Source organism: Bombina bombina, chromosome 7 (genome assembly GCF_027579735.1).
Source record: "Bombina bombina isolate aBomBom1 chromosome 7, aBomBom1.pri, whole genome shotgun sequence".
NCBI lineage: Eukaryota > Metazoa > Chordata > Amphibia > Anura > Bombinatoridae > Bombina > Bombina bombina.
Genome location: NC_069505.1, coordinates 239,071,130 through 239,143,218, shown reverse-complemented (window position 1 = coordinate 239,143,218; position 72,089 = coordinate 239,071,130).

Genomic DNA, 72,089 nt, shown 5'->3' with positions numbered 1-72,089 from the left:
TCCAGGTCGGAAGAACAAAGAAGCCCCCTGAACTAAACGATGGTGATCTGTCCACCATGTCAGAGAGTGTCGTAAAATCGATTTAAAGATATTAATTGAGATATCTTTGAGTAATCCCTGCACCATTGGTTCAGCATAAAGAGCTGAAGAGGTCGCATGTGAAAACGAGCAAAGGAGATCGCATCTGATGCGGCAGTCCTAAGACCCAACATTTCCATGCATAAGGCTACCAAAGGGAATGATTGTGACTGAAGGTTTTGACAAGCTGATATCAATGTTAAACTTCTCTTGTCTGACAAGGACAGAGTCATAGACACTGAATTTATCTAGAAACCTAAAAAGGTTACCTTTGTCTGAGGAATCAATGAACTGATTGGTAAATTGATCCTCCAACCATGAACTTGAAGAAACAACACAAGTCGATTCGTATGAGATTCTTCGAAAATGAGAAGACTGAGCAAGTACCAAGATATCGTCCAAATAAGGAAATACCAAAACCCTATTCTCTGATTACAGAAAGAAGGGCACCGAGAACCTTTGAAAAAAATTCTTGGAACTGAGGCTAGGCCAAACAGTAGAGCCACAAAACTGGTAATGCTTGTCTAAAAAGAGAATCTCAGACACTAAAAGTGATCTAGATGAATCGGAATATGCAGATACACATCCTGTAAATCTATTGTAGACATATAATGCCCTTGCTAAACAAAAGGCAGGATAGTCCTACAGTAACCATCTTGAATGTTGGTATCCTAACATAACGATTCAATAATGATAGATCCAGAACTGGTCTGAAGGAATTGACCTTCTTTGGTACAATGAAGAGATAAAATAAAACCCCAGCCCCTGTTCCAGAACTGGAACTGGCATAAATACTCCAGCCAACTCTAGATCTGAAACATATTTCAGAAATGCTGAGCCTTGCTGTGTCAACTGGGACACGGGGAAGAAAAAGAATCTCTTAGCAGGAGGCCTTAACTTGAAGCCAATTCTGTACCTTTCTGAAACCAGAGATTAAGAACGGAATTGATCCAAATTTCTTTGAAGAAAACGTAATCTGCCCCATACCAGCTGAGCTGGAATAAGGGCCGCACCTTCATAGGTACTTAGGAGCTGGCTATAGGTTTCTATAAGGCTTGGATATATTCCAAACTGGAAATAGTTTCCAAACTGATACCGCTCCTGAGGATGAAGGATCAGGCTTTTGTTCCTTGTTGTGAGGAAAGGAACGAAATGATTATTTACCCTGGAAAGAAAGGGAAAGCAAAGTTGACTTAGAAGACATGTCAGCATTCCAAGTTTAATCCATAAAGCTTTTCTAGCTAAAATAGCTAGAGACATATACCTGACATCAACTCTAATGATATCAAAAGATGGTATCACCAATAAAATTATTAGCATGTTATAGAATAATAATAATGCTATAAAATTATGATCTGTTACTTGTTGCGCTAAAGCTTCTAACCAAAAAGTTGAAGCTGCAGCAACATCCGCTAAAAATATAGCAGGTCTAAGAAGATTACCTGAACATAAGTAAGCTTTTCTTAGAAAGGATTCAATTTTCCTATCTAAAGGATCCTTAAATGAAGTACTATCTGCCATAGGAACAGTAGTACATTAGCAGGAGTAGAGACAGCCCCATAACCTTAGGGATTTTTGTCCCAAAAAACTCTAATCTGTCAGATGGCACAGGATATAATTTGCTTAAACGTCTAGAAGGAGTAAATAAATTACCCAAATTATTCCATTCCCTGGAAATTACTTCAGAAATAGCATCAGGGAGATAAAACACTTCTGGAATAACTACAGGAGATTTAAAAACCTTATTAAAACGTTTACATTTAGTATCAAGAGGACCAGAATCCTCTATTTCTAATGCAAATAACACTTCTTTAAGTAAAGAATGAATAAATTCCATCTTGAACAAATACAAAGATTTATCAGCATCAACCTCTGAGACAGAAACCTCTGAACCAGAAGAACCATTATCAGTATCAGAATGATGATGTTCATTTAAAAATTCATCTGAAAAAAAGAGAAGTTTTAAAAGACTTTTATGTATACTAGAAGGAGAAATAACAGACATAGCCTTCTTAATGGATTTAAAAAATAAAATCTCTTATGTTATCAGGAACACTCTGAAAATTAGATGTTGACGGAACAGCAACAGGTAATGTAACAGTACTAAAGGAAATTTTATCTGCATTAATAAGTTTGACATGACATGCAATACAAATAACAGCTGGAGAAACAGATACCAAAAGTTTATAGCAGACTTAGCTTGGTAGCTCCAGCACTGTGCAGTGATTTTCCTGTAGTATCTTCTGACTCAGTTGCAACGTGGAACATCTTGCAATATGTAAAAGAAAAAAACAACATATAAAGCAAAATTGATCAAATTCCTTAAATGACAGTTTCAGGAATGGGAAAAAAATGCCAGTGAACAAGCTTCTAGCAACCAGAAGCAATAAATAATGAGACTTAAATAATGTGGAGACAAAAATGACGCCCATATTTTTTAGCGCCAAAAAAGACGCCCACATTATTTGGCGCCTAAATGCTTTTGGCGCCAAAAATGACGCCACATCCGGAACGCCGACATCTTTGACGCAAAATAACGTCAAAAAATGACGCAACTTCCGGCGACACGTATGACGCCGGAAACGGAAAAGAATTTTTGCGCCAAAAAAGTCCGCGCCAAGAATGACGCAATAAAATGAAGCATTTTCAGCCCCCGCGAGCCTAACAGCCCACAGGGAAAAAAGTCAAATTTTTGAGGTAAGAAAAAATATGATAATTCAATGCATAATCCCAAATATGAAACTGACTGTCTGGAAATAAGGAAAGTTGAACATTCTGAGTCAAGGCAAATAAATGTTTGAATACATATATTTAGAACTTTATAAATAAAGTGCCCAACCATAGCTTAGAGTGTCACAGAAAATAAGACTTACTTACCCCAGGACACTCATCTACATGTTTGTAGAAAGCCAAACCAGTACTGAAACGAGAATCAGTAGAGGAAATGGTAAATATAAGAGTATATCGTCGATCTGAAAAGGGAGGTAAGAGATGAATCTCTACGACCGATAACAGAGAACCTTATGAAATAGACCCCGTAGAAGGAGATCACTGCATTCAATAGGCAATACTCTCTTCACATCCCTCTGACATTCACTGCACGCTGAGAGGAAAACCGGGCTCCAACTTGCTGCGGAGCGCATATCAACGTAGAATCTAGCACAAACTTACTTCACCACCTCCCTTGGAGGCAAAGTTTGTAAAACTGATTTGTGGGTGTGGTGAGGGGTGTATTTATAGGCATTTTAAGGTTTGGGAAACTTTGCCCCTCCTGGTAGGAATGTATATCCCATACGTCACTAGCTCATGGACTCTTGTTAATTACATGAAAGAAATACATACACACTTATAGAGACACAAACCAAAGCACAGACACCCACAGAAACACTCACAGGAGGAAACATTTATGCACCTTGCATCCCCTAAATCAACAGTGTGTGACATGCATGATAAAAAAATGCAGAAATTAAGAGATCACTTTTTAAAGAATCATATTTGTAAATGTGCAAACAAAAATAATTATGTGAATTCAAAATTGTACATTAATGATCTGGGTAGATTGCTAGATGAAGAAAAGTACTTTTAAAAGGTTGACATATGTTTGTTTGATATTTTCCCCATTTTCCGCAACCAAGAGCACCACTTCAAATATAGTGTACAAATGTTCCCATCTGTCAGCTGTACTTGTGGATTTTGAAAATGCTGTACTGTATATGGTCTTGGTGGAACCATAAGCTGTGGTACTCATACCATTAGATCTGGTTAAATGCAGGATTTAAGCTTGTTGGTATGCATTTCAAAATTATGTCAGCTGTAGAGTAAACTGAACAGTTTTAAGTTAACCTGTCTCATTTACAACACTGAGCAATCTTAGTCTGAGAGTATAACATGTTATGCAGATGTAAAAATCTTAGATAAAATGCCTCCTTGTATCTGAAAAGTCCTTGCATAAAGGGGCAGTAAACTGGAATGTAATATACATCATTTGTGTATTGAGGAGGAAACATTTCTGCATGGTTTTAAATATAGAATTTCTACAGCATTGTCAAATAATCATAAATACACTGCTGCTAAAAAAATGTGTTTTTATGGACCCCTGGCCCCACCATACAACTACTACCACACTGAAGTTACAATCTTAATTTGTACAAAGAAATAAAAAACATTTGCTAAGTAATTCCTACCTCCTCTGCAAATGAAAGTGATCAGCCGTCTGACTCAGGCACACACTCTACAAACAAAGTACCAAGTCTGTCTCACACTGTGCATAGTGGTTTAGTGCACACTCAGAAATCCTCTCAAATGCTAATACTTTACTCCTTGTTATAACATTTCCCATGCTCAATTAGCACTCTGCTGTAGTACCCACTGGTGGCTGCCAAAATAAAAAAAAAAAATTTTTTTTTTTTTTTTTTTTACTTCTTGCCTCATGGGGCCCCCCTAGCCCATTGGGCCCCTGACAGGAGTCACCCCTGTCACCCCCTGATGGCAGCCCTGCATATGACACACAGCCTTGTTGTTACATCATTATGAAGCGTGTATTCCTCATGATCCCACTGATTTATGATTATGGCTCATGACCACCTATGTTTAGGTCATTTTTGAGTGTAAGTTTATTTTTGGTTATTTTGGGAATTTTATGTACTTTTACACATTTACACCTTTATATCTTAGTTATATTATGATATAATACACCTTTATTTCTTATTTATATTATGATATTATTATCTTTATCATCAATTGTATTTTTTAGTTATTAATTATCTTTATAATTTTTTGGGGTATATTATACCACACAATATTGAATCTAGTGACATTGCACTTTGATTATATATTTGATGATGGAGCACTCTGGGGCCTGATTTATTGTTTTATTATTTTATTTGTAATTTATGTATTGATCTGATATATTTTTTATTTGTATTTGCCTATTGGATCTGATTGGCATAAAATTATAAAACTACCAAATAATAATAAAATGATGAATTCTATTCTATCTTATTTAAGGCTTTATCTATGTACTTATCGGGTACATATTGTGATATAATGACTATGTACGATCTGAGTGGTGTTTGGGCTTTATACTTATGCCCAGTCCCACTGCTATTATGCGGGTGTCCGTATTTTTTTTTTTTAAATTGGTACTTCGAGACCAGACTATATAATCTTTTCATTATTATACATTTGGTGATATCGTGATGATATTGCGCCTAGTTCCAGAGGATTGGGTGATGGTTGTTCAGCTGGTAGTGACGTGTAGTCACACCCCCTCTCCCTGTCACTCATGACTGTAAACTATTGGTGGTTCTATTTTATCACTAATGACGCTAGTAATCACACCCCATTCAGACGATTGGCTGATGACCCACACGGTTTGCCGCAGGCTGAGAGCTCACTTTGTGAGTTGTGATGATCACCGCGATATTATGTAGGTACAATTTGGTGCGGCTACTATTTGGCCGTGAATGAGTTTAACAGCCCCCGGTACAAACTGAAATAACCTCTTTGGGACGATCGTTCATATCTGACAAATATGTCAGTTACCACTCCCCCAACGGATGATTGGTTGGTAACCTCTGTACACAGATATGATGATCATAATGATTTAGTGCAACTCTGGTGCCGATAAGTTTATATTTACATAGACCCGATGACTACTCTCATTTGGGATATATTATTTTTGATTCAGACTATAAGTGATAATCGTTAACTACTACATTTGATCACGCACATACCCTTTGAACACTCCTAATAAAATTCTGATCACATTACAGTGCTATGTAGAGGATAGCCAGATTACGATATTGCCTTTAGACAGTGTTGAGGAATGTAATGTAATTTATTATAGTTTGTCTAGTAATCTTGTTAGATTAAGGAAGGAATAGATCCTTATAGACCTCTCATGGTTGCTAAGCATTCTTTGGCAACAATCAGTCACACAGGACTCAGCCACACCTCCAAACACCACACACTTTCAATCATTCTCACTGAATTCAGCTGTGTCAGTTTGTGGGTGGTCAGTTCAAACTTGGTTATGATTGGTCATGTTATTGTATATAGTGTAGCAGTATGTGTATTGTTTTATACAGCCTGATGAAACCGTGCTGTGACACAGAGAAACGCGTTGCTTTTTAACTTGTTTTAAAATAAAACATTTTATTAATTCTACTGCTGCTACATTGTAACTTCTTGGAGATCTGGTTATTTTTCAAGCTACACCTTTTATTCCTGGATTCCCCCTGGTGGGACAAAGTGTGTTCTGACTACCTAAGGTCCTTATTCTCCTTTCATCTCCATCCACTCCTGGATTCCCCCTGGTGGCATAAGGTGCTTTGTGACTACTTAAGGACTATAATCACCTGGATTCCCCCTGGTGGGATAAGGTGCTTTGTGACTACTTAAGGACTATAATCACCTGGATTCCCCCTGGTGGGATAAGGTGCTTTGTGACTACCTAAGGACCACAATCTCCTTCTTTGGGATTTCCCTGTACACTGCCTGAGTGTCTGCCAGATTATAATGATAATATGTAATAATATAAACTATTGTTTAAGATAGCATCAATAAGCCATTTATACTTAGTGATTGTATATAACAGACAGTAATTACTTACATATGCAGCCTGGTACAATATGACTATCACATAGTGATTGCCCACACAAAACAGCTCTATGCAATATAACATTTAATGAGGTTTATATACTCGAGTGTCTTCACTTATTTATTTATCCCCGCAGAATATTTTGTTTAATACAACAATTAGCATATTAATACCTAGATACCAAGTTATCCAAATAACTATTATACCCTCCACTAGGACCTTGATATATAGGCACATAATAAATATAGGCACATGTAGCAACGAAGTATTGATTTTCTGTATTGGGGTAAATTGCAGCTACTATTACACTATTTTTTATAATATACACAAAATGATTTGCAATAACGTTGGCGTTCTAAATGAGACTCACACTGAATGTGTAGTCCCACAATCACTGCATAGTTCGTTTGTTTCACTATCTATATGTACATAGCTGTCTGACTAACGGAGCTTGCTGAAAGTGGTTATATGCGTAACGCCACTAGCCCTGCGTCATACATGCACTGAACGTATGCAAATTTGCCATGCGGTTTTGAATAGAGCCACTTACTCGTTGGCTCCGTAATTGCTCCCAAACAATTTTACAGAAAGCTGATGTTGCTCTGCAACAACGGAAAGGCTCCTTTCCCCCTAAATGTATTATCAAGGATTACATAGTAGGTGAATTGCAAGCACAAATAGTCTCTCTATATACATTTGATCCTCTGCACGTATTGCTGAATGGTTATACAACATAATACTAGTGTGATGACTGTCCATATAGGCATACTTTATTCCTTGCAAACCGGTGTGCATATGACACACACAATGCTAGCCTGACAATGTATGATGCTAATATATTTACAAGCACAACCTATGAGTGATATGGGACACAGTTGAATATTAAACCTGGTATATAATATAACATCCCACATACACTAGTGTATATACATGGGGCTCCGGCATTGTCTATATAATATATGATGTTGTATCCTGTAATATTTAATACAAAATCAAGTGTAGGATCATTGGTTTGATATAATTCTGAGCAATTAGATGGTGCCTGATACACTAGAATGGCACCTTATATGATTGAATGATATTTGGGGATATTACTCTACACAATTTCTTTACTTTTTATTTATTTTCTGTATAGATATCACATCTCTGATGGGGATACATTTTATTTATGTTGTGTTTTGGTTTCTGTAATTTTTTAAATGTATTGTTTATACCGGTATCCAGGCAACTATGTGATTGCCATGGTAACACTTTTTGGCGCAATTATTTGTACTGTTTGATGGGAGGTGCTTAATGTGTTTAAAGTCATCATTTTTAATTTGCACTGTGTTTGGTCTGAGGAAGGGGTTTGTGAACTTCAAAACGTTACCATATAATAAATAACTAATATGTTATCTAAATCCAGTGAGTGCAGTCCTTGATTGAAGAAACATATATATATATATATATATATATATATATATATATATATATATATATATATATATATATATATATATATATATATATATATATATATATATATATACACAGGTGGCACTCGGTTTACAATGGTTCAATTTGCAACGTTTCAGAATAAAAACCTTTTTTTTCCAGTCATGTGACTGCTATTGAAAAGCATTGAGAAGCAGTGCATTGATTAAAATAGCCAGTAGGTGGAGCTGTCCGCTTGTGTTGCAGGCAAGCTGAAATTAATTAGTTTAACCAGACCTGAGCTATCAAGAAGCTTGCAAAGGAACAAGATCTTCCTGTCTATAAATCAATTCAGATTGGAATGCATAGAAAGAACTGTTTGCAGAAAAATGCAAGTAAAGTCTTTGTTGTGTGATTATTTTATTACGTTTATAATGCTGTTTAGCATTTAAAATAATATATTAGGTGCTACTTATGCCAATTTTGAGAGGGGCCTGGAACCTAACTCCCTCACTTCCCATTGACTTACATTATAAACTGGGTTTCAATTTACAACGGTTTTGATTTAAAACCATTCCTTCTGGAACCTAACCCCGGCGTAAACTGAGGGCTACCTGTATATTATGCTTGCAATACTTTTTAATTTAATTTCTATATGCTTTTCCCTGTTACTCATCTCTCCAAATAAAGGGACACTTTACTCCATAATATTCTGTCATTCATGTAAATGGCTAATAGCTTAAAAAGTTTAATTCCCCGCAAAAAAATACTTTGGAAATGCAACATAAAAAAATAAAAAGTCACGTTTACACCCTAAAAAAAGGCCTAGAACCTGGGGGGGGGGGGAGGGGGCAGCAGGATTTTGGGTGCCTAGGGCAGCACAAAACCTAAATACACCACTGCGTGCACCACTATGCAAACACCACACCTTCCCATAAAGCAGCTGTCAGTGGGTCAGTGGCGAGTATCGCTTCTGAAGTCATAATTTGTGTCATACAAGCCACTGCTGGCTCTCTGAGAAATTGTGGTATGAATATTAGTGCACGGCCCTCACAGGATATGTGCATATGCTGCAGAAAAGCAGTAATACATTTTACTAGAAGCATTTTTTGCTGATGGAAGTATATTGCAAAAATGCTTATAATTCAAATTGAAATGCACCCGTGCACATTTTAGTTTTGACCATTCTATCTCTTTAAGGCAGGATATAAAAGAATTTTAGAGGATCCCTTTAATTAAATATAGATAAAGTGTTTCGTAATGAATTTCAAGTATGATCTCATCTTCAACAATGTGGTCAATAGCAATGTCACGAGTGTCTGTTTAATTAGTGACTAACTGAGTTTCATGGATCAGATCCTCACTGGTTAATAAGGACGATGCCAAAAGCTCTGTTAATGGAAAGGGACCCACAAACTCAGGTATAAAAATGCAAAGTGTTTTTGTTTCAGGACAGAGTTTATTTAAACAACAACCGACTTCATTTTGAAATCCTCCTCCCTAATTGCAAAAGAGTAAAAATTAATGACTAAACAGTTTATTATACTGGAGAAGTGGATTAAAGAAATAGACCCTCTGCAAAACTAAGTAACCAAATATTATTTACATTTTAATAGTTTAAAAGTGCATCACTATACATGTAAAAAATGCAGACATTAAACAGATATAGATGCCCATTTCTCAAGCTCTGGATGGAGCTTGAGGGCCCGTGTTTCTGGCGAGTCTTCAGACCTTGAGGGCCCGTGCTTCTGGCGAGTCTTCAGACCTTGAGGGCCCATGTTTCTGGCGAGTCTAAAGACCTTGAGGGCCCGTGTTTCTGGCGAGTCTAAAGACCTTGAGGTCCCATGTTTCTGGCGAGTCTAAAGACCTTGAGGGCCCGTGTTTCTGGCGAGTCTAAAGACCTTGAGGGCCTGTGTTTCTGGCGAGTCTAAAGACCTTGAGGTCCCATGTTTCTGGCGAGTCTAAAGACCGCTGCTCCATAACCCTATCCGCCTGCTCTGATGAGGCGAACATGAATCGCCACAATTCAACCCAATCAAGTACAATTGGGTTGATTGACACCTCCCTGCTGACGGCCGATTGGGCTGCTGGTGCAATGCTGAATACGGAGAGCGTATTGCTCTCCGCATTCAGCAAGGTCTTGCGTACCTGATCCGCACTGTCGGATCAGGTCCGCAAGACCTTTGTTAAATTGGCGTCTATATGTAAATAAGTATTATATAAACCATGAGGAAATAAAATAAATTCCAGCTCTGTAATCAGGTGCTAACAGAAGTAATGATCAGCAGCATCACAGAATGCTACAAAAAGGCTCAATAGTAAACAAATAACTGCAAAGGGCTGTGAGAGAAACATAACACAATCATGTTAATGCCTGCCAGAAAACATCATAAAGGGAGTTTGTTCAGTAATGATCAGGTGAAGCAGACCTCTTTTAAAAATGTCAAGGTTTAAAGACAAATAGATGGACAGACAGATAGACAGAGAGACAGACAGACAGACAGACAGACAGACAGACAGACAGATAGATAGATAGATGATAGATGATAGATCGATAGATATATGATAGATATATAGATAGATGGATATAGATAGATAGATAGAAAGATAGATGATAGATAGATAGATAAATAGATAGATAGATGATAGATGGCTATAGATAGATAGATAGCACAGACTTTTTACTGCACATGAATACTATATATTTTACCAGATATCAGATGTCATTTTTTTGTTCCCGTGGCATCCTTTAATGAAATCTTTAAGTACATATTCTCAACAGCTGCAGTGCACTTTTATTATTAATATTATCAGTTATTTGTAGCGCGGCAGAAGATTCCGGAGCACTATAAACATAGGCGGTATACAAGGTAGCAATTATTGGGATCAAATGGGTAGAGGGCCCTGCCTAGAGTCTCACTGCTGTAGTCAGCTCTTGTGAAGGTGATCTACAAACAGCGGGACTCTTAGGCTTACATGCTAAGGGGGTTCAGGGGATAGCAAAGAAGGAGAGGAACTGGTATAAAGAAAGGTTAGTGTATGTTGTATGCGTCGCTGAACAGTAGAGTCCTTAGGGAGCGCTTGAAGCTTTCAAAACTAGGGGAGAGTCTTGTGGAGCGAGGCAGAGTCCCACAAGATGGGAGCCAGTCTGGAGAAGTCCTGAAAACGGGAGTGTGAGGAGGTAACAAGAGAGGAGGTCGTGAGCAGAGCGAAGGGGACAGGAGGGAAAGTATCTGGAGACAAGGTCTGATATATAGGGGGGAGCAGTGCACTTGAGGGCTTTGTATGTCAGAGTGAGGATTTTGTGTTTAATCCTGGAGGCAAGAGGAAGCCAGTGAAGGGATTGGCAGAGAGGTGCAGCAGATGAAGAGTGACGTGTAAGGAAGATGAGCCTGGCAGTGGCATTCATTATGGATTGTAAAGGAGCTAGGCGGCAGATAGGGAGACCAGAGAGGACGGAGTTGCAGTAGTCAAGGCAAGAAATGATGCACTACTGGTGATTGGTGGCTAGTATCACTAGTATAATTTGCCTCTTGTCATTGGCTCGGCAGATGTCTTTAGCTAACTATTAGTATTCCATTGCTGCTCCTATGATTATCTTTGAACAAAGGGTGCCAAGAGAACAAAGTAAATTGATAACAGATAAATAATATGCTCTATCCGAATCATTAAAGGGACATTAAACTGCTGTGCAGAACTACAAAAGAATAGTAACTGCTCACAGTCAGCTAGATTACGAGTTTTGCGGTATGAGTTGAAGAGCAGCGTTATGGCTCTTTTTCACTACCGCTGGTATTACGAGTTTTGCAGGTATATCTGTCCTGCACACTTTTTTGGCCGTAACGCAACATAACTACCGCAGCTTTCAAAAAGTCCTTTTTCAATGGGACTTCCACAGCGCCGGTATTACGAGCCTATAACTACAAGATCTGTACCGTAAACTGAAAGTCTGTAGTTATGGCTTTTATGTTACAAAGCCGTACAATAAAACTCATAGCTAAAGTGCTAAAAAGTACACTAACACTCATAAACTACCTATTAATCCCTAAACCAAGGCCCTCCCGCATCGCAAACACTAAAATAAAATTATTAACCCCTAATCTGCCACTCCCGGCATTGCCGCCACTATAATAAACATATTAACCCCTAAACCGCTGCACTCCCGCTTCGCAAACACTAGTTAAATATTATTAACCCCTAATCTGCTGTAGCATAAAACTCATAACTAAAGTGCTAAAAAGTACACTAACACCCATAAACTACCTATTAACCCCTAAACCAAGGCCCTCCCGCATCGCAAACACTAAAATAAAATTATTAACCCATAATCTGCCACTCCCGGCATTGCCGCCACTATAATAAACATATTAACCCCTAAACCGCTGCACTCCCGCATCGCAAACACTAGTTAAATATTATTAACCCCTAATCTGTTGTCCCTAACATCACCGCAATCTACATTACTGTTATTAACCCCTAATCTGATGCCCTCAAAATCTATACTAAAGTTATTAACCCCTAAACCTAACGCTAAGTCTAACCCTAACACCCACTAACTTTAATATAATTAAAATAAATCTAAATAAAAATTACTATCATTAACTAAATCCTATTTAAAACTAAATACTTACCTGTAAAATAAACCCTAACCTAGCTACAATATAACTAATAGTTACATTGTAGCTAGCTTAGGTTTTATTTTTATTTCACAGGCAAGTTTGTATTTATTTTAACTAGGTAGACTAGTTACTAAATAGGTATTAACTATTTACTAGCTACTTAGCTAAAATAAATACAAATTTACCTGTGAAATAAAACCTAACCTGAGTTAAACTAACACCTAACCTTACACTACAATTAAATAAATTACATTAATTAAATACAATTAACTAAATTACAAAAAAACAAACACTAAATTACACAAAATAAAAAAGAAATGATCAAATATTTAAACTAATTACACCTAATCTAATAGCCCTATCAAAATAAAAAAGCCCCCCCAAAATAAAAAAAAACCTAGCCTAAACTAAACTGCCAATAGCCCTTAAAAGGGCATTTTGCGGGGCATTGCGCCAAAGAAATCAGCTCTTTTACCTGTAAAAAAATATTACAAACAACCCCCAACAGTAAAACCAACCACCCACACAACCAAACCCCCAAATAAAATCCTATCTAAAAAAACCTAAGCTCCCCATTGCCCTGAGAAGGGCATTTGTTTTAAAAGTGCATTTAGCTCTTTTTCTGCCCAAACCCTAAGCTAAAAATAAAACCCACCCAATAAACCCTTAAAAAAACCTAACACTAACCCCCGAAGATCCACAGTTTTTGAAGACCAGACATCCATCCTCAACGAAGCCGGGAGAAGTCTTCATCCAAGCAACAAGAATTGGTCCTCCAGACGGGCAGAAGTCTTCATCCAGACGGCATCTTCTATCTTCATACTTCCGACGCGGAGCGGCTCCATCTTCAAGATATCTGGCGTGGAGCATCCTCTTCCATCGATGGATCTTCAAGAATTAATTCTCCTTTAAATGACATCATCCAAGATGGCGTCGCTTGAATTTCGATTGGCTGATAGAATTCTATCAGTGAATCGGAATTAATAGTGAAAAAATCCTATTGGCTGATTGGAACAGCCAATAGAATGCAAGCTCAATCCTATTGGCTGATTGGATCAGCCAATAGGATTGAAGCTCAATCCTATTAGCTGATTGCATCAGCCAATAGGATTTTTTCACCTTTAATTCCGATTGGCTGATAGAGTTCTATCAGCCAATCGTAATTCAAGGGACGCCATCTTGGATGATGTAATTTAAAGGAGAAATCATTCTGGAAGAGCCGTGGAAAGAAGAGGATGCTCTGCGCCACTTGGATGAAGACTTGTCGCTTGGATGAAGACTTCTCATGTCTTTGTTGAGGACTTCTTGCCGCTTGGATGAAGACTTCTCCTGGCTTTGTTGAGGATGGATGTCCGGTCTTCAAAAACTGTAAGTGGATCTTCGGGGGCTAGTGTTAGGTTTTTTTAAGGGTTTATTGGGTGAGGGTTTCTTTAGCTTAGGGTTTGGGCAGAAAAAGAGTTAAATGCCCTTTTAAGGGCAATGCCCATAGAAATGCCCTTTTCAGGGCAATGGGCAGCTTAGGTTTTTTTTAGATAGGATTTTATTTGGGAAGTTTGGTTCTGTGGGTGGTGGGTTTTACTGTTGTGGGTTGTTTGTATTATTGTTTTACAGGTAAAATAGCTGATTTCTTTGGGGCAATGCCCCACAAAAGGCCCTTTTAAGGGCCATTGGTAGTTTATTGTAGGCTAGGGTTTTTTTATTTAGGGGGGCTTTTTTAATTTTGATAGTGCTATTAGATTTGGTGTAATTAGTTTAAATATTTGATCATTTCTTTTTTATTTTGTGTAATTTTGTTTTTTTGGTGTTATAAATTTAGTTAATTGTATTTAATTAATGTAATAGATTTAATTGTAGTGTAAGGTTAGGTGTTAGTGTAACTCAGGTTAGGTTTTATTTTACAGGTAAATTTGTATTTATTTTAACTAGGTAGCTTGTAAATAGTTAGTAAGTATTTAGTTTTAAATAGGTATTATTTAGTTAATGATAGTAATTTTTATTTAGATTTATTTTAATTATATTAAAGTTAGTGGGTGTTAGGGTTAGACTTAGGGTTAGGTTTAGGGGTTAATAACTTTTGTATAGTGGCGGCGACGTTGAGGGCGGCAGATTAGGGGTTAATAAGTGTAGGTAGGTGGCGGCGATGTTAGGGGCGGCAGATTAGAGGTGAATAAGTGTAGGTAGGTGGTGGCGGTGGCAGCAGATTAGGGGTTAATAAGTATAATGTAGGTGGCGGTGATGTCGGGGGCGGCAGATTAGGGGTGTTTAGTCTCGGGGTTTATGTGAGGGTGTTAGGTGTAAACATAACTTTTCTTTCCCCATAGGAATTGATGGGGCTGCTTTACGGAGCTTTACGCTCCTTTATTGCAGGTTTTAGGCTTTTTTTTTAGCAGGCTCTCCCCATTGATGTCTATGGGGAAATCGTGCACGAGCACGTAAAACCAGCTAAAAGCAGCACTGGTATTTGAGTGCGCTATAGAGCTCAATTTTGCTCAACGCTGCCATATTGCCTGCTAACACCGGGTTTTTGCAAACCTGTAATAGCAGCGCTATAGGGAGGTGAGCGTTGGCAATAACTTGCAAGTTAGCACCGAGCCGATCATAACGCAAATCTCATAATCTAGCCGTATGTATTTTATCATCAGGGACATCCATGGGGAGGAACCCTAATAAATTCCCTATAAATAAAAGGAGTTATTTTGAATCTGAAGATTCCTCTTCTGAGGATGGTTTTTTTTAAAACTCAAGACCCTGCCACTGAATCCTTTAATATTATTCCTTAAAGAAAAAGAAAGAACTGAAAGTGTGTGTTGGAATCAAGCACTCTTTTAGTCAAACAAATGAATTTTTCTATATATAATATCAAAAATTTGTTACAATCAAAAAGAAAATTAGAGATATTTTTCCAACAGAAAATAAGCACAAGAAGTGAAAAAACATAATTTATGTAAGAACTTACCTGATAAATTAAATTCTTTCATATTGGCAAGAGTCCATGAGCTAGTGACGTATGGGATAGTAATACCCAAAATGTGGAACTTCACAGAAGAGTCACTAGAGAGGGATAAAATAATAACAGCCATTTTCTGCTTAAAAAATTAATCCACAACCCAAATTATAAGTTTATTTTCATAATGAAAAGAAAAAAACTTAAACATAAGCAGAGGAATCAAACTGAAACAGCTGCCTGAAAAACTTTTCTACCAAAGACTGCTTCCGAAGAAGAAAATTCATCAAAACGGTAGAATTTAGTAAATGTATGCAAAGAAGACCAAGTTGCTGCTTTGCAAATCTGATCAACTGAAGCTTCATTCTTAAAAAACCATGTAGGGGAGACTGATCTGGTAGAATGAGCTGTAATTCTCTGAGGCGGGCCTGACCCGACTCCAAATAAGCCTGATAAATCAAAAGCTTTAACCAAGATGCCAAGGAAATGGCAGAAGCCTTTCCTAGAACTAGAAAAGATAACAAATAGACTAGAAGTCTTCCTGAAATCTTTAGTAGCTTCAACATAATATTTCAAAGCTCTTACCACATCCAAAGAATGTAAGGATCTCTCTCCAAAGAATTCTTAGGATTAGGACACAAAGAAGGGACAGCAATTTCTCTATTAATGTTGTTAGAATTCACAACCTTAAATTTAAATGAAGTCCGCAAAACTGCCTTATCCTGATGGAAAATCAGAAAAGGAGATTCACAAGAAAGAGCAGATAATTCGGAAACTCTAATAGTAGAAGAGATGGCCAAAAGGAACAACACTTTCCAAGAAAGTAGTTTATTGCCCAAAGAATGCATAGGCTCAAATGGAGGAGCCTGTAAAGCCTTCAAAACCAAATTAAGACTCCAAGGAGGAGAGATTGATTTAATGACAGGCTTGATATGGACCAAAGTGTCAAGGATTTTTCCCTGCTTTGTCCTGACTCAGCTCGTCTGACTATCAGCTCTGGTTTTGACTCCTGACTTGTTATTTGACTTATGGACTTTTTATTAGTTTTTGCTATTAATAAATGTGTGATTATTTTTGCACTTCTTGTCTCAATCTGATTCCTGGCACCCTGATATTACGCAAGGGCCATGGATCCTGATGGTGCTAATACACCTTTACCTACCATCATTTCCAGGATGGATGAACAGGATCACCGCTTGGATAAATTTGCACTAGCCGTGCAAACCCTGCTGACTCGCCCTGCACATTTGGACCAAAGTGTCCTGCAGAGGATCTCAAGGCATTGGTGTCTTTTTTTATCCTAATTGACATCAGACTCAGAGAGAGGCCCACTTTCAAGGAGCGCTTGCGGAAGCCTCCTGTTCTGTTGTCTTCTACGTGTTCGTTCCCACCCATGCCTCCCTCTCCTCCCATGCCTCCTGGTCCTGAGTCACCAAATACTGCTGAGCCGATGCAGTTTGGATTCACGTGTCTCTCCGTGGCAGAGAGGGCCTTTAGGAGGAAGGAGGGGCTCAGCCTCTATTGTGGGTTACAGGGCCAACTTTTGAAGTATTGTCCTACATGGCCGGAAAAACGCTCACACCTAAGGTCCTGTCGGGGCAGACCTTGGTTGGTTTATCCTCGTCCCCGGAACTGCTAAAGGAGAAACCTTTGGTCATGGTTGTCCTTTCCTGGGTGGTATTCCATAGTCACCCAGGCACTTGTTGACTCCTGTGCTGCAGGCTATTTCATTAACAGTGCTTTTGTATCTAAGTACTCCATTCCTGTTTTGCCTCAGTCCGTTGTGCTTGCTATTGAGGCCATTGATGGCAGACCCCTTCAACACGCACTCGTTACTCACAAGACTGCTCCGTTATCCATGGCTATTGGGGCTCTCCATTTTTAAATCCTCCAGTTCCAGGTGATAAATTCTCTGCATTTTCCAGTTGTTCTGGGTTATCCCTTGCTCCAAAAGCACAATCCCAGTCTCGACTGGCGCAGGTCCGAAATTTTGTTGTGGTTTCCGCAGTGTATTTCCACTTGTCTTCGGAAACCAGTTAAAGTCTTGTGCACTTCTTCGATATCTCAATTGCCAGAGGAGTACCGAGAGTTCCTAGATGTTTTTGACAAGGTGCGTGCCGGTACGTTGCTTCCTCAGCGGTCTTTCGATTGTGCCATAGACCTGCAACCTGGAGCCATTCCTCCTCGAGGCCGGGTTTACCCTCTGCCTATTGCGTAGAATTGTGCTATGGAGGAGTATGTTGCCGATACTCTGTCGCGGGGGATCATCCGCAAATCCTGTTCTTCTGCAGGGGCTGGTGAGTTAAGACCATGCATCGATTATAGGGGTCTTAATCGTCTTACCATTAAGAATGCTTATCCTATTCCACTCATTACGGATTTCTTTGACCACCTCAAGGGAGCTACAGTCTTTTCTAAACTTGATTTGAGAGGAGAGTACATTCTTGTTAGGATCAAGGAGGGCCATGAATGGAAAACAGCATTTAACACCAGGAGAGGGCATTATGAGTATCTTGTAATGCCCTTTGGTGTATGTAATGTGTATGTAATGCTCCTGCTGTTTTCCAGGAATTTATTAATGATGTCCTACGAGATATGTTGCAACAGTGTATTTAGACGACATCCTCATACACTCACCCACACTTGAGGCTCATCGTTCTGATGTTACACGGGTTCTTCAGAGACAACGTGAGAATGGCCCATTTGTAAACTCAAGAAATGTGAGTTCCATCAGACTCAAGTAACCTTCCTAGGTTGTTATCTCCGTTGCAGGGTTCTCCATGGATCCTGACAAGTTGTCTGCAGTTCTGCAGTGGCCTTGCCCAGTTAGTCTTTGGTCTATTCAACATTTTTTAGGGTTTGCCAATTAGAAAGTTTATTAAAAACTTTTCTTCCTTGGTCAAACCTATCACAGACATGACCCATAAAGAGAATGATCCACTCCATTGGTCACCTACTGCCATTAAGGCCTTTGATAGTCTTAAGACTGCCTTTGCTGCAGCTCCAGTTCTGGCTCATCCTAACCCTGTCCTGCCTTTTGTTCTTGAGGTTGATGCATCTGAGACTGGAGTAGATGCCCTCTTGTCTCAACATCCTACGCCTGACGGTTCCTTGCATCAGTGTGGTTTCTTCTTTAAGAAATTGTCTCCAGCGGAGTGCAATTATGAAATTGGAGACAGGGAATTACTGGCCATAATTTTGGCACTCAAGGAATGGAGGCATCTTCTCGAGGGTACTAGCATACCAGTGTTCATTCTTACTGACCACAAGAATTTAACTTATCTATCTGAAGCAAAACGTTTGTCACCCCGACAAGCCAGATGGGTGCTATTTTAGTCTCGGTTTAATTATGTGGTCTCCTACCTGCCTGGTAGTAAGAATGTGAGGGCTGATGCCCTCTCTCGACAATATTCGCCTCTGTCCAAGGATGAGTCTGTACCTACTCCAGTTATACCTCCTGACCATATTTTGGCTACCATACGAACTAATTTGACTTCACCCTTGGGGGAGGAGATCCTGGCTGCACAAACCAATGCACCTCCTGAGAAACCTAGTGGTAAGTGTTTTGTTCCTGAGAATCTTCAAACTAAACTTTTGCACACTTACCACTATCCTAAAGCCACAGGTCACCCAGGCAAGAACCAAATGATTTGGTCTGTCACTCGACAATTCTGGTGGCCAGGTTTTCATTCTGATGTTGCTGCGTATGTTGCCTCCTGCTCAGTTTGTGCACAGAATAAGACTCCTCGACGTCTTACTGTGGGTCTTCTTCAACCTATTGTTAATAGTGAGCGTCCTTGGACACATCTTTCTATGGACTTCATTGTCGAGCTCCCTTTTTCCAATGGCAATACTGTTATCCTTATGGTGGTTGACCATTTTTCTAAAATGTCACATTGCATTCCCTTGAAGAAGCTGCCTAACGCTCAGGAGCTTGCTTCAATTTTTGCCCGGGAGGTCTTCCATTTACATGGGTTGCCCAAGGAGATAGTGTCGAACTGGGGTAGCCAGTTTGTCTCCATATTTTGGCATTTCTTTTGTGCTCAAATGGGGATCCAGCTTTCTTTCTCCTCTGCATATTACCCTCAATCCAATGGGGATGTGGAACATTCTAATCAAGCACTGGTACAGTTCCTCCGTTGCTATGTCTCAGATCACCACAATAATTGGTCTGAACTGTTACCTTGGGCAGAGTTTGCTCGTAATAGTGCTATTAATGCTTCCTCCAAGTTATCCCCGTTCATGGCGAATTATGAGTTTCAACCATCCTTGTTGCCCGATTCATTCATGTCTCAGGGTATTCCGGCTTTGGAAGAGCATCTCGGGCAACTCCGTTCCACGTGTAGGCAGGATAGCCTTCATCATTCTATGCAGCGCCATAGAAGTTCCAGGCTGATCCTAGGCGTCTGCCCACGCCTTCCTACCATGTTGGTGACAGGGTTTGGCTGTCCTCCTGCAACTTAAACCTTTGTGTGCCTTCCAATAAACTGGCTCCCCATTATGTTGGTCCTTTTTTATTACTCCGACGGGTCAATCCTGTGGCCTACGCTCTTGACCTTCCTCCTGCAATGCGCATCTCCAATGTTTTTCATGTCTCCCTCTTGAAACCATTGGTTTGTAATCAGTTTACCACTGTGTTGCCACGTCCCTGTCCTATCTTTGTTGATAACCATGAAGAATATGAGTTCAGCAGCATTTTTGACTCTCGTATATGTCCAGGGGCCGCATACAGTATTTGGTTCACTGGAGGGGTTATGGTCTGGAGGAGCGTTCATGGGTTCCCTCCTCTGATGTTCATGCTCGCGCCCTTCTCCATGCCAGTTTTCCCATTAAGCCTTTTATCCTCTCGCGGGGGAGGGGTCGTTAAGGGGAGGGTACTGTCAGGGTTTTTTCCCTGCTTTGTTTGCCATGTGCTGCTGGCAGCCATTTTACTCACCTCTCTTGCTGACTATGGTGCATAGTGTGTGATGCTGCTCATTTCCTGCATGCCCTTTTATGGCCAGACTGGTGTACATCATCCGTGTGAGACATGTTGAAGTCTCAGAATTGTGATGTCATCACTTATTATTTAAAGGGCCTTTGTTCAATGTGCTTTGCCCTTGCGTTGTCTCAGACCTGTTTGTGAGCTCCTGTGTTACAGTTCCTGTGTATTACCTCGCTAAATACACTGGAATTCCACAGCGTAATTGTGGCGAGCCTGATTCCCCTTATTTATCAAACCCTACAGACCGGCAAAAGTAGAATTTTGTGACGTAACATACGATCCGCCGGTCTCAGTCCGACACAGATCGATGCTTACGTCACTCCAGATATTCCAAATGCAAATTTGGCACTATCTGACTACTTTTGCAAGTTAACAAATTTCTACTAGGTACACTCGCAGCTGGTTTTCAATCCACCACCCTGGAGGCGGCGGATGCCTTAGGAATCAATGGGAGTCTGAAAGCAGCGAAAGCTCATGTTCGCTGCTGCCCGATATCCCATTGATTTCTATGGGAGAATAAAGTTATGTTTACACCTAACACCCTAACATAACCCTTGAGTCTAAACACCCCTAATCTGCCGCCCCCTACACCACCGCCACCTACATTATACTTATTAACCCCTAATCTGCTGCCCCTACACCGCTGCCACCTACATTATACGTATTAACCCCTAATCTGCTGCCCCTACACCACCACCACCTACATTATACTTATTAACCCATAATCTGCCCCCCTACACCGCCGCCACCTACATTATTTTATTAACCCCTAATCTGCCATCCCCAACGTCGCCGCCATTATATTAAATTTATTAACCCCTAAACCTAAGTCTAACCCTAACACCCCCTAACTTAAATCTAATTTAAATAATTTAAATAAATATAAATAAAATTACTATCATTAACTACATTATTCCTATTTAAAACTAAATACTTACCTATAAAATAACCCCTAAAATAGCTACAATAAAACTAATAGTTACATTGTATCTAGCTTAGGGTTCATTTTTATTTTACAGGCAAGTTTGGATTTATTTTAACTAGGTACAATAGTTATTAAATAGTTATTAACTATTTAATAACTACCTAGCTAAAATAAATACAAAAGTACCTGTAAAATAACCTAAGTTATAATAACACCTAACACTACACTATAATTAAATAAATTATATAAATTAAATACAATTAACTAAATAAAATACAATAACCTAAATTAAATTCAATTAGCTAAAGTACAACCCCCCCCACTAAATTACAGAAAATAATAAACAAATTACAGAAATTTTAACTAATTACACCTAATCTAATAGCCTTATCAAAATAAAAAAGCCCCCCAAAATAAAAAAAACCCTAGCCTAAACTAAACTACCTATAGCCCTTAAAAGGGCCTTTTGCAGGGCATTGCCCCAAAGTAATTTTACCTGTAAAAAAAAAATACAAACAACCCCCCAACAGTAAAACCCACCACCCACACAACCAACCCCACCAAAAAAAAATAACTAAAAAAAACCTAAGCTCCCCATTGCCCTGAAAAGGGCATTTGGAAGGGCATTGCCCTTAAAATGGCAGTTAGCTCTTTTGCAGCCCAAAGTCCTAACCTAAAAATAAAACCCACCCAATACACCCTTAAAAAAACCTAACACTAACCCCCTGAAGATCCACTTACCGGGAGACGTCTTCTTCCAAGCCGGGCAGAAGTGGTCCTCCAGACGGGCAGAAGTCTTCATCCAAGCCGGGCAGAAGTGGTCCTCCAGACGGCATCTTCTATCTTCATCCATCCGGCGCGGACCGTGTCCATCTTCAAGACATCCGACGCGGAGCAGCCTCTTCGGCCGACGACTACCCGACAAATGAAGGTTCCTTTAAGTGATGTCATACAAGATGGCATCCCTTAGATTCCGATTGGCTGATAGAATTCTTTCAGCCAATCGGAATTAAGGTTGAAAAAATCCTCAGCCAATAGGATTGAACTTCAATCCTATTGGTTGACTGGAACAGCCAATAGGATTGAGCTTGCATTCTAATGGATGTTCCAATCAGCCAAAAGGATTGAAGTTGCCCCAGTAAAAGAGCTGATTACTTTGGAGCAATGCCCCGCAAAAGGCACTTTTAAGGGCTATTGGTAGTTTAGTTTAGGCTAGGGTTTTTTTATATTGGGGGGGGGGGCTTTTTTATTTTGATAGGGCTATTAGATTAGGTGTAATTAGTTTAAATATCTCTAATTTGTTTATTATTTTCTGTAATTTAGTGTTTTTTTGTTTTTGTTCTTTAGCTAATTTAATTTAGGTTATTGTATTTAATTTATGTAATTTATTTAATTGTAGTGTAGTGTTAGGTGTTATTGTAACTTAGGTTAGGTTTTATTTTACAGGTACTTTTGTATTTATTTTATCTAGGTAGTTATTAAATAGTTAATAACTATTTAATAACTATTGTACCTAGTTAAAATAAATACAAACTTGCCTTTAAAATAAAAATAAACCCTAAGCTAGCTACAATGTAACAATTAGTTATATTGTAGCTAGCTTAGGGTTTATTTTATAGGTAAGTATTTAGTTTTAAATAGGAATAATGTAGTTAATGATAGTAATTTTATTTATATTTATTTAAATTAGATTTAAGTTAGGGGGTGTTAGGGCTAGACTTAGGTTTAGGGTTTAATACATTTAATATAGTGGCGGCGACATTGGGAACGGCAGATTAGGGGTTAATAACATAATGTAGGTGGTGGTGGTGTAAGGGGAGGCAGATTAGGGGTTAATAAGTATAATGTAGGTGGCGGTGGACTCCGGATGCGGCGGTTTAGGGGTTAATAACTTTATTTAGTTGCGGCGGGGTCCGGGAGTGGCGGGATAGGGGTAAAACAGTATAGTATAGTGTGGGTGTTTAGTGACAGGGTACCAGGAAAGCTGGGAAAAAGCCGAAGAGCAGCAAGATCAATGACTGTTAGTTAACAACAGTCCGCTGCTCATCACCCCGTACTTGGTGCGCGGCTTTTTGACAACTTTTTTGGTAACTTTGGAGAACATATTCAAGTCCGCGGCAGCAATGTTAGGCGATCTTAGGCGAGCGTATTGGTGCCGTCGAATGAAAGTAAGTTGACGGGTTGATAAATAGGGGCCAAAGCCTGTACAAAACAGTGAATATTAGGAAGCTTAGCAATCTTTCTGTAAAATAAAACAGAAAGAGCAGAGATTTGTCCCTTCAAGGAACTTGCAGATAAACCCTTATCCAAACCATCCTGAAGAAACTGTAAAATTCTAGGAATTCTAAAAGAAGATGAGAATTTATGAGAAGAACACCATGAAATATAATTCTTCCAAACTCGATAATAAATCTTCCTAGAAACAGATTTACGAGCCTGTAACATAGTTTCAATCACCGAGTCAGAGAAACCTCTATGACTAAGCACTAGGCGTTCAATTTCCATACCTTCAAATTTAATGATTTGAGATCCTGATGGAAAAACGGACCTTGAGACAGAAGGTCTAGCCTTAATGGAAGTGGCCAAGGTTGGCAACTGGACATCCAAGCAAGATCTGCATACCAAAACCTGTGAGGCCATGCTGGAGCTACCAGCAGCACAAACTATTGTTCCATGATTATCTTGGAAATCATTCTTGGAAGAAGAACCAGAGCCGGGAAGATATAAGTAGGTTGGTAACACCAAGGAACTGCTAACGCATCCACCACTTCCGCCTGAGGATCCCTGGACCTGGACAGATACCTGGGTAGTTTCTTGTTTAGATGAGAAGCCATCAGATCTATTTTTGGAAGACCCCACATCTGAACAATCTGAGAAAACACATCTGGATGGAGCAAACTCTCCCCCAGATGTAAATTCTGACAGCTGGGATAATACGCTTCCCAATTGTCTATACTTGGGATATGAACCACAGAAATTAGACAGGAGCTGGATTCTGCCCAAGCAAGTATCCAAGATACTTCTTTCATAGCTTGGGGACTTTGAGTCCCACCCTCATGATTGACATATGCCACAGTTGTGATATTGTCTGTTTGTAAACAAATGAATGGTTCTCTCTTCAACAGAGGCCAAACCTGAATAGCCCTGAAAATAGCACAGAGTTCTAAAATATTGATTGGTAACCTCGCCTCTTGAGTTTTCCAAACCCCTTGTGCTTTCAGAGATCCCCAGACAGCTCCCCAACCTGAAAGACTTGCATCTGTTGTGATCACAGTCCAGGTTGGATGAACAGAGCAAAGGGGATCACGTCCAATGCTGCAGTCATGAGACCTAAAACCTCCATGCACATAGCTACTGAAGGGAATGATTGAGACTGAAGGTTCTGACAAGCTGAAACCAATTTTATTTATCTCTTGTCTGTTAGAGACAGAGTCATGGACACTGAATCTATCTGGAAACCTAAAAAGGTGACCCTTGTCTGAGGAATCAAGGAATATTTTGGTAAATTGATCCTCCAACCATATCTTTGAAGAAACAACACTAGTTGATTTGTGTGAGATTCTGCAGAATGTAAAGACTGAGCAAGTACCAAGATCTTTGAAAAGATTCTTGGAGCTGTCGCTAGGCCAAATGGAAGAGCGACAAATTGGTAATGCTTGTCTAGAAAAGAGAATCTTAGAAACTGATTATGATCTGGATGAATCGGAATATGAAGATATGCATCCTGTAAGTCTATTGTGGACATATAATGCTCTTGCTAAACAAAAGGCAGAATAGTCCTTATAGTCACCATTTTGAAAGTTGTCACTCTTACATGACAATTCAAAATTTTCAGATCCAGAACTGGCCTGAATTAATTTTCTTTCTTTGGGACAATGAATAGATTTGAATAAAACCCCAGACCCTGTTCTTGAAACAGAACTGGTATGATTACCCCTGTAAACTCTGAATCCTTTTTCGGTACCCTTGAGAGACAATACTCTGAATCCATTGATTTTGTACAGAATCTGCCCAATTGTTTTGGAAGAATCTTAATCTGGGGGGCTGGCTTTGGTTTCTTAAACGGTCTGGATTTATTCCAACTTGAAGAAGGTTTCCAATTCGAACCAGATTCTTTGGGGGAAGGATTAGGTTTCTGTTCCTTATTTTGTCGAATGGAACGAAAACAGTTAGAAGCTTTAGATTTACCCTTAGTTCTTTTATCCTGAGGTAAAAAAAACTCCCTTCCCCCCCGTGACATTTCAAATAATCGAATCCAACTAAGAACCAAATAACTTATTACCTTGGAAAGAAAGAGATAGTAATCTAGACGTAGATACTATGTCAGCATTCCAATATTTGAGCCACAAAGCTCTTCTAGCTAAAATAGCTAAAGGCATAGATTTAACATCACTTTTGATGATATCAAAAATGGCATCACAGATAAAATGATTAGCATGTTGAAGCAAGCGAACAATGCTAGACAAATCATGATCCATTTCCTGTTGCGCTAGACTTTCCAACCAAAAAGTTGATGCAGCTGCAACATCAGCCATAGAAATGGCAGGCCCGAGAAGATAGCCAGAATCTAAATAAGCTTTCCTTAGATAAGATTCAAGTTTCCTATCTAAAAGGTCTTTAAAAGAAGTACTATCTTCCATAGGAATATTAGTATGTTTAGCAAGAGTAGAAATAGCCCCATCAACTTTAGGGATCTTTTCCCAAAACTCCAATCTAACTGCTGGCAAAGGATATGATTTTTTAAACCTTGAAGAAGGAATAAAAGAAGTACCAGGTCTATTCCATTCCTTAGAAATCATATCAGAAATAGCATCAGGAACTGGAAAAAACTCTTGAGTAACCACAGGAGGTTTATAAACAGAATTTAAACATTTACTAGTTTTAATATCAAGAGGACTAGTTTCCTCAATATCCAATGTAATCAACACCTCTATTAACAAGGAACGAATATACTCCATTTTAAATAAATAAGTAGATTTGTCAGTGTCAATATCTGAGGAAGGATATTCTGAATCAGATAGATCCTCATCAGAGGAGGATAATTCAGTATATTGTCGGTCATTTGAAATTTCATCAACTTTATGAGAAGTTTTAAAAGACCTTTTACATCTATAAGAATATGTCATCATGGTGCTGTTAGAATATGCTTATATATAAAGGTAATCCGAGAAGGAAAAATGTGATTTAAATCACAGTATTGTTTCATCCAAACAGTGTAATGATTAATAAAGATATTTTGTATCTTTAGATAAACAAAATATAAATATTTGAGAATATCACTCTAAAGGAATAGTCTATTCCATATGTTGATGTAATGAATAGGATAGAGCATGCAATTTCACTCAAATATATAATTTCCTCCTATCATCATGAATATTTAATTATCCTTATATCTTAACGATAAGAATAAAATATCTAAGCATATGAGATGTATATTTATATATTCAGCACATGTGTAAAAATGTGTTAGTGTTGTCTAAATGTAGCCACCAATTGTCAAGCACTACCTAGGTACTGAATCTAAAATGGGCAAGATTCTGAGTAATATCTTCGAATACAAATAAATTGTGATTTTGATTACAATGGAAATCGATCTCAGAATCTTGATTCTTTTTTTAAATACACTTGAAGTCTAATTAGAGGATTCATGTTAATAGAGATCAATGGGAATGTTTTAGGCAATGTTATGTCCAAATGTGTAAGCCAAAAGTGAAGTATAATGAGACATACCAGACTGGGACAAACCCGAGCTTGAGGGTCCAGCACCAACATCCATATCTGTAAAATATTCAATCAGGACTGGATATCATTAATAAAAATTATAACTTTGACTTGATAAATCATACATTGTTTTTGAATTTGACAAAGTAAAACATATTTTAATTCTGAACGTGAGTTTATTGTTTTTAAAATGTATTTATAAATAAAGAGATCATTTATGTTTATTTAAAAGCTTGTTTGCTGTCCCTTTGAGACATATTATGTATTCTTGCATTGTCATCAATTGGTATACATTAATTTTTCAGTAAAAAATATATATTGATAGTATAGATCATTTTATTTATAATATTGAAACTCACGATACTGTATTCTTAACATTTATACAAGTTAATGTACTACACATTTGACCAACATGTCTAAAGTAATGTCACTGTAACAGCAAACCCATGTTCACGTCTCTGCGCAATTATATCTTCCAAGAGCATTGCATAATTGCGCATCCGTGATTATGAATTGATTTTAATCTATTAGTGTGATGAGTATAATTTTTAAAGCTTTCGAATATATTTACAATTGTGTGTATCACGATATTCGAATAGGATTATTGCAAATATTTAATGATACAGATTAATATTTCTAAGTTTTGTATGAATTGAGATTCAATGGGGCCCATTTATCAAGCTCCAGATGAAGCTTGAGGGCCCGTGTTTCTGGCTCTGAGCAGGCGGACAGACATCGCCGCAATTCAACCAGATCGAGTACGATCGGGTTGATTGACACCCCCTGCTGGAGGCCGATTGCCCGCGAATCTGCAGGAGGCGGCGTTGCACTAGCAGCTCACAAGAGCTGCTGGTGCAATGCTGAATAAGGAGAGCGTATTGCTCTCCACATTCAGCGAGGTCTGTCAGACCTGATCTGCACTGTCTGATCAGGTCTGACAGACCTTTGTTAAATAGGCCCCAATGTATGAAATTGCGGAGGATAGGGATTTCACGGATGCGCACTTCCATTTTCGCTATGTGACGCATATTCGTGAGAGTGCAAAAAAAGCATTATTCCTATTTGATCTCTGATAAATCTAAATTCAGATGTATACCATCCTAGGTAACGCCTGTTGTGCAATCTATATGTTGAATATATGACTATATACACATTGCTTGAATATAAACTTAAATATAAAAATATTATATGAAGTCTGATCTTTATCTGGTTCAGCCTCTGCACTGCCTTCTACCAGGTCACCGATTGGAGCTGCACTGGCCTCCAGGTCTGGAGTTTCAGGACTAGCAGCTGGGGGCTGGCAGGGGCAGAGAACTGGGGGGCAGCAAATCTCAGAGGGAAACAGAGATTGAGGAGCGCGCATGAAGCCTTTTCATGAGGTAGTAGGACAAGTTTCTGCGGGGGTGGACCCAGCATCTCACCTCTCCAATGGGCACTAGTCCACTCCCTCATGAGGCGGACTTTATTCAGCAAACGCAACCTCATATCCCTTAATCTCCGGATCATTTGCTCAGGGCTCCTCTGGACCTCTGCCATCACATTTACAGAAAGGGCGACAGACACCGAGATGGCCCTTCTGACCGCCCCAGTCGTTGACCCCTTCTGAGCCCGATACAGCTGTGGTAAAAACTCCTCGACCGCGTACTCCAGTGCAGCACTTTCCTCTCTGGTGAATCCTGCCTACAGGCATTAGAGATCTGACAAAAATGGCAATGTGTAATGGACTTTTATATGGGGAAGTAAACATGAGATACACCATGGGACATGGTATCTGTACATCTGATTGGATAAAATACTGTAATTTTGTTATCATGTCTGTGAGGCCATATTGTTTGTGTGATGAACTCTGATTGGCTGTTACTTAATAGTTGATGGATTCATATCTTTGTAACTTCCAAACACATACCTCCTAGGAGTACTGTTACTACATTTGGCATGTAGACTTTTCTGTAGAATTTATGAGAATGGAATGCGTATATATGTGACAGATATATAATATATGGAATCCGTTAAATATTAATCTATTTTGTTGACATTTGAACTAGATTTTATTTGTAATCATGATAGTAAATACAGTGGGGCAAAAAAGTATTTAATCAGCCACCAATTGTGCAAGTTCTCCCACTTAAGAAGATGAGAGAGGCCTGTAATTTTCATCATAGGTATACCTCAATTATGAGAGACAAAATGTGGAAACAAATCCAGACAATCACATTGTCTGATTTGGAAATAATTTATTTGCAAATTATGGTGGAAAATAAGTATTTGGTCACCTACAAACAAGCAAGATTTCTGACTTTCACAGACCTGTATCTTCTTCATTAAGAGGCTCCTCTGTCCTCCACTCATTACCTGTATTAATGGCACCTGTTTGAACTTGTTATCAGTATAAAAGACACCTGTCCACAACCTCAAACAGTCACACTCCAAACTCCACTATGGTGAAGACCAAAGAGCTGTTGAAGGACACCAGAAACAAAATTGTAGACCTGCACCAGGCTGGGAAGACTGAATCTGCAATAGGCAAGCAGCTTGATGTGAAGAAATCAACTGTGGGAGCAATAATTAGAAAATGGAAGACATACAAGACCACTGATAATCTCCCTCGATCTGGGGCTCCACACAAGATCTCACCCCGTGGGGTCAAAATGATCACGAGAATGGTGAGCAAACATCCCAGAACCCCACGGGGGACCTAGTGAATGACCTGCAGAGAGCTGGGACCAATGTAACAAAGGTTACCACCAGTAACACACTACGCCGCCAGGGACTCAGATCCTGCAGTGCCAGACATGTCCCCCTGCTTAAGTCAGTACATGTCAGGGCCCATCTGAAGTATGCTAGAGAGCATTTGGATGATCCAGAAGCGGATTGGGAGAATGTCATATGGTCAGATGAAACCAAAGTAGAACTGTTTGGTAGAAACACAACTTGTCGTGTTTGGAGGAGAGAGAACACCATACCTACTGTGAAGCATGGGGGTGGCAACATCATGCTTTGGGGCTGTTTCTCTGCAAAGGGAACAGGACAACTTATCCGTGTACATGAAAGAATGAATGGGGCCATGTATTTTGAGATTTTGAGTGCAAACCTCCTTCCATCAGCAAGGGCATTGAAGATTAAACGTGGCTGGGTCTTTCAGTATGGCAATGATCCCAAACACACCACCCGGGCAACGAAGGAGTGGCTTCATAAGAAGCATTTCAAGGTCCTGGAGTGGCCTAGCAAGTCTCCAGATCTCAACCCCATAGAAAACCTTTGGAGGGAGTTGAAGGTCTGTGTTGCCCAGCGACAACCCCAAAACATCACTGCTCTAGAGGAGATCTGCATGCAGGAATGGGCCAACATACCAGCAACAGTGTGTGACAACCTTGTGAAGACTTACAGAAAATGTTTGACCTCTGTCATTGCCAACAAAGGATATATAACAAAGTATTGAGATGAACTTTTGATATTGACCAAATACTTATTTTCCACCATAATTTGCAAATAAATTCTTTCCAAATCAGACAATGTGATTGTCTGGATTTGTTTCCACATTTTGTCTCTCATAGTTGAGGTATACCTATGATAAAAATTACAGGCCTCTCTCATCTTCTTAAGTGGGAGAACTTGCACAATTGGTGGCTGACTAAATACTTTTTTTCCCCACTGTAAGTAAATATAATCCAGTCACATTAGTAAATGTTTATGACACATTTCGATGTTTGATATTGATCAATAGATGTGTAACATTGTTCGTAATTTAAAAATAATGTTAAAATATTTTATAATCAAAAATGTAAATATTGTATTTATTTATTGTTTATTAAATAAATATCGTGACTCATTGTGAAGCATTGACAGTGCTCTTTTAAATGTATTTACAATCCCAACAATTCACATCGATTGTGTGCTAGTGTGTGAAATTATATTCAACTTTTCATAAATGTGAATCTCGTGTTAAAAGATACGTTTACCATGCTATATTTCAATAATGGTGAAATGCGTAATTTGTATTTATAATGGATGTTACTTTGAGAAAATAAAGGGATTTTTTTTTATTTTTTGATAAGTAAATGTTTCAAATAGAGCCTTTATTGTTAAGGAGCAGATATGCAATATTGTGAAGTATCTAAAGACTTCACACTATTGCAGACAGCTGCCAGTACCCAAAATGGCACCAAATAGTGAGAGGGGGAGGGTTAGAGAGCTGTTTGGGGGGCTCAGGGAGGTTGGGTGGTAAGGAGGATCTATAATTAAAAAAAAATTAAAAAAAAAATGTTATACTGGCAGGCTTTCTGCCAGTACTTAAGATGGCAGGGACATTTGTGGGGTGGGGGAGGGAAGAGAGCTGTTTTGGAGGGATCAGGGGGTAGAATGTGTCAAGTGGGAGGCTGATCGCTACACTAAAGCTAAAATAAACCCTTCAAGCTCCCTACAAGCTACCTAATTAACCCCGTCACTGCTGGGAATAATATAAGTGTGGTGCACAGTGGCATTTAGCGGCCTTCTAATTACCAAAAAGCAATGCTAACGCCATATATGTCTGCTATTTCTGAACAAAGGGGATCCCAGAGAAGCATTTACAACCATTTGTGCCATAATTGCACAAGCTTTTTGTAAATCATTTCAGTGACAAACCTAAAGTTAGTGAAAAAGTTAACGATTTTTTTTTTATTTGATCGCATTTGGCAACCAAAATGGGTCTAGATCAATACTTTGGGTTGTTTACTAAAAAAAAATATATACATGTCAAGGGATATTCAGGGATTTCCGACAGATATCAGTGTTCCAATGTAACTAGCGCTAATTTTGGAAATAGCAAAGTGCTACTTGTATTTATTGCCCTATAACTTGCAAAAAAAAAACTAAGAGCATGTAAATGTTAGATATTTCTAAACTTAGGACAAAATTTAGAAACTATTTAGCATGTTTTGTTTTGGTGGTTGTAGATGTGTAACAGATTTTTGGGGTCAAAGTTAGAAAAAGTGTGTTTTTTTCCATTTTTTCATCATATTTTATAAAATTTATTATAGTAAATTATAAGATATGATGGAAATAATGGTATCTATAGAAAGTCCATTTAACGATGAGAAAAATGGTATATAATATGTGTGAGTACAGTAAATGAGTAAGAGGAAAATTACAGCTAAACACAAACACAGCAAAAATGTAAAAAATAGCCCTGGTCCTTAAGGGTAAGAAATTTAAATATGTCCTTGTCCTTAAGGGGTTAATGTCTGAAATTATATTTTTACGGTTTGTATATGAATTCTTATTTTGTGTTTTGAAGCAACAACAAAATAAAATGTTTGGATCTTGTAGATATAATCTGATCTCCTAACTTTATCACATTGTGTACATATACATACTTCTTATATCTGTAAACCAAGGGGTCGATCCGATAAAAATCGTCGCCCGCAAAAGCCGGCGACGCCAATATTTACGCTGGTTTGGTATCACATATACGGCGTAACCTAGAAGTTACGCGCGTATATTTCTGCCGTCGCCCGCAGTTTTTTGGGCCATAGGCAGGTATACCAAACCAGCGCAGTTTGGTATCCAATATGCAGCGTAAGGACTTACGTGGCGAAAATGGAGAAATCTTACTCCATTTTCACCTCGCCACAAAAAGCAGCCGTAAGAAGCCTTACGCTGACTATTGGAGCCCCGTAACTCCCTAAACTAACTAGAAAAGAAACCTAACACCTAACGCATGCGCAATGTCTATCTACCTGTCACCCGCGATCTGCTAAATAAAACCTAACACCTAACGCATGCGCAATGTCTATCTACCTGTCAACCGCGATCCCCCCCCCCCCGAAATCCCTAATAAAGTTATTAACCCCTAAAACCGCCGCTCCCGGACCCCGCCGCCATCTACATAAACTAACCCCCTACTGTGAGCCCCTAAAACCGCCGCCATCTACCTTATCTATCCCCTAATCTGACCCCTTACACTGCCGCCACCTATATAAAAATTATTAACCCCTAATCTAATCCCCCTATACCGCCGCCAGCTATATTAATATTATTAACCCCTAATGTAAGCCCCTTACACCGCCGCCATCTCTATTAAAATGATTAACCCCTAATTTAATCTACCTACCCCGCCGCCAGCTATATTATCTATATTAACCCTAAGTATATTATAGTTAATATAGTTATTACATTATATATATTAACTATATTAACCCTAATTATATTAGGGTTAATATAGTTACTATAGTATTTATATTAACTATATTAACTCTATCTAACCCTAACACCCCTAACTAAATTTATATTAAATTAATCTAATTCATATTATAAACTAAAATATTCCTATTTAAATCTAAATACTTACCTATAAAATAAACCCTAAGATAGCTACAATATAATTAATAATTACATTGTAGCTATGTTAGGGTTAATATTTATTTTACAGGTAAATTGTTAATTATTTTAACTAGGTATAATAGCTATTAAATAGTTATGAACTATTTAATATCTACCTAGTTAAAATAATTACCCAATTACCTGTAAAATAAATCCTAACCTAAGTTACAAATATACCTACACTATCAATAAATTAAATAAACTACAAATATCTATCTAAAAATACAATTAAATAAACTAAACTAAATTACAAAAAAAAAAAAACACTAAATTACAAAAAATAAAAAAAAGATTACAAGATTTTTAAGCTAATTACACCTATTCTAAGCCCCCTAATAAAATAATAAAGCCCCCCAAAATAAAAAACATTCCCTGCCCTATTCTAAATTAAAACAAGTTCAAAGCTCTTTACCTTACCAGCCCTTAAAAGGGCCTTTTGTGGGGGCATGCCCCAAAGAATTCAGCTCTTTTGCATTTAAAAACATATACAATACCCCCCCCCCATTACAACCCACCACCCACATACCCCTATTCTAAACCCACCCAAACCCCCCTTAAAAAAGCCTAACACTACCCCCCTGAAGATCTCCCTACCTTGTCTTCACCACACCGGGCCGAACTCCTAATCCGATCCGGGCGATGTCTTGCTCCAAGCGGCAAAGAAGAATTCTTCCTCCGGCGATGTCTTCCTCCAAGCGGCAGCAAAGTCTTCTTCCTTCCGGCAACATCTTCCATGAAGCGGCATCTTCAATCTTTTTTGGTTCAGCCAATCGGATTGAACTTGAATCTGATTGGCTGATTCAATCAGCCAATCAGATTTTTCTAACTTAATTCCGATTGGCTGATAGAATCCTATCAGCCAATCGGAATTCGGCGGACGCCATCTTGGATGACGTCATTTAAAGGTACCTCATTCGTCGTTCAGTCGTCGGCCGGGATGGATGCTCCGCGGTGGCGGAGCGAAGAAAGAAGATTGAAGATGCCGCTTCATGGAAGATGTTGCCAGAAGGAAGAAGACTTTGCTGCCGCTTGGAGAAAGACGTCGCCGGAGGAAGAATTCTTCTTTGCCGCTTGGAGGAAGACATCGCCGGAGGAAGAATTCTTCTTTGCCGCTTGGAGCAAGACATCGCCCGGATCGGATTAGGAGTTCGGCCCGGTGTGGTGAAGACAAGGTAGGGAGATCTTCAGGGGGGTAGTGTTAGGCTTTTTTAAGGGGGGTTTGGGTGGGTTTAGAATAGGGGTATGTGGGTGGTGGGTTGTAATGGGGGGGGGGTATTGTATATGTTTTTAAATGCAAAAGAGCTGAATTCTTTGGGGCATGCCCCCACAAAAGGCCCTTTTAAGGGCTGGTAAGGTAAAGAGCTTTGAACTTGTTTTAATTTAGAATAGGGCAGGGAATTTTTTTTATTTTGGGGGGCTTTATTATTTTATTAGGGGGCTTAGAATAGGTGTAATTAGCTTAAAAATCTTGTAATCTTTTTTTTATTTTTTGTAATTTAGTGTTTGTTTTTTTTGTAATTTAGTTTAGTTTATTTAATTGTATTTTTAGATAGATATTTGTAGTTTATTTAATTTATTGATAGTGTAGGTGTATTTGTAACTTAGGTTAGGATTTATTTTACAGGTAATTGGGTAATTATTTTAACTAGGTAGATATTAAATAGTTCATAACTATTTAATAGCTATTAGACCTAGTTAAAATAATTAACAATTTACCTATAAAATAAATATAAACCCTAACATAGCTATAATGTAATTATTATTTATATTGTAGCTATCTTAGGGTTTATTTTATAGGTAAGTATTTAGATTTAAATAGGAATATTTTAATTAATAATATTAATATTAGATTTATTTTAATAAGAGTTTAGTTAGGATGTTAGAGTTAGATAGGGTTATTATACTTAATATATATATAATTATAATAACGATATTAACTATATGAACCCTAATATAATTAGGGTTAATATAGTTAATATATATATTATAACTATATTAACCCTAATATAATTAGGGTTAATATATTTAATATATATAATATAACTATATTAACCCTAATATAATTAGGGTTAATATAGTTAATATAGCTGGCGGCGGTGTAGGGGGATTAGATTAGGGGTTAATACATTTATTATAGGTGGCCGCGGTGTAGGGGGATGTAGATTGTAGGCAAAAGAGCAGTTTACTTTGTGACAAAGCCCCGCCAAAAGCCCTTTTAAGGGCTGGCAAAAGAGCTGTTACTTTGGGGCATGGCCCGCAAAAAGCCCTTTTAAGGGCTGGCAAAAGAGCTGTTACTTTGGGGCAATGCCACGCAAAAAGCCCTTTTCAGGGCTATTTGTAGGGTTAGACTTAGGTTTAGTGGTAGGGATAGTTTAGTATTTTAGGGGTTAAATAATTTAATATAGATGGCGGCGGGGTAGGGGGATTAGATTAGGGGTTAATAATTTTAAAATAGCGGCGGGGTAGGGGCTCACTTTAGGGGGTAGGTAAGGTAGATGGCGGCGGTGTTAGGGGCTCACTTTAGGGGGTAGGTAAGGTAGATGGCGGCGGTGTTAGGGGCTCACTTTAGGGGGTTATAGATTTAATATAATATAGATTTAATATAGCTGGCGGCGGTTTAGGGGTTAATAACTTTAATAGGTAGCGGCGGGCTCCGCGAGCGGCGGTTTAGGGGTTAATACATATTTTATTGTTAGGCTAGTGAGGGGGGATAGCGGATAGAGGGTTAGACGTGTCGGGCTATGTTAGGGAGGCGTGTTAGACAGTGCGGGCTATGTTAGGGAGGCGTGTTAGACAGTGCGGGTGTTTTAGACTTTAGTCAGGTTTTATAGGCGCCGGCAGTTTCTAACGTGCCGCAAGTCACTGGCGACGCCAGAAATTTGTACTTGCGCAGATTTCTGGACATTGCTGGTTTGTCAGACTTACGGCACGTTAGCATCTGACGGCGACTTATATAGGATAGCTCGAGTTGCGAGCTGAAACTGTGGGCGACGCCGGTTCCCTCGCTTGCGCCGCAAACTACGATCTATATCGGATCGACCCCCAAATCAAACAAAAAAAAAATAACATTGTATTACCTTATATATTGTATGCCCCACTGGGAGTGTAATATCTTATGATGGCTGTGTTTACCCAGCTTTGCCTTAAGGCCAAAAACATTATGAATAGGTGGAGATACCATAGGATAAATAAACTATTTTTAAATAACGGAAATACTTGTAAACAATTTTACACACTCCAGCAGGTAAAGATGAGCATTTTGATAAATTATATTTTGAAATATATAAGCGTTAAAGGAACAGTCAAGTCTAAAGAAAACTTTAATGTTTCAAATAGGGAATGTAATTTTAAACAACTTTCAAATGGCTAGATTACGAGTTTTGCAATATGGGTGAAAAGTGCTAAGGCTCTTTTTCACTACCGCTGCTATTACGAGTCTTGCAGGTTTAGCTTCACCGCACACTTTTTTGGCCGTAACGCAACATAATTACCGCAGCTTTCAAAACGTCCTTTTTCAATGGGACTTCCTTTCCTTCCGTCAGTATTACGAGTCTGCCTGGGAGGCCAAAAAGTGAGCGGTACAGCCAATACCGCCAAGATCCATACCGTAAACTGAAAGTCAGTAGTTATGGGTTTTACGCTACAGAGCTGTAGCATAAAACTCATAACTAAAGTGCTAAAAAGTACACTAACACCCATAAACTACCTATTAACCCCTAAACCAAGGCCCTCCCACATCGCAAACACTAAAATAAAATTATTCATCCCTAATCTGCCGCTCCGGACATCGCCGCCACTATAATAAACATATTAACCTCTAAACCGCCACACTCCCGCATCACAAACACTAGTTAAATATTAGTAACCCCTAATCTGCTGCCCCTAACATCGCCGCCACCTACCTACATTTATTAATACCTAATCTTCCGCCCCCAACGTCGCCGCCACTATACTAAATTTATTAACCCCTAAACCTAAGTCTAACACTAACCCTAACACCCCCTAACTTAAATATAATTTAAATAAATCTAAATAAAACCTACTATTATTACCTAAATAATTCCTATTTAAAACGAAATACTTCCCTATAAAATAAACCCTAAGCTAGCTACAATATAACTAATAATTACATTGTAGCTATCTTAGGTTTTATTTTTATTTCACAGGCAAGTTTGTATTTATTTTAACTAGATAGAATAGTTACTAAATAGTTATTAACTATTTACTAACTACCTAGCTAAAATAAATACAAATCTACCTGTAAAATAAAACCTAACCTATCTTACACTAACACCTAACCTTACACTACAATTAAATAAATTACATTTATTAAATACAATTAACTAAATTAAAGAAAAACCCCACTAATTTACACAAAATAGAAAAAGAAATTATCAGATATTTAAACTAATTACACCTAATCTAATAGCCCTATCAAAATAAAAAAGCCCCCCAAAATAAAAAAGGACCCTAGCCTAAACTAAACTACCAATAGCCCTTAAAAGGGCCTTTTGTGGGGCATTGCCCCAAAGAAATCAGCTCTTTTACCTGTAAAAAAAAATACAAACAACCCCCCAACAGTAAAACCCACCACCCACACAACCAACCCCCCAAATAAAATCCTATCTATAAAAACCTAAGCTCCCCATTGCCCTGAAATGGGCATTTGGATGGGCATTGCCCTTAAAAGGGAATTTAGATCTTTTTCAAGTGCCCAAACCCTAATCTAAAAATAAAACCCACCCAATAAACCCTTAAAAAACCTAACACTAACCCCCGAAGATCCACTTACAGTTTTGAAGACCGAATACCCATCCTCAACGAAACCAGGAAAAGTCTTCATCCAAGCGGCAAGAAGTCCTCAAAGAAGCCAGGAGAAGTCTTCATCCAAGCCGGCAGAAGTGGTCCTCCAGACGGCATCTTCTATCTTCATCCATCCTGCATGGATCGGGTCCATCTTCAAGACATCCGGCGCGGAGCGGGTCCATCTTCAAGACATCCGGCGCGGAGCATCCTCTTCTTACGACGACTCTGCGCATCCTCTTCTTACTGGCTCCGCACCAGATGGATGAAGATAGAAGATGCCGTCTGGACGAAGACTTCTGCCCGTCTGGAGGACCACTTTAGCCGACTTGGATGAAGACTTCTCCCGGCTTCGTTGAGGCAATGCCCCGCAAAAGGCCCTTTTAAGGGCTATTGGTAGTTTAGTTTAGGATAGGGTTTTTTTTTTTATTTTTGGGGGGCTTTTTTATTTTGATAGGGCTATTAGATTATGTGTAATTAGTTTAAATATCTGATCATTTCTTTTTTTTATTTTGTGTAATTTAGTGGTTTTTTTTGTAATTTAGGTAATTGTATTTAATAAATGTAATTTATTTAATTGTAGTGTAAGGTTGGGTGTTAGTGTAACTCAGGTAAGGTTTTATTTTACAGGTACATTTGTATTTATTTTAGCTAGGTAGTTAGTAAATAGTTAATAACTATTTAGTAACTGTTCTACCTAGTTAAAATAAATACAAACTTACCTTGTGAAATAAAAATAAAACCTAAGGTTTAGGGGTTAATAAATTTAGTATAGTGGCAGCGACGTTAGGGACAGCAGAATAGGGGTTAATACATGCAGGTAGGTGGCGGCGATGTTAGGGGTGGCAGATATGGGGTTAATAACATTTAACTAGTGTTTGTGATGCGGGAGTATGGCGGTTTAGGGGTTAATTCGTTAATTATTGTGGTAACGATGTCCGGAGCTGCAGATTAGGGGTTAATAAGTATAATGTAGGTGTTGGCGATGTCGGGGCGGCAGATTAGGGGTTAATAAGTGTAAGATTAGGGGTGCGTTACGGAGCTTTACGCTGCTTTATTGCAGGTGTTAGGCTTTTTTTCAGCCGGCTCTCCCCATTGATGTCTATGGGGAAATCTTGCACGAGCACGTAAAACCAGCTCACCGCAGCTTTCAGCAGTGCTGGTATTGGAGTGCGGTATGGTGCTCAATTTTGCTTTACGCTCACTTCTTGCCTGATAATGCCGGGTTTTTGTAAACCTGTAATATCAGCTCTGTAGGGAAGTGAGTGGTTACAATAACTTGCAAGCTAGTACCGCATCCCTCATAACGCAAAACTCGTACTCTAGCCGAAATGTAATTATATCATCAATTTTGATTTGTTCTTTTGGTATTCTTAGTTGAAAGCTAAACCTAGGAAGGCTCAAATGATAATTTCTAAGACCTTGAAGGCCGCCTCTTATTACATGCTTTTTCATTTGCTTTTCACAACAGGGGAGAGCTAGTTCATGTAAACCATATAGATAACATCTATCACGCACGTGGATTGTGGCAGACAGCGCACTAACTGGCTAAAATTAAAGTACATAGATAAAAAATAAAATGTCATGTGATCAGGGGACTGTCAGAAGATGCTTAAATACAAGTTAATCACAGAGGTAAAAAGTATCAGCTAGATTACGAGTTGTGCGTTAAGGTAAAAAAAGAGCATTAATAGGTCCTAACGCTGCTTTTTTTACGCCCGCTGCTATTACGAGTCTTGCAGGTATAGGTATACCGCACACTCTTTTGGCCATACCGCAAACCTACTTATGTAAATTTCATAAAGGCTTTTTTCTATGGGACTTCCATAGGGCTGGTATTACGAGTTTGTCCTGGGAGGCCAAAAAGTGAGCGGTACACCCTCTACCGACAAGATTCCTAACACATTTTAAAGTCAGTAGTTATGAGTTTTACACTACAAAGCTGTAGCATAAAACTCATAACTAAAGTGCTAAAAAGTACACTAACACCCATAAACTACCTATTAACCCCTAAACCGAGGCCCTCCCGCATTTCAAACACTAAAATAAAATTATTAACCCCTAATCTGCCGCTCCAGACATCGCCGCCACTAGAATAAACATATTAACCCCTAAACCGCCGCACTCCCGCATCGCAAACACTAGTTAAATATTATTAACCCCTAATCTGCTGCCCCTAACATCGCCGCCATCTACATTATACTTATTAACCCCTAATCTGCCATCCTCAACGTCGCTGCCACTATTCTAAATGTATTAACCCTTTAAACCTAAGTCTAACCCTAACCCTAACACCCCCTGTAAAATAAAAATAGACCCTAAGCTAGCTACAATGTAACTATTAGTTATATTGTAGCTAGCTTAGGGTTTATTTTATAGGTAAGTATTTAGTTTTAAATAGGAATAATTTAGTTAATGATATTAATTTTATTTAGATTTATTTAAATTATATTTAAGTTAGGGGCAGGGCCGGACTGGGACCAAAAAGAGGCCCGGGCATTTTAGGGCAAAGAGGCCCAACCCCCCCCCCCCAAACCAGAAAAATTAAGTAAAATATATATAAAAAAAAAACACAACAAAAACAAAAATAAAGTGCTACTTTTTAATGACAAAGACGTTTAAAGTACTCATTTGCAACACAAGGTACATTAAATAAACACAGTCCCCTTCTCACCCTCCTCTCCCTCACACAGCCCCTTCTCACCCTCCTCTCCCTCACACAGCCCCTTCTCACCCTCCTCTCCCTCACACAGTCCCCTTCTCACCCTCCTCTCTCTCACACAGTCCCCTTCTCACCCTCCTCTCTATCACACAGTCCCCTTCTCACCCTCCTCTCTATCACACAGTCCCCTTCTCACCCTCCTCTCTGTCACACAGTCCCCTTCTCACCCTCCTCTCTATCACACAGTCCCCTTCTCACCCTGCTCTCTATCACACAGCCCCTTCTCACCCTCCTCTCCCTCACACAGCCCCTTCTCACCCTCCTCTCCCTCACACAGTCCCCTTCTCACCCTCCTCTCCCTCACACAGTCCCCTTCTCACCCTCCTCTCTATCACACAGTCCCCTCCTCACCCTCCTCTCTATCACGTAGTCCCCTTCTCACCCTCCTCTCTATCACACAGTCCCCTTCTCACCCTCCTCTCTATCACACAGCCCTTTCTCACCCTCCTCTCCCTCACACAGTCCCCTTCTCACCCTCCTCTCTATCACACAGCCCCTTCTCACCCTCCTCTCTTTCACACAGCCCTTTCTCACCCTCCTTTCTATCACACAGCCCCTTCTGACCCTCCTCTCCCTCACACAGCCCCTTCTCACCCTCCTCTCCCTCACACAGTCCCCTTCTCATCCTCCTCTCTATCACACAGCCCCTTCTCACCCTCCTCTCTATCACACAGCCCTTCTCACCCTCCTTTCTATCACACAGCCCCTTCTCACCCTCCTTTCCCTCACACAGCCTCTTCTCACCTCACACAGCCCCTTCTCACCCTCCTCTCCCTCACACAGTCACCTTCTCACCCTTCTCTCTCACACAGCCCCTTCTCACCCTCCTCTCCCTCAAACAGTCCCCTTCTCACCCTTCTCTCTCACACAGCCCCTTCTCACCCTCCTCTCCCTCACACAATCCCCTTCTCACCCTCCTCTCTATCACACAGCCCCTTCTCACCCTCCTTTCTATCACACAGCCCCTTCTCACCCTCCTCTCCCTCACACAGCCCCTTCTCACCCTCACACAGCCCCTTCTCACCCTCCTCTCCCTCACACAATCCCCTTCTCACCCTCCTCTCTATCACACAGCCCCTTCTCACCCTCCTCTCTATCACACAGCCCCTTCTCACCCTCCTCTCTCTCACACAGCACCTTCTCACCCTCCTCAATATCACACAGTCCCTTCTCACCCTCATCTCCCTCACACAGCCCCTTCTCACCATACTCTCTATCAAACAGCCCCTTCTCACCCTCATCTCCCTCACACAGCCCCTTCTCACCATCCTCTCTATCACACAGCCCCTTCTCACCCTCCTCTCTATCACACAGCCCCTTCTCACCCTCATCTCCCTCACACAGCCCCTTCTCACCCTCATCTCCCTCACACAGCCCCTTCTCACCCTCCTCTCCCTCACACAGCCCCTTCTCACCCTCCTCTCCCTCACACAATCCACTTCTCACCCTCCTCTCTCTCACACAGCCCCTTCTCATCCTCCTCTCTCTCACACAGCCCCTTCTCACCCTCCTCTCCCTCACACAGTCCCCTTCTCATCCTCCTCTCTCTCACACAGCCCCTTCTCACCATCCTCTCCCTCACACAGCCCCTTCTCACCCTCCTCTCCCTCACACAGTCCCCTTCTCACCCTCCTCTCCCTCACACAGTCCCCTTCTCACCCTCCTCTCCCTCACTCAGTCCCCTTCTCACCCTCCTCTCCCTCACACAGTCCCCTTCTCACCCTCCTCTCTCTCACACAGTCCCCTTCTCATCCTCCTCTCTCTCACACAGCCCCTTCTCACTTAGTGCAGACAGACTCAGCTCACTGTCTGTCTGTACATGTACATACAGTGTTACAGTCTCAGGTCAGAGATGTGACACAGACACAGATAGACACTGCCGGCCCAGCCAGGCCCAGTTAGTACTGCTGAGGCTGACTGAGATGATTGAGAGATCACTTACCCACCCACCTACTAAGCTGTAGTCATGTGTAAACTACAAATTAATCATCATACTACTGTATAAGTGACTGTGTGTGTATATATATAAATAATAATATTGCGTATATATATATATATATATATATATATATCAATTTAAGGCTCCTCTGAGACCAGACCATCCATCACCATTCACCAGACCTCTCGGTCAGTCACCTACCTGCCCTGCTGCCAGTGCCGGCCACCTGCTGAGTCGCAGCCTCCTCAGTCCAATTATGATCGCTATTCGCTGCAGTGCTCTCCCCGCCGGCCTCGGCTCATGGAATAAGTGAATGCGGCCCGGCCGGGCCGGCCCCAATCCATACCATGAAGATGGAGGGAGGTCAGGTCTTGGGTAAGTTTTAGGACCCAGCCCAGGGCAACATTATTTTCGCCCGCCGCCTGCCTGCCCTTCTTCGACACCTGCTCCAGCAGCTCCCTGCCCTCTGCCTCCAACCTGACATGGTCACGTGGTGGACCCAGCACGCAGCATGAGTGTGTAGCCGCGTGTGTCTACCAGTCTTCGCGCCATCAAAGATTCCATCCAGATTTCATGGGCCTCCCCCCATTCTGATTGGCCGCACTGTCCGCACATGCGCACTGCTTCCGGCCCCTGTGAGTGACGTCGTCAGACTCCGATGTCACTCACAGGGGCCGGAAGCAGTGCGCATGTGCGGCCAATCAGACTGGAGGGGAGGCCCAGGAATCTGTTTGTAGATGGTGCGGCGGCCGCTCTGGCGGCCCTGAAAGAATCCATTCCTCCTGATTGCGGGCCGGGCTGATCTGAGTAATTTGCAATTGCCGCACAGCCAACCCAGAGAGACTTATATGATGAGTGACTTATATATAATAAATGTAACACATACATTTCAAGATGTATTTATTAAATATATTACAAAAAAAAAGTTGTCAATTTTTTTCCTATGATGTGGCGTGACGTCGCAGTGGGCGGGCTAAACTAGCATGCGGCCTACCGGGCAAATGCCCAGTTTGCCCGACGGCCAGTCCGGGCCTGGTTAGGGGGTGTTAGGGTTAGACTTAGGTTTAGGGGTTAATAAATTTAGAATAGTGGCAGTAATGTTGGGGCGTTAGATTAGGGGTTAATAAATGTAGGTAAGTTGGGGCAATGTTAGGGGCAGCAGATTAGTGGTTCATAAATATAATGTTGGTGTCTGCGATGTTTGGGGCAGCAGATTAGGGGTTAATAAGTATAATGCAGGTGTCGACGATGTCAGGGACGGCAGATTAGGGGTTAATAAGTGTAAGATTAGGGGTGTTTAGACTCAGGGTTCATGTTAAGGTGTTAGGTGTAAACATAACTTTTATTGCCCCATAGGAATCAATGGGGCTGTGTTACTGAGTTTTACGTTGCTTTTTGGCAGGTGTTAGACTTTTTCTCAGCCGGCTCTCCCAATTGATATATATATGGGGAAATCGTGCACGAGCACATACAACCAGCTCACCGCTGACTTAAGCAGCGCTGGTATTGGAGTGTAGTGTGGATCGCAATTTTGCTCTATGCTCACTTCTTGCCTGTTAATGCCGGGTTGATAAAAACCCATAATACCAGCGATGTAGGAAAGTGATCGGTGAGAAAAAACTGTAAGTTAGCAATGCACCCCTCATAACGCAAAACTCGTAATCTAGGCATAAGTTAATATAACTGTGTTGGCTATGCAAAACTGGTGAATGTGTAATAAAGGGATTATCTATATTTTAAAACAACACACATTCTGGTGTTGACTGTCCCTTTAAATGACTCCACTAGAGTGAAAAGTCATCAATATGGCATACAAAAACTAGCTCTGTCTAAATGTGAAAATAAATTTAGCTATCGTGTTTTCTGTAAAGATCATTTAATCTACCTAGGTTAACTTGCAAATCACGATACCATAAAAACTAAGCTATATTTATTTTAAGACTATATTAAACTTTACAAATAAAACGGAATGATAGATATTAGAATGTGAATATAAAATGAAGCTACACTGTCACTTTAATCTAACAAGTTCACCCTACAAATTTCTTAAAAGGGACATGACCAAAGTTGTTATGTAGACTTTATACTGCATAGCCTCGTCATTAGCATTTTATGATTTGTACATCTCTAAATCACACAACCAAAAATTATATGGCTGTATTATTATTATTCTTTATTATTATTCTTTATTTATAAAGTGCCAACAGATTCCGCAGCGCTGCCCATGGGTACAAGGATAACAGTACAATGGAGAAACAATACGATAAAAAACTACATTTTACAGACAAAATACAGGGGGAATTGAGGGCCCTATTCCCATGGGAACTTACAATCTAGATGTATCTAAATCCACCTAAACTTTGGTAAAATGCAAGACTTTAACACTCATTATCTGCTTGAGCTGTGTTGATATTTTTTTTTAAAAAAAGGAAAATAGGTAACTGTATTATATTTAATATCAGGTTTGTGCTTGTAAAATAGATCATTTATCAACCAGTCATGGGATTATTATTTTCTTTACATGTCCTAATATTAGGACACTGGGCATTGCCTAAATCGCAGTTTAAAAGAGTTGTGAGAAACAACAGCGATCCAATTAAGAAAGTAGCACAACTGGAGGAGATGTATGTATAAATTCCAGGAGAGGGCTATGGTATTAAATACCTACAGGAGCCAGTGAAGGAGTCCATTTCCATGACCCAGGAACAGGCATTAATGAAGAGCAAGAGAGAATCTATTAACAAGAGACTTATATTCTCCACTGAGTACACACCAGATAAAATGGATATACCTAATATCCTAAAGAACAATTGGGACATTATAAAAACAGATGCATCTCTACCATTTAACAATTTTGAAGGTCCCATGGTAGGATATAGAAAAGTAAGATTACGTACTGATAATAGACCCAGTTATACCAACAGAACCTGGTTAGGTTCAGAGAAAAATGGATGTTACTGTAGTGTAGTGGGTGTGTGACCTGTAATGGGTTATCTCAGGGTAAACAATTTGTGCACCCTTGGAGAAACAAATGGTACAACATTAATTACAGGGTCACGTGCACCACTACACACGTAGTATACATGCTTCATTGTCCCTGTGGGAAGTTCTACGTGGGTAAGACCCAAGATGACCTGCGGATTCGTATGGCTAACCACCGAAAAGCTATACATACCGCACTCCGCATTGGCAGCTCTGAACAGCTGGTGGCTCAGCATTTTTTGATGCATAATCATAACGTATCTGATCTTCGATACATGATTATTGACCACATTCCAGCACCAGCCAGGGGGGGCAATAGGGCTAACATTCTTCTCCAAAGGGAATCCAGGTGGATTTTTACTTTGGAGACACTAGTACCCAGGGGCTTAAAAGACAATTTTGACTTACACTCACCTAGATTTAGAGTTTTGCGGCCAAAGGGGTGCGTTAACTATGCGTCTTTTTTTTTCTATCGCTGCTTCTAAACAACGCTGGTATTTAGAGTTCTCTGAAGGGCTGTGTTAGGCTCCAAAAAGGGAGCATACAGGCATATTTACCGCCACTTCAACTCTCAATACCAGCGTTGCTTACGGTAGCGGCTAGCTGGAAAAACGTGCTCGTGCAAGATTCCCCCATAGGAAACAATGGGGCATTTTGGGCTGAAAAAAAACCTAACACCTGCAAAAAAGCAGCGTTCAGCTCCTAACGCAGCCCCATTGTTTCCTATGGGGAAACACTTTCTAAGTCTGCACCTAACACCCTAACATGAACCCCGAGTCTAAACACCCCTAACCTTACACTTATTAACCCCTAATCTGCCGCCCCCACTATCGCTGACACCTGCATTATATTATTAACCCCTAATCTGCCGCTCCGTACACCGCCGCAACCTACATTATCCCTATGTACCCCTAATCTGCTGTCCCTAACATCGCCGACACCTACATAATATTTATTAACCCCTAATCTGCCCCCCCAACGTTGCGCTACTTTACCTACACTTATTAACCCCTAATCTGCCGACCGGACCTCGCCGCTACTCTAATAGATGTATTAACCCCTAAAGCTAAGTCTAACCCTAACACCTCCCTAAGTTAAATATAATTTTAATCTAACAAAATAAATGAAATATTATTAACTAAAGTATTCCTATTTAAAGCTAAATACTTACGAATAATTATATTGTAGCTATTTTACGGTTTATATTGATTTTACAGGCAACTTTGTATTTATTTTAACTAGGTACAATAGCTATTAAATAGTTATTAACTATTTAATAGCTACCTAGTTAAAATAGTTACCAAATTACCTGTAAAATAAATCCTAACCTAAGTTACAATTAAACCTAACACTACACTATCAATAAATAAATTAAATCAATTAACTACAAGTGCCTACAATTACCTACAATTAAATAAACTAAACTAAATTACAAAAAAAAAACCCACTAAATTACAAAAAATAAAAAAAGTTTACAAGAATTTTAAGCTAATTACACCTACTGTAAGCCCCGTAATAAAATAACTAAGCCCCCCAAAAAAAACATACCACCCCCCAAAACAAAACACAATACCACCCCCCAACATTACAACCCACCAACCACATACCCCTACTCTAACCCAGACCCCCCTTAAATAAACCTAACACTACCCCCCCCTGAAGATCTCCCTACCTTGAGTCGTGTTCACCCAGCCGGGCACCGATGGACCAAAAGAGGACATCAGGAGCGGCAGAAGTCTTCATCCTATCCGGGCAGAAGAGGTCATCCGGACCGGCAGACATCTTCATTCAAGCGGCATCTTCTATCTTCATCCATTCGTAGCGGAGCGGAGCCATCTTCTTCCAGCCGACGCAGATCAATCCTTCTTCCCCGACGCCTACTCGCCGAATGAAGGTTCCTTTATATGACGTCATCCAAGATGGCGTCCCTCAAATTCTGATTGGCTTATAGGATTCTATCAGCCAATCGGAATTAAGGTAGGAAATATCTGATTGGCTGATTGAATTAGCCAATCAGATTCAAGTTCAATCGGATTGGCTGATCCAATCAGCCAATCAGATTGATCTCGCATTCTATTGGCTGTTCTGATCAGCCAATAGAATGCGAGCTCAATCTGATTGGCTGATTGGCTCAGCCAATCCGATTGAACTTGAATCTGATTGGCTGATTCAATCAGCCAATCAGATTTTTCCTACCTTAATTCCGATTGGCTGATAGAATCCTATCAGCCAATCAGAATTCGAGGGACGCCATCTTGGATGACATCATTTAAAGGAACCTTCATTTGGCAAGTAGGCGTCAGGGAAGAAGGATGGATCCGCGTCGGCTGGAAGAAGATGGCTCCGCCCCGGATGGATGAAGATAGAAGATGCCGCTTGGATGAAGATGTCTGCCGGTCCAGATGTCCTCTTCTGCCCGGATAGGATGAAGACTTCTGCCGCTCCTGATGTCCTCTTTTGGTCCATCGTTGCCCGGCTGGGTGAACACGACTCAAGGTAGGGAGATCTTCAAGGGGGTAGTGTTAGGTTTATTTAAGGGGGGTTTGGGTTAGAGTAGGGGTATGTGGGTGGTGGGTTGTAATGTTGGGGGGTGGTATTGTGGGTTTTTTTACAGGCAAAAGAGCTGATTACTTTGGGGCATGCCCCGCAAAAAGCCCTTTTAAGGGCTGGTAATATAGCTGTTAACTTTTTTAAATTAGATTAGGGTAGGGAAAAAAAAAATTTGGGGGGGGGGGCTTTGTTATTTTATTAGGGGGCTTAGAGTAGGTGTAATTATCTTAAAATTCTTGTAAACTTTTTTTATTTTTTGTAATTTAGTGTTTGTTTTTTTGTAATTTAGTTTAGTTTATTTAATTGTAGGTAATTGTAGATACTTGTAGTTAATTTATTTAATTTATTTATTGATAGTGTAGTGTTAGGTTTAATTGTAACTTAGGTTAGGATTTATTTTACAGGTAATTTGGTAATTATTTTAACTAGGTAGCTATTAAATAGTAAATAACTATTTAATAGCTATTGTACCTAGTTAAAATAAATACAAAGTTGCCTGTAAAATCAATATAAACCCTAAAATAGCTACAATATAATTATTTGTTATATTGTAGCTATATTAGGGTTTATTTTACAGGTAAGTATTTAGCTTTAAATAGGAATGCTTTAGTTAATAATATTTTTTTTTCCGTTAGATTAAAATTATATTTAATTTAGGGGGGTTTTAGGGTTAGGGTTAGACTTAGCTTTATGGGTTAATACATTTATTAGAGTAGTGGCGAGGTCCAGTCGGCAGATTAGGGGTTAAAAAGTGTAGGTAGGTAGCGGCGATGTTGGGGGGGGGCAGATTAGGGGTTAATAAATATTATGTAGGTGTCGGCGATGTTAGGGGTAGCAGATTAGGGGTTCATAGGTATAATGTAGGTGGCGGCGGTGTGCGGTCGGCAGATTAGGGGTTAAAAATATTTATTATAGTGGCGGCGATGTGGGGGGACCTCGGTTTAGGGGTACATTTAGTAGTTTATGGGTGTTAGTGTACTTTAGAGCACAGTAGTTAAGAGCTTTATAAACTGGCAATGGCCCATAAAGCTCTTAACTACTGACTTTTTTCTGCGGCTGGAGTCTTGTCGGTAGAGGGTCTAATGCTCACTTCAGCCAAGACTCTAAATACCGGCGTTAGGAAGATCCCATTGAAAAGATAGGATACGCAATTGGGGTAAGGGGATCTGCGGTATGGAAAAGTCGCGGCTTGAAAGTGAGCGTTAGACCCTTTCCTGGCTGACTCTAAATAGCAGCGGGCGGCCAAAAGCAGCGTTAGGAGCCCTTAACGCTGCTTTTGACGGCTACCGCAGAACTCTAAATCTAGGCGACTGTTTTTTGTAATATCCGTTTATAAGGTGGTTTTCTGATTTCTGACTGGTGTAGCTTTTGTCAAGTAGTCCTTCGATATATTAAAGAGAGTGTAGTATTGGGTAGTCTGTTTTCTGTGTAGTTAGTGTGCCCATGTGTCCATTGTATGATGTATGATGTATATACAAACATGTTTATTTTTTGCCAATTGATTATATGTATGTATCTAACATATTTTTTTCAGTAGCAGGTATGCATACAATTCAGTTTCTGATCACTTAGCCTCTGTATCTCTATTATGCATCCAGTATGTAATTACTTCTATGTGCTCAAGTTTAAATTTCAAGTTTTCCATATAGCACATTTTAAATTGCCTATTGTTTGTATTTTCCATTATAGGCTCTTTTGCAGGTTGTTTTTACATATAGTGAACGCTGTCATTCATTCGTATCTATTCAAATTTGTACTATGTGCAGTAACTGTATCACGTAATTTGTATTGATTTTATGTTTTTGTTTTTTTTACGTTGGCCCAGATGGTGAACCGTAGTCCTACCGGTGCATGCGCAGTTGCGCCGTTTGTGTCCTGCGGGGACCCAGATGCAGCAGAGCACTCTCACTTGGGGAGTAGAATGGTAGCACTTAAAAGGTGTTAAGTAAATGTACTCTGTATGTCTGAGGACGGGCTTAGGCCAGAAAACATTAACTGTATGCTTTGTACACAGTAAAAATCTGCCTTTTGCAAAAACGCCAGTGAGTGCTTGCCTTTGTGGAATGCTTTGTATTGGAGTTTGGCTGGCACCCTGGGGGTTGGATCATTGAGAGAGTACTGGGTTCTTCTAGATTATCGTAAATATATATATATATATATATATATATATATATATATATATATATATATATATATATATACAGTATATATTATATGTTGATAAAAGATGTATTTAAATAAATAAAAGAATATATAGTATGTAAAGATATTTATTTAAAAAAAATTGACTCTAACAATAAATAAATATTCTTTTGGGAATTCAGCAAAATTGAAAATCTGTAAGAAAAAAGAAAGAAAATGGAATCTGAAAGCAATTATGTTATTTCATAACACATGACTAAAAAAATATTTTGTAAGTATAATCATTGTAAAGTCATCTTCTGTCATCTTTTGTCTAACATTTATTGTTTAATCTGATATTAAAGCTAGGTTCACACTGGATATCTATATACATAATTTTAAATTAATCTCATTAAATTGTCTAATCAAGAGTTGACTTACATATTAACATTTAAAATTAGACAAAATAATGCCTAATATCCTATTTTGTGCTAAAATTCCTAATTATTCAATTGTCTGAGGGACATAATTGAATGTAATATTTCCTGTCCCTTCAAAAACTAATATACCTAAATATCACCTATGAAATGTATCCCTTTATCTCTATAATCGGTCACAATTTGAGTCCTCTCTAGCACAAAGTAGGGGGAATGTATATTAAATAAACGTCTTAAAAAAATAGGACATGGTGAAAATTGTTACACATTCAATATATTATGAAATATTTTCACATTATTCCTCCTATGATTCTTAGCAATAGCATGCATTGTGCAAACTAACCTGATGTATGATCTTTAAAAGTCGATTCTATTCAAAATATCAGTTTATCTTCATTATGTGTCACATTCATCAATTTCAAAATAGAGGATTGTGAAATACCATCTAAAAGAAATGAGGAAACATAAGTGTTTCCCATAGGATGTATCCTGCATCCCCAGTCTTGTTCCAGACATTGTGTACACTTACCATGTGAACATGTCTTTGTATGCTTTTTGAAGGCAGCACAGTTGAAAGACAATGCCACAGACATGACCACATAGGTATTCCTCACTTTCAGTCTGTAGATGAAGTCAATATCCCTAATGGAAAATAAAGTGTAAATCAAATATCTAATAACATGGTACATAGTTTTGCATCCCTCCCCCAAACACTACCTATCTCCTAAAATGTTGATAGCGATAGCTTACTAAGCGTATGTAGCCTCCTTTGTGTTATGTTCTAACAATAAAGTGTGAAGCTGAGTCACATAAATTGTGCATACTCAACCTATGATGTATGACTGTCAATTCAATGTGCTTCAGAGTATCCCTTTATCTGCTATCTGTCACATGAATCCATTTCAGAATATATAAAATCTAATAATGTCTAAACTGAGTAAGATGTGTAAACTAATTGTGTGCCATATGATGGATCAAGGGCTAACCCCCCCAATCTGGTTCCATACAATGTGTATACTTACAATGTGAAGGTGTCTTTATATGTTGTAGAAGTTAGCACAGTTGAAAGACAATGCCACAGACATGATCACATTGGTATTCTTCACTTTCAGTCTGTAGATGAAGTCAATCTCCCTAATGGAAAATAAAGTGTAAATCAATTATATAATAAAATGATACATAGTTCTGTATCCCTCCCCCTAACACTTGCTATTTCCTAAAATGTTTATAGCAATAGCTTACTAATCATATGTAGCCTCTTTTGTGTTATGTTCTAACAATCAAGTGTGAAGCCGAGTCACATAAATTGTGCATACTTAACCTCTGATGTATGACTTTGGCAATACTATGTGCTTCATAGTATCCCTTTATCTGCTATCTGTGTCATTCATCCCTTTCAGAATATCGAAAATCTAATAATGTCTAAACTAAATACTACATGTAAGCTAATTGTATGCTATATGATGGATCATTGTGCAAAATCCACCCCCCAATCTCAGTCCATACATTGTGTATACTTACCATCTGATGTTGTCTTTAAAAATCAGGTGACACAGTCATTACAGGAGCCAATGCCAGAATCATATGATGTATAAATTACCAATGATAATAAAATATATTTTAGATTTTGCTATAGTCATTTATTGAACAATCCTAACATGTTCGCACAATTCTACTTTCATTTTCATTAAAGTCTCACATATTCGCAATGCTCCTATATAACATAGTATTTACCATCTGAAGTGGCGGTTAATAATGTTGTCTCTTACATTGACCCCCTTGTCCCGGAATGGCCCCTCGAGAACAGTGTTGTCTTCCTCATCTTGTAGGAGGTCTCGGGGCACCTGGGCAGCCTGCAGCATCCCAGCCTGCTGAGCTATGTTATGAAGGACGCTGCAGGCTATAATGATCTTCACCTCCTTACTAGGGCTGTATTTGAAGGCTCCTCCAGACCTGTCTAGGCATCTTAAACGCATTTTGAGTAGCCCAAACATCCGCTCAACTACAGCCCTAGTCCGCTTGTGTGCCCGATTGTAATGCACCTGTGCCTCATCAGCTGGGTTACACAATGGCGTAATGAGCCAAGGCCAGCTCATGTAACCCGAATCACCAATAAATAATGAATATTACAAAAAGTCAATATTACAAATATCTTAAAAATGATGATATTAAAAATTACATTTAAATAAATAATAAAATGATACAATGCATTTGTGTATACGAAAATTGTCTGACATTTGCTGAAAGAGAAAAAAGGGTTAAAGCGCATCCTACATCTGCACATTTAAGCTATGATGTGCTACATATCTGTTTCCAAAACTAGACATTTGCTGAAAGGGTGCAATAAATGGTTAAAGCGCATCCTATATCTGCACATTTAAGCTATGACCTGCTACATATCTGTTTGTTTCTAAAACTAGACATTTGCTGAAAGGGAGAAGTAAATGGTTAAAGTGCATCCTATCGCCTAGATTTAGAGTTTGGCGTTAGCCGTCAAAAGCAGCATTAAGGGCTCCTAACGCTGCTTTTTACCACCCGCTGGTATTTAGAGTCAGGCAGGAAAGGGTCTAACGCTCACTTCCAAGCCGCGACTTTTCCATACCGCAGATCCCCTTATGCCAATTGCGTATCCTATCTTTTCAATGGGATCTTCCTAACGCCGGTATTTAGAGACTTGGCTGAAGTGAGCGGTAGAGCCTCTACCGACAAGACTCAATCTGCAGGAAAAAGTCAGTAGTTAAGAGCTTTCTGGGCTAACGCCGGTTTATAAAGCTCTTAACTACTGTGCTCTAAAGTACACTAACACCCATAAACTACCTATGTACCCCTAAACCGAGGTCCCCCCACATCGCCGCACTCTAATAAAAATTTTTAACCCCTAATCTGCCGACCGCACACCGCCGCCACCTACATTATACCTATAAACCCTTAATCTGCTGCCCCTAACATCGCCGACACCTACATAATATTTATTAAACCCTAATCTGCCCCCCCCCAACGTTGCCGCTACCTACCTACACTTATTAACCCCTAATCTGCCGACCGGAGCTCGCCGCTACTCTAATAAATGTATTAACCCCTAAACCGCCTCACTCCCGCCTCAAAAACCCTATAATAAATAGTATTAACCCCTAATCTGCCCTCCCTAACATCGCCGACACCTAACTTCATGTATTAACCCCTAATCTGCTGACCGGACCTCGTCACTACTATAATAAATGTATTAACCCCTAAAGCTAAGTCTAACCCTAAACCTAACACCCCCCTAAGTTAAATATAATTTTATTCTAACAAAATAAATTAACTCTTATTAAATAAAGTATTCCTATTTAAAGCTATATACTTACCTGTAAAATAAACCCTAATATAGCTACAATATAACAAATAATTATATTGTAGCTATTTTAGGATTTATATTTATTTTACAGGCAACTTTGTATTTATTTTAACTAGGTACAATAGCTATTAAATAGTTATTTACTATTTAATAGCTACCTAAATAAAATAATTACAAAATGAGCTGTAAAATAAATCCTAACCTAAGTTACAATTAAACCTAACACTACATTATCAATAAATAAATTAAATCAATTAACTATAAGTACCTACAATTAAATAAACTAAACTAAATTACAAAATCAAACAAACACTAAATTACAAAACATAAAAAAAGATTACAAGAATTTTAAGCTAATTACACCTACTCTAAGCCCCCTAATAAAATAACAAAGCCCCCCAAAATAAAAAATTCCCTACCCTAATCTAAATTAAAAAAGTTAACAGCTCTATTACCTTACCAGCCCTTAAAAGGGCTTTTTGCGGGGCATGCCCCAAAGAAATCAGCTCTTTTGCCTGTAAAAAAAACACAATACCACCCCCAACATTACAACCCACCACCCACATACCCCTACTCTAACCCAAACCCCCTTAAATAAACCTAACACTACCCCCCTGAAGATATCCCTACCTTGAGTCGTCTTCACCCAACCGGGCACCGATGGACCAAAAGAAGACATCCGGAGCGGCAGAAGTCTTCATCCTATCCAGGCAGAAGAGGACATCCAGACCGGTAGACATCTTCATCCAAGCGGCATCTTCTATTTTCATCCATCCGGAGCGGAGCCATCTTCTTCCAGCCGACGCAGATCCATCCTCTTCTACAGACGCCTACTCGCCGAATGAAGGTTCCTTTAAATTACGTCATCCAAGATGGCGTCCCTCTAATTCCGATTCGGAACAGCCAATAGAATGCAAGCTCAATCTGATTGGCTGATTGGATCAGCCAATCCGATTGAACTTGAATCTTATTGCCTGATTCAATCATCCAATCAGATTTTTCCTACCTTAATTCCGATTGGCTGATAGAATCGGAATTTGAGGGACGCCATCTTGGATGACATCATTTAAAGGAACCTTCATTCGGCAAGTAGGCGTCGGTAGAAGAGGATAGATCCGCGTCGGCTAGAAGAAGATGGCTCCGCTCCGGATGGATGAAGATAGAAGATGCCGCTTGGATGAAGATGTCTACCAGTCCAGATGTCCTCTTCTGCCTGGATAGGATGAAGACTTCTGCTGCTCCGGATGTCTTCTTTTGGTCCATCGGTGCCCGGTTGGGTGAAGACGACTTAAGGTAGGGAGATCTTCAGGGGGGTAGTGTTAGGTTTATTTAAGGGGGGTTTGAGTTAGAGTAGGGGTATGTGGTTGGTGGGTTGTAATGTTGGGGGGTGGTATTGTGTTTTTTTTTACAGGCAAAAGAGCTGATTTCTTTGGGGCATGCCCCGCAAAAAGCCCTTTTAAGGGCTGGTAAGGTAATAGAGCTGTTAACTTTTTTAATTTAGATTAGGGAGGGGATTTTTTTATTTTGGGGGGCTTTGTTATTTTATTAGGGGGCTTAGAGTAGGTGTAATTAAATTTAAATTCTTGCAATCTTTTTTATTTTTTGTAATTTAGTGTTTGTTTTTTTTGTAATGTAATTTAGTTTAGTTAATTGTAGGTACTTGTAGTTAATTGATTTAATTTATTTATTGATAGTGTAGTGTTAGGTTTAATTGTAACTTAGGTTAGGATTTATTTTACAGCTCATTTTGTAATTATTTTAACTAGGTAGCTATTAAATAGTAAATAACTATTTAATAGCTATTGTACCTAGTTAAAATAAATACAAAGTTGCCTGTAAAATAAATATAAATTCTAAAATAGCTACAATATTATTATTTGTTATATTGTAGCTATATTAGGGTTTATTTTACAGGTAAGTATTTAGCTTTAAATAGGAATACTTTATTTAATAAGAGTTAATTTATTTTGTTAGATTAAAATTATATTTAACTTAGGGGGGTGTTAGGGTTAGGGTTAGACTTAGCTTTAGGGGTTAATACATTTATTATAGTAGCGGCAAGGTCCGGTCGGCAGATTAGGGGTTAATACTTGAAGTTAGGTGGCGGCGATGTTAGGGAGGGCAGATTAGGGGTTAATACTATTTATTATAGGGTTTTTGAGGTGGGAGTGAGGCGGTTTAGGGGTTAATACATTTATTAGAGTAGCGGCGAGCTCCAGTTGGCAGATTAGGGGTTAATAAGTGTAGGTAGGTAGTGGCGACGTTGGGGGGGCAGATTAGGGGTTAATAAATATAATATAGGTGTCGGCGATGTTAGGGGCAGCAGATTAAGGGTACATAGGGATAATGTAGGTTGCGGCGGTGTATGGAGCGGCAGATTAGGGGTTAATTGTGTAATGCAGGTGTCAGCGATAGCGGGGGCGGCAGATTAGGGGTTAATAAATGTAAGATTAGGGGTGTTTAGACTAGGGGTTCATGTTAGGGTGTTAGGTGCAGACTTAGAAAGTGTTTCCCCATAGGAAACAATGGGGCTGCGTTAGGAGCTTAACGCTGCTTTTTTGCAGGTGTTAGGTTTTTTTTCAGCCCAAACTGCCCCATTGTTTCCTATAAGGGAATCGTGCAGGAGCACGTTTTTCCAGCTAGCCGCTACCGTAAGCAACGCTGGTATTGAGAGTTGAAGTGGCGGTAAATATGCCTTTACGCTCCCTTTTTGGAGCCTAACGCAGCCCTTCAGAGAACTCTCAATACCAGCGTTGTTTAAAAGGTGCGTTAGCTACACGGGTCTTTACCGACAAAACTCTAAATCTAGTCGTATATCTGCATATTTAAGCTATGACCTGCTACATATGTGTTTTCACTAAAACTAGACATTTACTGAAAGAAACAAATAAATAGTTAAAGCGCATCCTATGGGGCCTTTTTATCAAGCCGTCAACCGCAAATACACTGGAATTCTGCAGCGTAATTGTGGCGAGCATGATTCTCCTTATTTATCAAAGCCTACAGATCGGCAAAAGTAGAATTTTGTGATGTAACATATGATCTGCCAGTTTCAGTCCAACACAGATCGATGCTTATGTCAGTACAGATGTTCTGAATGCAAATTCGGCACTATCTGACTACTTTTGAAAGTTCATCAACCAAACGATTGCAAATAATAAAGGCTTTGAAAGTGATGAAAATAAATCTTACCGCTCTCGGTGACACCCTCCGATCCTCACTTGACGCCTGTGAGTATTCCTCTTCAATGCAGTGTCCCCCCTTAATGCTCCAGATAAAATTGGCGATTTGTCTGTAAACTTTCAAGCAGCTCACCTGCTCAAGCTGTACGGTTTCCAACTGAATGATACCGCTGTACTCCGTTTCCTCGCACCAGTCTCGGCGTCTGACGTCACACGACCCTCCGGTCACGTGACTTGCCTCTGCCTCTGGTGTCGGGTTGCTTCAGTTATCTCCACTCGCCTCTCTGAAAACGGGGTATGTTGCTATACAGGCTTTACAGGTTGGGTGTCACCGGTCCTGGCGGTTCCTCAGCAGATTGTTGTGGGATAGTCCTCCATCCATGGGGAATAATAGAAATAGTTTAGGTAGCCAGGCCAAAACGGCACTCTCCAATGCCGTGAATTAAACTCAAACCAAAAAATGATAAATGGCAACTGGCTTAAAAACTAAAAAATTCTTCTTTATTTCTTCCAATTAAAAACATGACTTGTAAAATCAAAATAACATGGCACAGACAGTAGACACGTCTAACATGTTTCGGCCCTGACTGGCCTTATTCATAGACACTCCTTGTCAGTCTCAGCTGTGTGGTTTTATTCCACTTTCTCTTATTTGATTGGTTGTCTGTGCTATGCCTCCTTTCTAATATTAACCCTTGAGGTTGTATTTACTCACTAAATGTACTCATATTCAAATCATTCTATTTGTAAGCTATATTTGTTTGTATAATAACATATACAAACAATACAAACAAATATAGCTTACAAATAGAATGATTTGAATATGAGTACATTTAGTGAGTAAATACAACCTCAAGGGTTAATATTAGAAAGGAGGCATAGCACAGACAACCAATCAAATAAGAGAAAGTGGAATAAAACCACACAGCTGAGACTGACAAGGAGTGTCTATGAATAAGGCCAGTCAGGGCCGAAACATGTTAGACGTGTCTACTGTCTGTGCCATGTTATTTTGATTTTACAAGTCATGTTTTTAATTGGAAGAAATAAAGAAGAATTTTTTAGTTTTTAAGCCAGTTGCCATTTATTACTTTTGAAAGTTATCAAATAACTACCAGGTACTCTCGCCACTATTTTGGACCAGTGTACGTGGTTTTCAATCCGCCGCCCTAGAGGCGGCGGATGCCATAGGAATCAATGGGAGTCTGAAAGCAGCGAAAGCTCATGTTCGCTGCTGCCCGATATCCCATTGATTTCTATAGTAGAATAAAATTTAAGTTTACACCTAACACCCTAACATAAGTCCCGAGTCTAAACACCCCTAATCTGCCTCCCCCTACACCGCCGCCACCTACATTATACTTATTAACCCCTAATCTGCCACTCCCTACATTATACTTATTAACCCCTAATCTGCTGCCCCGACACCGCCGCCACCTACATAAAGTTATTAAACCCTATCCCGCCGCTCCTGGACCCCACCACAACTAAATAAATGTATTAACCCTTAAACCCCTGGCCTCCCACATCGCCATAAACTAAATTATGAGAAAAGAGGATCAGAATAGCCCCAAAGGTGCGCTGGTGCTGAGAGAAACTGTGAAGGTGCTGGATGGAAGCTGTGGATGGTCCTCGTAGAGTCCGGGTTCCCAACGAATCCCCTCTGTGCTGGATATACTCACAAACGAAGCTGCATACGTACTATGCCTAGAACCACAGATCGGGACTATTCAGTGTCGCCCGACAGACACGCCCAGGAGCCGGTACACGTGATCTCCAGATCTCCAATCACAGGCGAGTTGTCCTGTAGGCTCGGATTGCCCGTATGCTGATAGTAACTGTTCTCAGGAATGGGAGACACTGTGAATCCAATGTAGCAATGAATAGCACGTAGGTAATGATTGCGCAGGCAGCAAGGTGTCTCATAAAAAGGGATAATTTATTGTTAAAAACAATAACAGCAACGCGTTTCTCGGCTGAAAGACCGTTTCATCAGGCTGTATTATGAAAGACATTATCTCACCTTTTATACCTTTCAACACCTGTCTTAATGGGCGGTTCAAACAGGAAGTTCCTGTCTCTATCAAACTAGTTAACTATTTCGGGGACAACTAGCATTTCATTGCGATAACCCTTGACAATAGTTTAATAACATAACATGCCCGCATGAACAATTTAATAAAATATATAAAATAATACATAAAAAATATATATACACGGGGACAATCTAACAATATACACTAACATTGGTTACATGTCCAATTGTGCATATGGAGTTTGGCGATTTATATACAACCAAAAATTCATACATTCATAAAATCTGACTTAAAGTAATATTAATGACCCTAAAAAATAATAAAAAATATAAAAATAATAAGCGATCTAAAACAATATTACTAATATATATAAATGTTCATATGTTAGGACTATAATAAGAGACAATAATTATTAGATACTATGGCCTAGATTTAGAGTTCGGCGGTAGCCGTCAAAACCAGCGTTAGAGGCTCCTAACGCTGGTTTTGGGCGCCCGCTGGTATTTGGAGTCAGTGATTAAAGGGTCTAACGCTCACTTTTCAGCCGCGACTTTTCCATACCGCAGATCCCCCTACGCCATTTGCGTAGCCTATCTTTTCAATGGGATCTTTCTAACGCTGGTATTTAGAGTCGTTTCTGCAGTGAGCGTTAGAGCTCTAACGACAAAATTCCAGCCGCCTGAAAATAGCAGGAGTTAAGAGCTTTCTGGCTAACGCCGGTTTATAAAGCTCTTAACTACTGTACCCTAAAGTACACTAACACCCATAAACTACCTATGTACCCCTAAACCGAGCTCCCCCCACACCGCCGCCACTCGATTAAAATTTTTAACCCCTAATCTGCCGACCGCCACCTACGTTATACTTATGTACCCCTAATCTGCTGCCCCTAACCCCGCCGACCCCTGTATTATATTTATTCACCCTAACCTGCCCCCCACAACGTCGCCGCCAGCTACTTACAATAATTAACCCCTAATCTTCCGACCGCAAATCGCCGCCACCTACGTTATCCCTATGTACCCCTAATCTGCTGCCCCTAACACCGCCGACCCCTATATTATATTTATTAACCCCTAATCTGCCCCCCTCAACGTCGCCGACACCTGCCTACACTTATTAACCCCTAATCTGCCGAGCGGACCTGAGCGCTACTATAATAAAGTTATTAACCCCTAATCCGCCTCACTAACCCTATCATAAATAGTATTAACCCCTAATCTGCCCTCCCTAACATCGGCGACACCTACCTTCAATTATTAACCCCTAAACTTCCGATCGGAGCTCACCGCTATTCTAATAAATGGATTAACCCCTAAAGCTAAGTCTAACCCTAACACTAACACCCCCCTAAGTTAAATATAATTTTTATCTAACGAAATAAATTAACTCTTATTAAATAACTTATTCCTATTTAAAGCTAAATACTTACCTGTAAAATAAATCCTAATATAGCTACAATATAAATTATAATTATATTATAGCTATTTTAGGATTAATATTTATTTTACAGGCAACTTTGTAATTATTTTAACCAGGTACAATAGCTATTAAATAGTTAATAACTATTTAATAGTTACCTAGTTAAAATAATAACAAATTTACCTGTAAAATAAATCCTAACCTAAGTTATAATTAAACCTAACACTACCCTATCAATAAAATAATTAAATAAACTACCTACAATTACCTACAATTAACCTAACACTACACTATCAATAAATAAATTAAACACAATTGCTACAAATAAATACAATTAAATAAACTAGCTAAAGTACAAAAAATAAAAAAGAACTAAGTTACAGAAAATAAATTTTTTTTTACAAACATAAGAAAAATATTACAACAATTTTAAACTAATTACACCTACTCTAAGCCCCCTAATAAAATAACAAAGCCCCCCAAAATAAAAAATTCCCTACCCTATTCTAAATTAAAAAAGTTACAAGCTCTTTTACCTTACCAGCCCTGAACAGGGCCCTTTGCGGGGCATGCCCCAAGAATTTCAGCTCTTTTGCCTGTAAAAGAATAAATACAATACCCCCCCCCCCAACATTACAACCCACCACCCACATACCCCTAATCTAACCCAAACCCCCCTTAAATAAACCTAACACTAAGCCCCTGAAGATCTTCCTACCTTGTCTTCACCATCCAGGTATCACCGATCCGTCCTGGCTCCAAGATCTTCATCCAACCCAAGCGGGGGTTGGCGATCCATAATCCGGTGCTCCAAAGTCTTCCTCCTATCCGGCAAGAAGAGGACATCCGGACCGGCAAACATCTTCTCCAAGCGGCATCTTCGATCTTCTTCCATCCGGTGCGGAGCGGGTCCATCTTGAAGCAGGCGACGCGGATCCATCCTCTTCTTCCGATGTCTCCCGACTAATGACGGTTCCTTTAAGGGACGTCATCCAAGATGGCGTCCCTCGAATTCCGATTGGCTGATAGGATTCTATCAGCCAATCGGAATTAAGGTAGGAATTTTCTGATTGGCTGATGGAATCAGCCAATCAGAATCAAGTTCAATCCGATTGGCTGATCCAATCAGCCAATTAGATTGAGCTCGCATTCTATTGGCTGTTCCGATCAGCCAATAGAATGCGAGCTCAATCTGATTGGCTGATGGGATCGGCCAATCGGATTGAACTAGATTCTGATTGGCTGATTCCATCAGCCAATCAGAAAATTCCTACCTTAATTCCGATTGGCTGATAGAATCCTATCAGCCAATCGGAATTCGAGGGACGCCATCTTGGATGACGTCCCTTAAAGGAACCGTCATTAGTCGGGAGACATCGGAAGAAGAGGATGGATCCGCGTCGCCTGCTTCAAGATGGACCCGCTCCGCACCGGATGGAAGAAGATCGAAGATGCCGCTTGGAGAAGATGTTTGCCGGTCCGGATGTCCTCTTCTTGCCGGATAGGAGGAAGACTTTGGAGCCTCTTCTGGACCGGATTATGGATCGCCAACCCCCGCTTGGGTTGGATGAAGATCTTGGAGCCAGGACGGATCGGTGATACCTGGATGGTGAAGACAAGGTAGGAAGATCTTCAGGGGCTTAGTGTTAGGTTTATTTAAGGGGGGTTTGGGTTAGATTAGGGGTATGTGGGTGGTGGGTTGTAATGTTGGGGGGGGGGGTATTGTATTTATTCTTTTACAGGCAAAAGAGCTGAAATTCTTGGGGCATGCCCCGCAAAGGGCCCTGTTCAGGGCTGGTAAGGTAAAAGAGCTTGTAACTTTTTTAATTTAGAATAGGGTAGGGAATTTTTTATTTTGGGGGGCTTTGTTATTTTATTAGGGGGCTTAGAGTAGGTGTAATTAGTTTAAAATTGTTGTAATATTTTTCTTATGTTTGTAAATATTTTTTTATTTTCTGTAACTTAGTTCTTTTTTATTTTTTGTACTTTAGCAAGTTTATTTAATTGTATTTATTTGTAGGAATTGTGTTTAATTAATTTATTGATAGTGTAGTGTTAGGTTAATTGTAGGTAATTGTAGGTAGTTTATTTAATTATTTTATTGATAGTGTAGTGTTAGGTTTAATTATAACTTAGGTTAGGATTTATTTTACAGGTAAATTTGTTATTATTTTAACTAGGTAACTATTAAATAGTTATTAACTATTTAATAGCTATTGTACCTGGTTAAAATAATTACAAAGTTGCCTGTAAAATAAATATTAATCCTAAAATAGCTATAATATAATTATAATTTATATTGTAGCTATATTAGGGTTTATTTTACAGGTAAGTATTTAGCTTTAAATAGGAATAAGTTATTTAATAAGAGTTAATTTATTTCGTTAGATAAAAATTATATTTAACTTAGGGGGGTGTTAGTGTTAGGGTTAGACTTAGCTTTAGGGGTTAATCCATTTATTAGAATAGCGGTGAGCTCCGATCGGAAGTTTAGGGGTTAATAATTGAAGGTAGGTGTCGGCGATGTTAGGGAGGGCAGATTAGGGGTTAATACTATTTATGATAGGGTTAGTGAGGCGGATTAGGGGTTAATAACTTTATTATAGTAGCGCTCAGGTCCGCTCGGCAGATTAGGGGTTAATAAGTGTAGGCAGGTGTCGGCGACGTTGTGGGGGGCAGATTAGGGGTTAATAAATATAACATAGGGGTCGGCGATGTTAGGGCAGCAGATTAGGGGTACATAGGGATAACGTAGGTGGCGGCGTTTTACGGAGCGGCAGATTAGGGGTTAAAAAAAATATGCAGGGGTCAGCGATAGCGGGGGCGGCAGATTAGGGGTTAATAAGTGTAAGGTTAGGGGTGTTTAGACTCGGGGTACATGTTAGGGTGTTAGGTGCAGACGTAGGAAGTGTTTCCCCATAGGAAACAATGGGGCTGCGTTAGGAGCTGAACGCTGCTTTTTTGCAGGTGTTAGGTTTTTTTTCAGCTCAAACAGTCCCATTGTTTCCTATGGGAGAATCGTGCACGAGCACGTTTTTGAGGCCGGCCGCGTCCGTAAGCAACTCTGGTATCGAGAGTTGCTTTTGCGGTAAAAATGCTCTACGCTCCTTTTTTGGAGCCTAACGCAGCATTTGTTTTAACTCTCGATACCAGAGTTAAATTTATGGTGCGGCCAGAAAAAAGCCCGCGGAGCGTTAACAGCCCTTTTACCGCCGAACTCCAAATCTAGGCCTAAGTTTGTATCGGAATGTAAATGTGATTTATTGTCAGTGGATCAATTACATACTAGTTAGGACATTATAAATGAACCCATAATAAATTGTTATTACGCTAATATTACTAAAGATATCGCAGTACCAACCTAATCTGGACCCTTTATAAATTATTAATTATTATCACTAAATTAAACTATTAACCCCTAAACCTAACAACCCGCTAACTTTATATTTAATATTAACTCATCCCTATCTTATAATAAATTTAAACTTACCTTTAGATTTAAATTAAACTATATTAAACTAATAATTAATCTACCCTAACTATTAGACTAAAATTACAATAAACTATATTAAATTAATAATTAACCTACCCTATCTTTTATACTAAAATTACAATAAACTATATTAAATTAATAATTAATCTACCCTAACTTTTAAACTAAAATTACAATAAACTATATTAAATTAATAATTAATCTACCCTAACTTTTACACTAAAATTACAATAAACTACAAATTAAATTAACTATATTATATATTTAAACACCTAACCCTACTCAAATAATTTAAATCTACACTAAAAAATTACAAAGTTAAAAAAAACTAACAACTAAGTTACAAAAAATAACAAACACTAAGTTACACAAAAAAATAAACACTAACGCCTAGATTTGGAGTTTTGCGTTAGAAGGGGTGCGTTAGCTACGCATAGTTTTTTCCCCCCCCGCACCTTTTAAACAACGCTGGTATTTAGAGTTCTCTGAAGGGCTGCGTTAGGCTCCAAAAAGGGAGCGTACAGGCATATTTACCGCCACTGCAACTCTAAATACCAGCGTTGCTTAAGGACGTGGCCAGCTTCAAAAACTAGCTTGTGCACGATTCCCCCATAGGAAACAATGGGGCAGTTTGAGCTGAAAAAAACCTAACACCTGCAAAAAAGCAGTGTTCAGCTCCTAACGCAGCCCCATTGTTTCCTATGGGGAAACACTTCCTATGTCTGCACCTAACACCCTAAAATGAACCCCGAGTCTAAACACCCCTAACCTTACACTTATTAACTCCTAATCTTCCGCCCCTGCTATCGCTGACCCCTGCATATTATTATTAACCCCTAATCTGCCGCTCCGTACACCGCCGCAACCTACATTATCCCTATGAACCCCTAATCTGCTGTCCCTAACATCGCCGACACCTATATTATATTTATTAACCCCTAATCTGCCCCCCCAATGTCGCCGCTACCTACCTACACTTATTAACCCCTAATCTGCTGACTGGACCTCGCCGCCACTATAATAAATGTATTAACCCCTAAACCGCCTCACTCCCACCTCAAAACCCCTATAATAAATAGTATTAACCCCTAATCTGCCCTCCATAACATCGCTGACACCTAACTTCAAGTATTAACACCTAATCTGCCAACCGGACCTCACCGCTACTATAATAAATGTATTAATCCCTAAAGCTAAGTCTAACCCTAACACTAACACCCCCCTAAGTTAAATATAATTTAAATCTAACGAAATAAAATACATCTTATTAAATAAATTATTCCTATTTAAAGCTAAATACTTGCCTGTAAAATAAACCCTAATATAGCTGCAATATAAATAATAATTATATTGTAGCTATTTTAGGATTAATATTTATTTTACAGGCTACTTTGTATTTATTTTAACCAGGTACAATAGCTATTAAATAGTTAATAACTATTTAATAGCTACCTAGTTAAAATAATTACAAAATTACCAGTAAAATAAATCCTAACCTAAGTTACAATTAAACCTAACACTATACTATCAATAAATTAATTAAATAAACTACCTACAATTATCTACACTTAAATCAACTAAACTAAATTACAAAAAAAACACTAAATTACAAAAACAAACAAACACTAAATTACAAAAAATAAAAAAAGATTACAAGAATTTTAAACTAATTACACCTACTCTAAGCCCCCTAAAAAAATAACAAAGCCCCCCAAAATAAAAAAATGCCCTACCCTATTCTAAAATAAAAAGTTTACAGCTCTTTTACCTTAACAGCCCTTAAAAGGGCCTTTTGCGGGGCATGCCCCAAAGAAAACAGCTCTTTTGCCTGTAAAAAAACATACAATACCCCCCCAACATTACAACCCACCACCCACATACCCCTAATCTAACCCAAACCCCCCTTAAAAAACCTAACACTAAGCCCCTGAAGATCTCCCTACCTTATCTTCACCACGCCGGGTATCACCGATCCGTCCAGAAGAATCTCGAAAGTCTTCATCCTATCCGGCAAGAAGAGGTCCAGAAGAGGGTCCAAAGTCTTCATCCTATCCGGCAAGAAGAGGACATCCGGACCAGCAAACATCTTCATCCAAGCGGCATCTTCAATCTTCATCCATCCGACGAGGAGTGGCTCCATCTTCAAGACCTCCAGCGCGGAACATCCTCTTCCCCCGACGACTAGACGACGAATGAAGGTTCCTTTAAGGGACATCATCCAAGATGGCATCCCTCGAATTCCAATCAGCCAATCAGATTGAGCTCGCATTTTATTGGCTGATCGGAACAGCCAATAAAATGCGAGCTCAATCTGATTGGCTGATCCAATCAGCCAATCGGATTGAACTTGAATCTGATTGGCTGATTCAATCAGCCAATCAGATTTTTCCTACCTTAATTCTGATTGGCGGATAGAATCCTATCAGCCAATCGGAATTCGAGGGACACCATCTTGGATGACGTCCCTTAAAGGAACCTTCATTCGTTGTCTAGTCGTCGGGAGAAGAGGATGTTCCACGCCGGAGGTCTTGAAGCTGGAGCCGCTCCTCGTCGGATGGATGAAGATAGAAGATGCCGCTTGGATGAAGATGTTTGCTGGTCTGGATGTCCTCTTCTTGCCGGATAGGATGAAGACTTTGGACCCTCTTCTGGACCTCTTCTTGCCGGATAGGATGAAAACTTCGGAGCCTCTTCTGGACGGATCGGTGATACCCGGCGTGGTGAAGATAAGGTAGGGAGATCTTCAGGGGCTTAGTGTTAGGTTTTTTAAGGGGGGTTTGGGTTAGATTAGGGGTATGTGGGTTGTAATGTTGCGGGGGTATTGTATGTTTTTTTTACAGGCAAAAGAGCTGTTTTCTTTTGGGCATGCCCCGCAAAAGGCCCTTTTAAGGGCTGGTAAGTTAAAAGAGCTGTAAACTTTTATTTTAGAATTGGGTAGGGCATTTTTTTATTTTGGGGGGGTTGTTATTTTTTTAGGGGGCTTAGAGTAGGTGTAATTAGTTTAAAATTCTTGTAATCTTTTTTTATTTTTTGTAATTTAGTGTTGTTTTTTTTTTGTAATTTAGTTTAGTTGATTTAATTGTAGATAATTGTAGATAGTTTATTTAATTAATTTATTGATAGTGTAGTGTTAGGTTTAATTGTAACTTAGGCTAGGATTTATTTTACTGGTAATTTTGTAATTATTTTAACTAGGTAGCTATTAAATAGTTATTAACTATTTTATAGCTATTGTACCTGGTTAAAATAAATACAAAGTTGCCTGTAAAATAAATATTAATCCTAAAATAGCTACAATGTAATCATTATTTATCTTGTAGCTATATTAGGGTTTATTTTACAGGTAAGTATTTAGCTTTAAATAGGAATAATTTATTTAATAAGATTTATTTTATTTCGTTGGTTTTAAATTATATTTAACTTAGGGGGGTGTTAGTGTTAGGGTTAGACTTAGCTTTAGGGGTTAATACATTTATTATAGTAGCAGTGAGGTCCAGTCGGCAGATTAGGGGTTAATATTTAAAGTAAGGTGTCAGCGATGTTAGGGAGGGCAGATTAGGGGTTAATACTATTTATTATAGGGTTTTTGAGGCGGGAGTGAGGCGGTTTAGGGGTTAATACATTTATTAGAGTAGCAGTGAGGTCCGGTCGGCAGATTAGGGGTTAATAAGTGTAGTTAGGTAGCAGCGACATTGGGGGGGGCAGATTAGGGGTTAATAAATATTATGTAGGTGTCGGCAATGTTAGGGGCAGCAGATTAGGGGTACATAGGGATAATGTAGGTTGCGGCGGTGTACGGTCGGCAGATTAGGGGTTAAAAAATTTAATTATAGTGGCGGCGATGTGGGGGGACCTCAGTTTAGCGGTACATAGGTAGTTTATGGGTGTTAGTGTACTTTAGAGCACAGTAGTTAAGAGCTTTATGAACCGGCGTTAGCCCATAAAGCTCTTAACTCCTGACTTTTTTCTGCGGCTGGAGTCTTGTCGTTAGAGTTCTAACGCTCACTTCAGCCAAGACTCTAAATACCAGCGTTAGAAAGATCCCATTGAAAAGATAGGATACGCAATTGACGTAAGGGGATCTGCGGTATGGAAAAGTCGCGGCTGGAAAGTGAGCGTTAGACCCTTTCCTGACTGACTCTAAATACCAGCGGGTGGCCAAAACCAGAGTTAGGACCCCCTAACGCTGGTTTGGACGGCTAACACAGAACTCTAAATCTAGGCGTAAGTTACAAAAAATAAAAAAGAAATTATCAAAGATTTAAACTAATTACACCTAATCTAAGGGCCCTATGAAAATAAAAAAGCCCCCCCCAAAAAAATACAAATACCCCCCAAACAGTAAAACCCACCACCCACACAACCAACCCCCAAATAAAAACCTAATCTAAAAAACCTAAGCTCCCCATTGCCCTGAAAAGGGCATTTGGATGGGCATTTAGCTCTATTACAGCCCAAACCCTAACCTAAAAATAAAACCCACCCAATACACCCTTAAAAAATCCTAACACTAACCCCAGAAGATTCACTTACAGTTTTGAAGATCCGACATCCATCCTCCAAGAAGCTGGCAGAATTCTTCATCCAAGAGGCCGAAGTCTTCATCTATGCCCGCAGAAGTCTTCACCCAGACGGCATCTTCTATCTTCATCCATCCAGCGTGGAGCGGCTCCATCTTCAAGACATCCAACACGGAGCATCCTCTTCAATCGACGGCTTCTTCGGAATGAAGGTTCCTTTAAATGACGTCATCCAAGATGGCGTCCCTTAGATTCCGATTGGCTAATAGAATTCGATCAGCAAATCCGAATTAAGGTTGAAAAAATCCTATTGGCTGTTGCAATCAGGTTTGATTGGAACAGCCAATAGAATGCAAGCTCAATCCTATTGGCTGATTGGATCAGCTAATAGGATTGAAGTTCAATCCTATTGGCTGATTGCAACAGCCAATAGGATATTTTCAACCTTAATTCCCATTGGCTGATAGAATTCTATCAGCCAATCAGCCAATCGAAATCTAAGGGACGCCATCTTGGATGAAGTCATTTAAAGGAACCTTCATTCCGAAGAAGTCGTCGATTGAAGAGGATGCTCCGCATTGGATGTCTTGAAGATGGAGCCGCTCCACGCCGGATGAATGAAGATAGAAGATGCCGTCTGGGTGAAGACTTCTGCGGGCTTGGATGAAGACTTCGGCCAGCTTCTTGAAGGATGGATGTAGGATCTTCAAAACTGTAAGTGAATCTTCTGGGGTTAGTGTTAGGATTTTTTAAGGGTGTATTGGGTGGGTTTTATTTTTAGGTTAGGGTTTGGGCTGCAATAGAGCTAAATGCCCTTTTAAGGGCAATGCCCATTCAAATGCACTTTTCAGGGCAATGGGGAGCTTAGTTTTTTTTTTAGTTAGGCTTTTATTTGGGGGGTTGGTTGTGTGGTTGGTGGGTTTTACTGTTGGGGGGTGTTTATATTTTTATATTACAGGTAATAGAGCTGATTTCTTTGGGGCAATGCCCCGCAAAAGGCCATTTTAAGGGCTATTTGTAGTTTATTGTAGGTTAGGGGTTTTTTTTATTTTGGAGGGGCTTTTTTATTTTCATAGGGCCCTTAGAATAGGTGTAATTACTTTAAATCTTTGATAATTTCTTTTTTATTTTTTGTAACTTAGTTGTTAGTTTTTTGTAACTTTGTAATTTTTTAGTGTAGATTTAAATTAATTGAGTAGAGTTAGGTGTTTAAATATATAATATAGTTAATTTAATGTGTAGTTTATTGTAATTTTAGTATAAAAGTTAGGGTAGGTTAATTATTAATTTAATATAGTTTAATGTAATTTTAAAGGTAAGTTTAAATTTATTATAAGATAGGGATGTGTTAATATTTAATATAAATTTAGCGGGTTGTTAGGTTAAGGGGTTAATAGGTTAATTTAGTTTATGGCGATGTGGGGGGCTGGCGGTTTAGGGGTTTATAACTTTATTTAGTTGTGATGGGCTCCGGGAGTGGCGGGATAGGGGTTAATAACATAATGTAGGTGGTGGCGGTGTAGGGGGCAACAGATTAGGGGTTAATAACATAATGTAGGTGGCGGTGGGCTCCGGGAGCGGAGGGATAGGGGTTAATACATTTATTAGAGTTGCGGTGGGCTCCGGGAGCGGCGGTTTAGGGGTTAATAACTTTATTTAGTTGCGGCGGGGTCAGGGAGTGGCAGGATAGAGGTTAATAACATAATGTGGGTTGCGGCGGTGTAGGGACAGCAGATTAGGGGTTAATAACATAATGTAGGCGGCGGTGGGTTTCCGAGAGCGGAGGGATAGGGGTTAATACATTAATTAGAGTTGCTGTGGTCTCTGGGAGCGGCAGTTTAGGGGTTAACAAATTTATTAGACTGGCGGTGGGCTCCGGGAGCAGCGGGATAGGGGTTAAACATTTTAGTATAGTGGCGGTGCTTAGTGACAGTATACAAATAAAGCTGGGAAAAAGCCGAAGAGCAGCGAGATCGATGACTGTTAGTTAACAACAGTCCGCTGTTCATCGCCCCATACTTGGTGCGCGGCTTTTTGACAGCTTTTTTGTTAAATATGGAGAGCTTATTCAGGTCCGCGGCAGCGATGTTAGGCGATGTCAGGTGAGCGTATTGGTGCCGGCGAATGCAGCACAGTTGACGGCTTGATAAATAGGCCTCATTATCTCCACATTAAGCTATGACCTGCTACATATGCATTTTTCACTAAAACTAGACATTTGCTGAAAGAGACAAATAAATGGTTAAAGCGCATCCTATATCTGCACATTTAAGCTATGACCTGCTACATATCTGTTTGGAGCTAAAACTAGACATTTGCTGAAAGGAAGAAATAAATGGTTAAAGCGCATCCTATATCTGCACATTTAAGCTATGACCTGCTACATATGCGTTTTTCGCTAAAACTAGACATTTGCTGAAAGAGACAAATAAATGGTCAAGGGCATCCTATATCTGCACATTTTGCACATTACACAAACACAACTGTTAGAGAACATTACAGTGGCAATTGTCTAACTTCTGAACCATGCTGTGCACAAGTACTCACCAACGAGCCAACCATGGGGAAACTGTCTGTTCTCAAGCTGCTGCCAGAGTGACAACTGCCTGAGGATACGGGCATCATGACAGGCTCCCCCAAAATTTGCACACACATGCATAATTCTCATATGTGTGTCACAAACGAACTGCACGTTCAAACTATGAAAGTGTTTGCGATTTTGGAAGGGGCCCTCTTCTGCTGGAGCCGCAGCGCAATATGAGTGCAATCTATTGCTCCCAGAACATTCGGCATTTCAGCAATTGCATAGAATTCCCTCTTGAGTCGCCTCCTATCTTCCTCATTTTGAGGGAATCCTACGTAAAGCTTAGTAATTCTTATCATGGCGTTCAGAAACTTGT